At 41.0% G+C, this 59,461-nt stretch overlaps 2 protein-coding genes across 2 annotated transcripts; both read left to right on the top strand.

The window, feature by feature from the left end:
- The first annotated feature begins 9,807 nt into the window (after positions 1 to 9,807).
- Positions 9,808 to 11,484, top strand: LOC128373335 (E3 ubiquitin-protein ligase TRIM21-like). Its single transcript, XM_053333629.1, has one exon. The coding sequence runs from the start codon at positions 9,808 to 9,810 to the stop codon at positions 11,467 to 11,469; it is 1,662 nt and encodes a 553-aa protein (XP_053189604.1). The 3' UTR covers positions 11,470 to 11,484.
- Positions 11,485 to 20,063: 8,579 nt separating this feature from the next.
- On the top strand, positions 20,064 to 57,517 carry LOC128378705 (NLR family CARD domain-containing protein 3-like). Its single transcript, XM_053338287.1, has 10 exons — positions 20,064 to 20,152; positions 20,504 to 20,614; positions 26,626 to 26,704; positions 26,896 to 27,106; positions 27,356 to 29,159; positions 30,053 to 30,226; positions 47,106 to 47,279; positions 51,262 to 51,435; positions 52,294 to 52,340; positions 56,958 to 57,517. Exons 1-10 carry the CDS (start codon positions 20,064 to 20,066, stop codon positions 57,515 to 57,517), a joined length of 3,423 nt encoding a protein of 1,140 aa, XP_053194262.1.
- The last annotated feature ends 1,944 nt before the right edge of the window (positions 57,518 to 59,461 follow it).

Genomic DNA, 59,461 nt, shown 5'->3' with positions numbered 1-59,461 from the left:
AATCCTAAAAGTGACCAAACCTGACAAACAGGGACTTTAAAGACAGCAGGTAACATCTAAAAACACTTTGACCAGATGATTATTTTAAAGAAAAAGTACTGAACGATAAACTTCAGGTTGTGTTTTATTGTATTAGTTGCTTCTTATTGATTTCTTATTATATGATATATGTGATGTTTCACTGCGACAAACAATCAGTTATTACTCCAACATGTTTTCCTCCCAAATAAAACTCAGGAGTCTTTTAAAAACATAATCCAACACGATCCAACAAAAAACTGACATCTCATAAATACGTACATATATATTTATCCTGCCTCTAAATACACATGGCGACAGAGAAGCTCACTGATTGGCTGGCAGTGGATTTGTTTATCTGAGGCTCATAATTTATTTCGTTGTTGTGGCGCCACCTACAGGTAAAACGTCTTTAAGGTTAGACGTTTGTAAATCATAGTTTACCGAAGTTTTGGTACAAAATATTAGAAAACAAACTGAATTATCTTTTATATTAGCCAAATATTTTGGTGCTACATTTGGTGAAAACTCAATGAAACTGAACAAGGTTTGATCAGAAGGAGAAAATATAAAAGTATAATGTTGCTTCTACGACTCACTGTGTAAGAGTTATGAATTGAAATTTGAAAGACAGCAAAATGTCTTTAAGTTGAATAGTTTGTAAATCATAGTTTGGCTACAAGATTCAACAAACTATCAAAAAACTAAATGATTGATCTTCTGGATAATCCAAATATTTAGTTCCACATTTGGTGGAACTTGATTAAATTTGTTGCTTTACTCTGATTCAACATGTTTTTCCCCCCGGCTACGAATCAGCAGATATTTGTTAAAATGTCTTGAAGATAAAATAAACAAGAGCGTCTCGACAGTTTGATATTAAAAGTTTAATAAAATGGAAAAATGTAGTTAAAAGTTCTCAAACAGCCACAGAAACGAAACCAAAAGTGTCTTTAACATGAAAAAAATGGACTTCAATCAACTTCATCAGCCAATCAGATCCATGCAGATGTTTAGTTTCAACATATTTGTAGCGACTACTTTTCCAAAAGGCAGCTGAGAGACTGAGTCGGCTCTTATCTGTGACACCTAAAAAACACAAATCATACTGAAGTCCAGATGACGTTTTTAGTGCAGTTTATTTGAATGAAAAAATCAAAAAGGACTGACAAGCAGCTGTTCCACAAACATGTAAAAACCCTGATGTGACCCAACTGTAAGAATAAAGTGATGATGACAATGGTGATGATGATGAAAGACGATGGTGACGGTCAACAGAAAATATCGGAGCTCTGCTAACTCCCTTTGTCCAAATCTCCCGCCGCCACCCAAGTAAACAGGTAAAATAAGGGGAAACCACACCCATGTGTCAATCATTGCCATACGTGCAGCTGAAGCAAATATAAACATGAACAAAACATAATTTGGCTCCTACAATATTAATGATAAAAAAAACAACCTTAAAAGTCTTTAATTCTCAGCTGGAAACAGGATGTCTGTTTTTAAAGGATCTTAAATGTCGGTTTTGAGTAAAGAAGTTTTTTTATTAGCCGACTGAAACTAAACGTAAAACCATTAAAAGCTGTTTTCATTTCACAAAAAGAAGAATAATCATTTATAATAAAGAATGATTTGACTAAAGTTACATTTCTTTAAAAAAAGGGGCGAATAATTAAATATTTCAGTGGTAAAATAAAACTTTACCAATCTGGGAGTTTATTCTATATGTTAGCATCTTATATTATACATGTGTTTGATTTTGTTTAATGTTTAATGTGTTAAGAGTTTGTTTTTTTTGAGTAAGGGCTAAATAACTTTGAGACTTTTGTTTGTGCTAAAACTCACTGTGTATTTTTTTATATGAACTTGTAAATAATCTGATATACAGACAATATTCTGATTTTTTTTTTTTTTTTGTATAATGGTGCTGATGTTTGAGCCTACGATCTACCGATGATGATGATGAAGATGATGATGATGAGTACTGTGAAGGTGTGTGCAGGATGTAGGGTTTTTTTTAACTAAAAGATGAGAAAAGTTGAATGTTTGAGAGATTAAAGCTCCAGTTTGTATTTAATGTAAACATGATTTTTACATTTAACACGTATGCAGAGATGATTAACTTCAGTCATTCATAAAATAAACCAGAGAAACTGTCATGACTTGTTTTATTATAATGATTTATGTTGTGGAGAATAACTTTCTTTAACCCTTAAACAGACAGGAGTGGAAAATGAGATGTAAAAATCCTAATGTGATGTCACTAGTTATGTCATTTGCACCTAAAGTAAAACATTTCCTTCATATTTTTAATATATTTTGGATTTTATGAGTTGTGTCTCCACCAGGATGCTTTGCCCTTATTAAGGTATAAAATTGGGATAATGGTAAAAACACTTAAAAGTGTTATTTAACATAGAAAAGTGATACATTCTGCTCATTAATACTAGTTTCTAAAGTGATTTTTATAATTTTATAACTACCACAAGCTTCAATTCTACCAAACTAAGGCACATATACATTTAAACAACCTCCTTAACCATCCTAACAGGATATTAAATAGTCTGTATCTCCTGGTGCACGCTGCCTGTTTAAGGGTTAATCCACATGAAGGTTTCTCTAACAGCTAAGTTTTGGGTTTTCCATTCTTGTAAAAATGTGTCTCTGTAATGTTTTACATTAGCTGTGTAACTTTCTGAGGATCATTGAGAAGTTAGAGACTGAAATCATCTGTGTGTTAAAGTCTTAATATCGTCTTTATATACCAGATACATCCTGGAGCTCAGTGGGTTGTTTAGTGAGCAGAGTAAAGAAGCAGGTAAGAGCGTAACGTTGGATTTTTAGGGGAGAAACTCAGCTCAGGTCTTTTTGGTAACTGAAAACCCATCAGGGAGGAAACTGATGAGTCCAGCAGGGAAGCAAAACACCGAACACTGCAAACCTACAAAACCTTCATTTACAGTCACTCATTCAAACCACAGCTGGACTCGTTCCTGAAATATAAACTGGTATATTTGCAGGAAAATGTTCATATTAGTCAAATGTTTCAAGTGTTTGTAACTGCTGACTCTTCATAAGCATCATGTCAGGTCTGTGAACATGACGTACTGTGTGTCTGTACTGACCATCAGCCAAAGAGGGAACATTAACTACCTGTACAGCCTCAATAAAACCTTTTTTTTTTAAAATAATTCAAACCAGCGTGTTGTGTTTCATGTTTGATGCCACAAAATGATTCGATTATGTATTTTTCTCTTTTCAAGTCCTCCATATTATGAGAGATCAGGGACTGTCTCTTTTAATAATAATAATGAAACACTTGCTGTACCATCTGAAGGCTTCACACGTGGCTCTGAAGGGTCTGTAGCTTGTTCCATCCTGCAGGACAGCAGCTCTCGTCTGGTTACTCACAGCAGGTACGATGGTTTCACTAAAAATGAGTCAAAATGTCTTTCAAAACCTTCTCAAACTCCTCCTTGTACCTGCAGAGAGTAAAAAAGTAATGCTAATTGAATTGCATAATGTTTGCTTTTATGGGAAACTCCGTATAGTTTCACTAATTCCCTGCTTTGGAGAGTTTTCTGCTGGAATGCTGCCGTCTATTGTACTCCGATCCAGAGAAGAACAATAGAGCACAATTCAAGTTGAAATTCCAAGTCGGAAACTTGGGTATAATCCATCTAGACTGAGTCCACCAACAGAAACTCACCTGATGTTAGACATATGGAGAACAGTTAGCAGAGAATGAAATGTGTTGGAACAACTTCAACAGTCAACATTTCCATAAAGTTAATTAGTTCCTGATAGAAGTCTTTGTGAGCATGCGGTACTATCCTGTTCCTCCTGTCTCTTTTAACCCTCCTGTTGTCTTTGAGTCAAGGGAGGAAGGAAGGACGGAAGGAGGAAAGGAGGAAGGAAGGACAGAAGGAGGAAAGGAGGAAGGAAGGACAGAAGAAGGAAAGGAGGAAGGAAGGACAGAAGGAAGGAAGGAAGGAAAGAGGAAAGAAGGAAGGAATGAAGGACAGAGGACAGAAGGAAGGTAGGAAGGTAGGGGGGAGGAAAGAAAGAGAGAAGGAGGGAGGGAGGAAGGAAGGACAGATGGAAGGAAGGAAGGAAGGAAGGAAGGAAGGAACAGTAAGAACAAACAGGGTCAATTTGACCCGGGAGGACGACACAAGGGTTAAAGTGAAATAATCTGAAAGGTGCTCAGCAGATGTTTGTTAGGTTCAGAGATTTGCTTTTTAAACAGTTTGCTGCAGGCGTCTGTGTTTTCCTGAGCAGTTAGATCGGGATGTGTTTAGATTAGAAGTCAGAAATACTGACTCAGAACTGTCGACTTCTGACATGAATAAATAGCAGCAGAAGAATCGGATGTCTATCTTCATCAACCCAAAGCAGAAATCCAAATTAATGAGGTCTCAGCACCCTGGCAGGAGTGAGAGTGGATCAGTTTCGGTGGACCGTACACATATTTTATAATCCTTTTCATATGTTCAGCTTTTTTGGAAACAAATTGGTATTCTAGTTTCAGAGATTCTTGACCTGAAATCTGGTTTCTCTTTCACTTCCTGGGACCTTGTAAATGTTCCCAAAGGTCTCAGTAAAAGTGACACATACCTTTAGAAGATTTTTATGGCTTTAAATGAAAAACTCTCCAGAGGAACGTCCCACCACTGACTGTCCTTCTGAGCAACATAATGAAGTCTTTCTGCTCAATGGACAGACTGTGACCTTTACCCTTTGACTTCAAAGAAGGATCATGTTTACTATAATTACCTAGACCACAGGTATCCAAACTATTCCAAAAAGCTCCATGTGGCTGCAGGTTTCCCTCCAAACCAATCAGGATCATGCCAGACTCGACTTGACTCATTTAATTAACTGATCTCAGTCTTCAGGCAGCTGATTGGTGGAATGGTTTGAACAAAAACCTGCAGACACACGACCCTTTATGGAAAAGTTTGGACATGCTTGATTTACACTTTTATCAGCATTATGAATTTATATATTTTATTACCTATGCTTCTGTTCTGTGTCCATAAAATTCTCTGTAATTCAGTAAATGTTCTGGTGAACACGTTATTTCTACAATACGTAATAATAAGTAATTAAGTGTAAAATTGGCTTTAAAAAACTCAGAATTTCTGAGATTAAAGTCACAAATTTGTGAGAAAAAAGTCGCAAATTTATGAAAAAAATCTCAGATTTATGAGAAAAAAGTCGCAAATTTATAAGAAACAAATCTCAAATTTATAAGAAAAGTCGCAAATTAATGAGAAAAAAGTCAAATTTATGAGAAAAAAGTCGCAAATTTATGAGAAAAAAGTCAAATTTATGAGAAAAAAGTCACAATTTAATAAGTTCTTCCACGACAGGCACAATGAACGACCAGCGACCTCGCTCCAATGTTGCAAAGTGAGGCTACGTCATGAGTGTCAAACATGTGGCCCTTGAATGAAAATGAGTTTGACACCTCTGGGCTACGTGATTGTTTGGCAAAATAAAACACCTTCTGACTTTTTTCTCACAAATTTGCGACTTTAATCTCAGAAATTCTGAGTTTTTTTTCTCGGGATATTACCCCCTCCCTCCCCTTCCTCCTCCTCCAGGTCAGTTTTTTTTGTTTTTACTTATATGTCCCTAATACGCCGTCTTTCGTCACTTTTCTTCTACTATTTAAGCAGCGGACTAAACACAAAACAGCAGCTGGATTTTCACTCACCAGAGGAAGAAGTCGTTTCTCTTCTGTCGGAAACCTCAGAGTCCCAAAGGATGATATATATTTGAACTCATCCAAAACAGGCTAAAGAGAGTAAATCACACCCATGTCAGCATCTTTCACACTGAATCCTTGTCTCTTTAACCCTACTGTTGGGCTCCCGGGTCAAATTGACCCCATCTCTTTTGACTGTTCCTCACTTCCTTCCTTCTCTCCTTACTTCCTTCGTCTTTTCCTCCTTCCTTCTTTCCTCTCATTACTTCCTTCCTCTTTTCCTCCTTCCTTCCTTCCACCCTTCCGTCCTTCCTCCTTTACTCCCTTCCTTTGTTCCTTCCTCATTTCCTTCTTTCCCCACTTCCTTCCTTCCTCTTTCCTTCCTCCCTTCCTTCTTTCCTCCCTTCCTTCGTTCCTTCCCCAATTCCTTCCTTCCTCCTTTCCTCCCTTCCTTCGTTCCTTCCCCAATTCCTTCCTTCCTCTTTCCTCCCTTCCTTCATTCCTTCCTCATTTCCTTCCTTCCTCCCTCTTTTCCTCCCTTCCTTCCTTCCTCCTTTCCTCCCTTCTTTCGTTCCTTCCTCCCTCATTTCCTTCTTTCCCCAATTCCTTCCTTCCTCCTTTCCTCCCTTCCTTCGTTCCTTCCCCAGTTCCTTCCTTCCTCTTTCCTCCCTTCCTTCATTCCTTCCTCATTTCCTTCCTTCCTTCCTTCCTCCCTCTTTTCCTCCCTTCCTTCCTTCCTTCGTTCCTCCCTTCCTTCATTCCTTCCTCCCTCCCTTCCTTCCTTCCTTGACCTGAGCACAACAGGAGGGTTAAGAACTGGTTTTATATTTTAATTACTATTTTACAGCTCTGAATGATTTAACACGTGGTCAGCTGCCTCGGTCCCTGAACACCACAGCAGTAAATGTACCAACAGTTAAAACAGAAGCTGGACACACAGTTTTTACTTTCCTGCATAAACTCAAAAACATTAGATACAAACAATAAAAACATAAAGCTTTAAACAGACTCCTGAATCCACATGAAATCTTAACATTATATTATAAACTGTTTAATACACAAATCCTTCCTCCCTACCTGAAAGACAGAGATGTTGTTTAGTCAGTATTTATTTTGCAAATAAATGTGTTTCAGCTTTAAAGGTTGTGGGCAAAATTAGTATTTCCTGTAATATCTATAATATATTTAAAACTTACAAACCCCAGAGTCTGTGCTGAAAGTCCCGCCACTGCCGCCATCTAGTGGTCATATAGCGATATGACAGCTACCTAAAAAAAACCCCATTCATATTAATTATGTGAACAGTTAGATGTGTGAAAGATCAAATCTGTTGCTGTCATTATAGATAGATTAATCTGCCCATTATTTATTTAATCATTTAATCATTTGGTCCATTAAATGTCAGAAAAGGTTGAAAAATGTCAATCAGTGTTTCTCAAAACTCAACATGACTCAAATTTCTTGTTCTGTCCAAAACTAAAATTCAGTTTACTGTCACAGAGAACTAAAGAAATCAGAAAATGTTCACATTTAAGAAGCTGAAGTAGAAAATGTCTCAAAATAATTAATCAGTTATCAAAAATAGTTAGTGATTAATTTTCATTTGACTAATCAATGAATCAATGGATTAATTATTTTGAGACATTTTTGTAGAAAAACACTCAAATTATCTTCTTCAACTTCTTAAACGTGAATATTTTCTGGTTCTTTTGTGACAGTAAACTGAATATCTTTCAGCTTTGGACAAAAAAAGACATTTCAGGACATCATCTTTACATTTTTTGACATTTCATGTACCATATAAATCAACAATGAAGATTTTTATCTACTTTGATGGTACTAGCACCTAAGTGAAGATTTCCACAAATAATTTTAAACATATTTTGGATTTTATGAGTTGTATCTCCACCAGGATAAGTTGCCCCTAGTAAGATCTAAAAATGTACATATATGTATGTGAAGCCCCACTGACATGCAGATGTTTAGCATGTTCATATATTAGCATGTTAGCATTTTAACATTTACCAATAAGCACTAACCAAAGTACAGCTGAGAATGATGGGAGTGTCTTTAGTGTTGCAGGGGTTTGGTCATGAACCAAATTATCTGTTGATGGAGTCAGAGGAAAAGTTTGTATCACTAAAGTTAAAATCTATCCTGAGGGAAAGAATGTGTGGACTTGATTTCATGGTAATCAATCCAATAGTTGTTGAGATATTTCAGAGATGGACAGAGCAACCAACACAACCAGATTTTTTAAAAGCTGTTTTTCAACCATATTTTATTTCTGCTTCGATTCAAACTTCATGTTTCTCAAGTGAAGAGAGAAAGAAATGAGCTACTGATCATGAGCCAAAGTCCTTAAAAGTACTGATTTTTCTATCAGATTTTCACCACTTCATCGATTTTGTTAAAATTAAAACTAAAAAAGCACACACACCTGCACACGTCATCAACTTTATTGATTCATTAGACAGCTGTACTTGGATTTAGCTCACATGGCTTTAGATTACATGAGAACTTTCCAGTGGTGACAGAAAGCTAGTAAATGGAGATTCAAGCAGAAATTCAGGTTTAAGTTCAAATGTAGCATTAACATTTCTGCAAATTTCCCAAAAATCAGCAAAAGAAACTGTAGTGAATGTTTGTTTCCATCGACTCCTGTTGTGTGAATGTGAGTTATGAGCCTCTCCATCACTGTGAAATGAGCCTCGATACACTGCTAATGATCCAATATATTAAAGATATAAACTGTCAGTGCAAAACAATACGATTCACCCTCATCGTGATGTGGTACGATACGATTCGACATGATGCAAAAGAAAGATTCTCGGCAATTCAACATGGTACAGAGAGTTTGAGTTTATTTCTTAAGCAAACAGCAAATCATAAATTAATTAAAAAATGACGTAATACTGCAGCAAGTCTCTTATTTATGCTGTTTCTTGTTTGGCCTCTAAAAAGACGTGAAAAACCTCAAACTTTCATCACACTAACTCCTCCTGCCTGTTAGGTGCAGAACAACATTTACTCCATGATATTTCATAATAATGATGTAAAACAGAGGAAAAAATAAAAGTCCCACATGCAGAGCCGGAGCAAGAGGAGGAGCAACACTGGAAAAACCAGACAGACAGCTTCAACGTCACTCTGCAGAAATGAAACTTAACATTAATCAGAGGACAGCAGAGCTGCAGTCGAGTCTCTCCACTTCTGTCCAAATATAAATGAAACTGAGTTCATCAAGTCTTTCTCAACAACACAGCAGAGTCTCTGCCAAACACTGGTGAGTACAACTGATCATATTTAATGTTTCAACAACCAGCTTTAACACAGGAGACAGGAAGTTCATCTCTTTTCATTTCATACTGACACTTGTGAGATTGTTTACAGTATAACTGCAGCTGCTTTTACAGACTCAGTAAAAAACACTTTAAGTGTTTTTAAGTCTCTGTCAGTTCTCAGGACTTTTGTAAAGTGGAACTGAACCTCTGTGGTTTGGAGTTTAGCTTCACTGCTATTTCCTGATCTTTGACTATTTACTGATCACTTCCTACAGACACATTTCACTTCCTGTAGCTGTTTCACATTAAAAGCTTTCCACTGGTGAACCAGCAGGACACTTTTATTTTGAAGCAGCAACAGGAAATAAAATGTGTTTTGTCACCAAGTTAGCAAAAGCTTTGTTAGCAGTGAGATTCTTCAATAATAATTCTTCTCTACAACAAGATATGAACATATTCTGTGATATTTTATCAGTGGATCAGATTGTATTGAGTAATAGTAAAAGCACAAACAGCCAAAATGAGCTGTTAGATAAAGAGCTGCAGATGAGTCTCTGACTGTAGTTTGTACAAACCAGCACACGTCCAATATTAAAGGAGAACAAATACTTTAACCTGGCTGTGAAATACTGGAGATTGCTAACAGCTTGATTTGATGAAAGTATCTCCAGTCCAACTGAAACATGCCATGTTTAATTCGAATTTATTTTACCAATATTTGAACAGTCACAATTCTTTCTTTTTAATCAAATAGAATGAAAATGTCCTTCTCTTCTTTCTACATGTGTAGATATGTCTGCTGCCAGCTGTCTGCTATCTGAAGATCAGTTTCTGTGCTCCATCTGTCTGGATGTGTTCACTGATCCAGTCAGCACACCATGTGGACACAACTTCTGCAAAAACTGCATCAATGAACACTGGAACAGTAATGTCCAGTACCTGTGTCCAATGTGTAAAGAGACTTTCTACACAAGACCTAAACTTCACATCAATACTTTCATCTCTAAGATGGTTTCTCAGTTCAGACAGGAAGCTCAACAGAAAGCCAGCAGCAGCAGCTCAGAGCAACAAGCTGCCAAACCAGGAGACGTTCCCTGTGACGTCTGTACTGGAACCAAACTGAAGGCCCTGAAGTCCTGTCTGGTGTGTCTGACCTCCTACTGTGAGACTCACCTGGAGCCTCATCTGACAAAGTCAGGCCTGAAAAGACATCAGCTGATGGACCCTGTGGAGAACCTGGAAGACAGGATGTGTATGAAGCACGATAAACCTCTGGAGCTGTTCTGTAAGACCGACCAGACATATGTCTGCATGCTCTGCTCTGTTTTAGACCACAAGACACATGAGTTTGTTCCTCTGAAAGAAGAATATGAAGGAAAGAAGGCAGAGCTGGGGAAGACAGAGGCTGAAATTCAGGAGATGATCCAGAAGAGACGACTGAAGATTGAAGAGATCAAACACTCAGTTGACCTCAGTAAGGAAGCTGCAGACAGAGAGAAAGCAGAAGGTGTTCAGGTCTTCACCGCTCTGAAGGAGTCTGTTGAGAGAAGCCTGAATGAGCTCATTGAGACGATTAAAGAGAAGCAAAGAACAACAGAGAAACAGGCTGAATACTTCCTCAAAGAGCTGGAACAGGAAATCTCTGAGCTGAAGAAGAGAAGCTCTGAGGTGGAGAAGCTCTCACACTCTGAAGACCACCTCCACCTCCTCCAAAATTTCCCATCCCTGAAAGCTGCTCCACCCACCAAAGACTGGACAGAGGTCAGCGTCCATCCATCATATGAGGGGACTGTGGTGAGAGCTGTGGCTCAGCTAGAGAAGACGCTCAGTAAACAGATGAAGAAGCTGATTGAGGTTGAGCTGAAGAGGGTCCAGCAGTATGCAGTGGATGTGACTCTTGATCCTGATACAGCACATCCTAAACTCATCCTGTCTGCTGATCGGAAACAAGTAAATCATGTTGATGTGGAGAAGAATCTTCCAGACAACCCAGAGAGATTTTCTCCTTGTCCAGGTGTTTTAGGAAAGCAGAGTTTGTCTTCAGGCAGATTTTACTTTGAGGTTCAGGTTAAAGAGAAGACTGACTGGATTTTAGGAGTGGCCAAAGAGTCGATCAACAGGAAGGGACAAATCACACTGAGGCCTCAGTATGGTTACTGGACTATATGGTTGATAAACGAAGACGAGTACAGTGCTCGTAATAACCCTCCAGTCCGTCTCTCTCTGAAGTCTCGTCCTCAGAAGGTGGGGGTGTTTGTGGATTATGAGGAGGGTCTGGTCTCCTTTTATGACGTAGATGCTGCAGCTCTTATCTACTCCTTTACTGACTGCTCCTTCACTGAGAAACTCTACCCATTCTTCAGTCCTTATCATAATGATGGTGGTATAAACTCCGCCCCTCTGATCATCTGTCCTGTTCAAATCAAACTGAGTCAATACCAGGATGCTGATTGATTAGAGACTAAAACCTTAAATAAACTGACACAAAATCTGGTTAATGAAAGTTCTATCACTGTTTCACTGAAATATTTAAATAAGGAATGAATGTATCCATGCTGCACTGACTGTGTGTAATGTTTAAACCTATTTTAAATGTTTTCACTAACTTCACGGCATACAAGATGTTGATGTACAGTGTTGCCAGATTGGGCGGAAAACCGCCCAATTGGGCTACTTTTGATTACACCAGGTGAGAAAAAATTGCATTGGGTGGGTGAATGAAATTTGGGCTGCTTTTGCCCACATTTGGTGGGTTTTTAAGATTGTGAAAACAGTACGACACAATTCGGGGCGGGTTGGTAAAGTAACGCTGAGTGGCTGGTATTGGAGGAGGAAATCATCATTTGTCCAACCACCTTGATAGTTGTCAGTCATGATGAGTCGCGATGACGTGACATGAGTTGTTTAAAAGGTAGTATCATGCTTAGCAAACCTAAACAAAAAATGGCACGTAAAAGAGGAAGGAAAGGAGGAAGAAAAGAAAGAAGCAGGATGAGGGTAAAAGCTAAACCTTTTTTTACTCAAAAACAGGCAACACAGGCAAAAGCTAGCGTCCCGCCATAGGCTAGCGGTAGCTTCCCAGCTAGCCCCATAAATGATGCAGCATCGACCCTACCGCCACGTCCCGCTTCTCCGAGCGGCCAGAAGGAGACTTCCCTGCCACCGCAGGCTCAGAGGAATTATTCTGCCCACAGATAGGAGCCACATCCGTTCATTAATGCTGTGTTTTTGTAAGGCATATAATGAGCTGTGTTTTTCTTGATGGTTATGCTTATGGACATACTGTGCAAGATATCTTTGTGTAGCTTTGTTAGTTTCAGCTATATTTGAATGTTTCATAGTTTGGAGACATCATCAGACTGTGGTAGTTTGAGCCCAGGTCAGGGCAGACTGTTAGATAACCGTTGATTTGGAGCTTCGGCTGCTGTTTGTGGTATTGAAAGGCTGGGTTGCAGGATGAGTGTGTGGCCAGTCACCTGTAATGTTAGCCTACATGGTGACAATAGCAGTTCTCTTGAGTGGCTGTGTTTGTGTGTGTGTGTGTGTGTGTGTGTGTGTGTGTGCGTGTGTGCGCTTGTGTTTAGGGCGGGGGTGGGGGCACAAAAAAATATTTGCACCGGGCTACTGTGCTCTTTGTTGGTTGCAATTTGCAATAACCATATTTATCTACCAGTTATCGGTGGTTAGGCTATTTGATGCAGATAAGCTCTGGGTACTTGTGAGAAGTTTAGAGGGAAGAATCAGTATTTGGTGGAGCTGTTAACAACTCATAGACATCTGAACTGTGAGCCTGACTACACACTGCTGACTGGTTTCATCTTTAACAATGTGTTGTATTTTAAAAGCTTGTTATATTATCCATTGTGTCAAATCTGCATCTGAAAAGTAACTAAAGCTGTTAAATAAATGTAGTGGAGTAGAAAGTACAACGTTTCCCTCTGAGATGTAGAAAGTAGCATCACATGGAAATACTACAGTAAAGTACTAGTACCTCAAAATGTACTGCTGTAAAGTACTAGTACCTCTAACTGTACTACAGTAAAGTACAAGTACCTCAAACTGTACTTGAGTAAAAGTACTTAGTTACTTTCCACCGCTGACACACACAGGTTGAACTCACCTCACAGCTGTTGAGGACGACCAGTTGTCCCAGTTTGGCGATGAGCAGCTGATTGGCTGTTTTGACGTTTCCATCACTGCTGACCAGCCGGTTGCTGCGACACGAAAGCTGAACTAAACTTTTTAATTTGGATAATTCGTCAACCACCGACCACTGAGAGAGAGAGAGACAGAGAGAGAGAGAGAGAGAGAGAGAGAGAGAGAGAGTTTATTCAAAGTTAAAGTAAAAAAAACAAAGATAAAATAGATTAAAAAAACGAAAAAAAGTGAAATAAAAGAGATATAATTCAGATTAAACAGTAGATGTTGTGATTTTACCAGGAGGAACGTCATCGAATCGGATGACAGACAGTCCGGTGTTTGACACGTTGAGCTGCTCCAGTCTGAAAACAAACAAACAGTATAAATAAACATTTCTTCTTCCTCACACAAGCTTCACTCTCAACAAACTAACTGAAACAAACATTTCAGTGACGCTGGCAGCAGATAATGAATAATTTCTTTATTTACAGAATCAGTCTGAAAGGTTTTTGCTGAGCAGAATAAACTACCTAGAGCTAGAAGAGATGTGACTGATTTTTGTTTATGAACCGAGCTCCGTCTTTTCTATCAGTACTGCGATATTTAAATAGTGATTATTTATTATTCTGTAACATTGGATCAATGATATACAGTACTGGTAGTTTATAAACACACTATAATGTAGTTGTCACCATATTTCCTCTCTCTGCTAGTAGGAGACACATACTGTACAATAAACTGTTTCAAATGTTCATCTATCTCTATATAACTACATTATTAGTGCCACGGGTGCTCAGCTCCGAGGCGTCTTCCCTACCTGAAAGACAGAGAAGTTGTTTAGTCAGTATTTATTTTGCAAATAAATGTGTTTCAGCTTTAAAGGTTGCAGGCAAAATGTGTATTTTTTGTAATATTTATAATATATTTAAGACTTACAAACCCCAAAGTCTGTGCTGAAAGTCCCGCCACTGCCGCCATCTAGTGTTCATATAGCGATATGACATCTACCTAAAAAACATTTATATTAATTATGTGAACAGTTAGATGTGTGAAAGATAAAATCTGTTACTATCATTAAAGATAGATTAATATGCCCATTATTTATTTAATCATTTAATCATTTGGTCCATTAAATGTCAGAAAATGGTGAAAAATGTCAATCAGTGTTTCTCAAAACTCAACATGACTCAAATTTCTTGTTCTGTCCAAAACTAAAATTCTGTTTACTGTCACAAAGAACTAAAGAAATCAGAATCACATTTAAAAAGCTGAAGTAGAAAATGCCCCAAAATAATTAATCAGTTATCAAAAATAGTTAGTGTTTAATTTTCATTTGACTAATCAATGAATCAACGGATTAATTATTTAAGACATTTTTTAAGAAAAACATATTCATATTATCTTGTTCAACTTCTTAAATGTGAATATTTTCTGGTTCTTCTGTGACAGTAAACTGAATATCTTTCAGCTTTGGACAAAAAAAGACATTTCAGGACGTCATCTTTACATTTTTTTGTTAACCCTTAAACAGGTAGGAGTGGAAAATTACATGAACATTATTCTTTTTATCTACTTTGATGGTACTAGCACCTAAGTGAAGATTTCCACAAATAATTTTAAAAATATTTTGGATATTTTGGATTTTATGAGTTGTATCTCCACCAGAATAAGTTACCCCTATTACGATATAAAAATGTATATATATGGATGTGTATGTGTAGCCCTACTGACATGCAGATGTTTAGCATGTTCATATATTAGCATGTTAGCATTTTAACATTTACCAATAAGCACTAAGCAAAGTACAGCTGAGAATGATGGGAGTGTCTTTAGTGTTGCAGGGGTTTGGTCATGAACCAAATTATCTGTTGATGGAGTCAGAGGAAAAGTTTGTATCACTAAAGTTATTTCATTTTTTAAAAAATGTATTTTGTCTGGCATAGACACCTTTATTTGAAAGTAGAGAGACAGGAAATTATGGGAGAGAGAGGGGGGTGACATGCAGAAAGGTCCACTGGCCGGGACTTGAACTGGGGTCCGCTGCGTACATGGCATGCGCTCTTAACCACTCGACCACTGAATGTATCATTAAAGTTATAATCTCTCCTGAGGGAATGAATGATTTCATGGTAATCAATGCAATAGTTGTTGAGATATTTTGGAGCTAATGGAAAAGTCAGCAGATCACCATACTCAGAAGGATTCATCCAGATTTTCCATAAAATTTTCACCACATTATTATGCAAAGATAAACTAAGATTACTCAATTTACAGGCTTAGCTTGATGTACAGTATGCTACATGCCATTGAGGGTGCAGATGTGGAGATGGTCACCAGCTACAAATACCTCAGGGTACACCTCACCAACACCTTCACCTGGCAGAATAACACCATGAGCATCATCAAAAAGGCTCATCAACGCATGTACTTTCTGAGGAAACTGAAGAGAGCAGGGCTGAACTTCAATATCCTCAGCTCATTCTACAGGTGTGTGGTGGAGAGCACTCTGACCTACTGTCTCACTGTGTGGTACTGCAGCTGCACAGTAGCAGAGAAGGAGGCAGGTAGCGGGTGGTGAAGTCTGCACAATGGACAATAAGATCCAGCTTACCACCCATCTCAGACATTTACACCAGCAAATGCACGGACAAAGCAGTCTGCATCATGAGAGACTCCACCCACCCTACGCACGGGCTGTTTGACCCCCTGCCCTCTGGCAAAAGACTGCGCAGCATCTGGGCAAGGACCACCAGACTGAAGAACAGTTTCTACCCAGATGCAGTCAGACTGATGAACCACTCCACACAGCCATGTCATTAACCACCTGCACCTTTGCACTTTCTAACTGTTGCACTTTATCCTATATGCTGATATCTTATTGTATTGAAGTTACCTTATTTTATTTTATATGGTGATTTAATTAGTATTTATTATGTTTTTATTTATTATTACACCGAGACCTGAGTTACGCATTTCATTCTTTTCATGTCTCATGAGCAGAATGACAATAAAGTATTCTATTCTATTCTAATCTATAATACTTATGCACTTTTACATTTAACTACATTACTCATAATACTGCAGTAGGATTTTTCATGCAGGACTTTTCCTTGTAATGTAGTATTTGTACATGAGTGTATTAGTAGTTTTACTGCAGTAAAGTATCAGAGTACTTCTTCCAGTACTTACTGTTAGCAGTAATAATCTGAAGCCAATAGCAGCAGCTGCAGTTCTTCTTTAAACAGTCTGCTGAATGATTTTAGTTCAGTCACTTTGAGTTTGTTTCTGATCAGGATTAAATACAAACCTGATCTCATTTCCAGGATTTTTAAACTGTTGTTGTTTTTGGATTCAACAGCATCACAGACACTCAAGTGTTTCTACTTTTGCAGCAGCGCCGGTTTTTCTCTCTCTGCTCATTTCCTGGTTGCAACAGTTTCACTTTTGTACTTTGTACCCTGTGACTCAGGTGCTTTCTCCGTGTGAAGCTTCGGTAAGTGACAGTTTTCACTTATTTTACAGTAAAAAGCAGAAAGTCAAGCTGCTGTTAGTGTTGAGAGGAGCTCAGCTGACTCTGATTAGTTCAGGACTGAGTGGGAATGAACTTTTGATCCAGACTCAGACGGATTTGTAGTGGTTCCTTTTTTTATCTCAGTCCGCCATTTTATGAGTTTGGTGTTTCTATAATATTCTCTAAAAGGCTGCAGGTAGTGGACGGTACCTTACTGAAATAGTCATGTTAGGTGTAGTATGAAGAGAAGGTAGAGCTGCTGCTGAAACAACCAACATTTGGCAGCGAGCTACAGAGTGAATGAAGAGAGGGAGCGCTGACAGTAAGAAAGACGGTGAATCAGATCAATAATTATTTTCTGATTGTTTCACAACGGTTACAGAGCTCAGGATTCATCTATAAGTTGAGCTTTATTATAAATTATTCCACTATAAACCCGAGTCTGTGTAACTGCTGATCTGTGCAGTGATTAGCTATGTGGCATACACTCTACCACTCATAAAGAAGTCAGAATGAATCGAGAGGATCATAGAGACACACTGCTGCCTGTAGTATTATAATCCTGTTTATATACCTATAGGACTTTTATAATATTTATATGATCAGTCATACTGCTGTTGAGATTACAGCCCCAGATCGAGCACTTCTGTACATATTTCCGGGGAGACATATAGTTTTAATGTAGATGTTAGCATAGACATACGTAGACGGCGCATTGACTGTGGAGAGGCGTGCCTAAAGAGCCGCCATCTTGGTACAGTGCTAGCAGAGACAGGAGTGTGTGTATATCTACGGAGGTAAGAGCTACTCCACAGTTTCAAAGTAGAACTATTCACTGAAATCTCGACCGATTTCCAAACGGTTTGATTTGTTAAAAACGTGTCTATCTATCTATCTGTCTGTCTATCTATCTATCTATCTATCTATCTATCTATCTATCGGTCTGACATTTGTAACAAACAACTCGTGTATATGTTGACAATTGAGCAATTTCATTTATTTATTTATTTTTATTACAATTGAGCAATGTATGATCACTTTTTAATAGTGCAAACACTCATTCCTCTATAGACATAATGCTCTGCAGGAGCGAGTGGCCCTGTACCAAGATGGCCGCCGTGTAGGCACGTCGCTCCAATCGGCAGCAGCAGTCAATGCGGTGTTGGTGTAAATATGTCTATGGATGTTAGGTGTAACCTGGGAGTAGAGCAGGTCATGTGACCGGAAATGAACCTGCACTGATCGCACTGCACTCAGCTGCTACAGTTACATCATTATTGTCAAATCTACAGCGTGTTTTAATAAATAATCATTATTAAAATGTTTAATGTCCTTACACAGTAAAAGTAAAGGCCAACACAAAATATTCTTATGTATTGTGACTAATATCAGTTCATTCTGAATCAGATACATCCTCATCAGAACTGGAATCCAAGTCTTCATCCTCCTCCTCTACCTCTTCTTTGTTATCACTAACCTGTTGTATCTCAGTGATGATCTCCTCAAAATCAGTGATTCTCTGTCTCTGTCTCACGCTGGTGGATCCATTTTTCCAGGGTTAAGAGAAATGTAGAGCTCTGGAGCTGCATACATTTATACTCTCTTCCCCTGTATAAACAAAGTACCAGTTCCCACACCTCTGATTGGTCAGGATTTAGTTCCCGAGGTATTGTTATTAAACACGGTACTTAGCTGGACCTCTATGTAAACAAGGTCTTACTTCAAAGGCACAGGTGTGTGTGTGTGTGTGTGTGTGTGTGTGTGTGTGTGTGACTAAAAAACCCTGGAAATCAATCTTGTTACTCATCAATGACATATCCAAGACTGTTATAATCCCTCCAAAGCAAATTCAATTTGCATTCAGTATATTAGAAATAATCACCTTTTCATGTGCTTTTTTCACCATTTGTTTACAGGGACTGTATTTTCTGGCATTGAAGGGGTTAAAAGTCTGAAATGAATTAAATGAATGGTTTGGATCAATAGAGGAGAAGTGGATTAGAAGATGAATGCAGAAGAAAATGGAAGAAAATCCCCAACCCTTTTTTATGGCATCAAACACGTTGGACACTTTTGTCCAAAGTGGTAAATGTGCCAGAAAGTAGATTTTCTCATAGTTGGAAGGAGTCACACAGGATTGGGTTTGGAATTTAAAAGTATGTGAACAATGATTAACCTGTACCAAATTTCAAGGCTCTTGCTAAAACCACTATGAAATAGTCACAAAATGAAAATCAGAATTGAACAAAAGTGTCCATATCAGACACAAAGGATAAAGTATAAATAGAGAGGGAGAGGGAGGAGGTCAAACAAGCAACACCACCAGCTTTGTGAATTTGTGAATAGCTTGAGAAAGAACAGCAGGGCAGCTTGAACTTCATTTATTGTTCAGAGAGAAAAAGACAGAAATGAGAAATGATGTTGGATTAGATTCCTGTCCAGTGAAATAGTGTGGTGTTACACAGGTACAGATGTCATTACTCTGATGTCATTAGATTAGTAGAGAATGAACAGAGTCAGAGAGCAGCAGCAGGGTAACAAGGTGGAGGAGAGAGGGAGTCATGTGACTCATTTCACTTCTGAGGAAACTCTGAATAAAGTCAGTCTGCTGCTTCAGCTTTACTGTCATCACACAATCCAGGACTGTACCGTGAAATGCAGCTGAGACACAAACACATGTCATTAGAATGAGAGAAGTGAAATAAAGCAGTTAGAGTCAGTTTGTGAGGTCCAGCTGCTGCAGTGTGATCCAACAGTCCTGCAGTAAATCCTCCTTCATCAAGCTTTAATGTTCACTTTGTGTTCATTCAGCTTCTTGCTCATTGTGGAGGCTGCACTTTGTGCTGCTGTTGAATGATATTGTTCTACTGAGAGCTGTTTCTCATATTCAGTCCATTTCTATCAATGAGGGTGGACTAAATAATAGAAACAGCTGATGTTCAGAGCATCAGAGAACAGTAGAGAGAACAGTAGAGAGTTAATGATGCAGGAACCTGAAGCTGTTCACCTGTTCCACCTCAGCTCCTTTCATGTAGACACACTCATGTGTCTTCACCTCCCGTCTCCTAAAATCTATCAGCTGATTGGTTTAGCTGTGTTTAGTTGAGCAGCAGCCTGTCAGATGTTTGTCTCCTGGCTGTTTGTAATGGATGATAGTGGTGTGGTCCCTCCTCCAGCTGTCAGTAGAAGCACATTTGATGTTTGTAGACTTTGACAGTGAAGTGATGATGAAGTGACAGCAGCCTCACATCAGATGGACTGATGAAGATAATCAGCAGCATCTTCTCTCTCTGTATTTCCTCCACAGCTGAAGCTCCAAAGTCTCTGTGACTGGATGTGAACTGAGCAGCTGAACATCTTCCATGTTGTTGTGTTTGTGTGAAGGTGTTTCTCTGCTATGGATCAGTGTGAGGACAGAGAGGAGGGAGTCCCTCCCTCTAAAAGCTCTCTGTGTGGGGAACATGACAGCCAGACCAAAGCTCAGAGGTGAGATGAGGATCTCTAACTGTCCATCACTGTTCTCCACTCACATCACTCCACCATCATTATTCACACTCACTGTCACATCTGACACTCCACTACTGAATAATAAGTCACAATAACTCAGAATGAACTACTAACTTTGTGAGTTAACAAAGAGCTCAACCACTGATTAGTCAACTAATCAACTAAGATGAGACAGCATCTTTCATCAGATGATGTTTTGATGAACAGGAGAACGTTTCTCATCCACTGTCTTCTTAATGATTTTCATTCTGCTTCTAAAACTTCAGCTGCTGACAGTCTGCTCAAAATTCATCTTTTTAAACTCTTTGATTTGTTGTTTGTTTGTATCAGGATGCAGCAGCAGAGAGCAGACTCTCCTACACCCAGCGGTGTGTCCATGAAGAGTGACCAGTCTATGGGTCAGCCTATTAAGTTTAAAGATGGACGACCTGCTGATGGAAGGTAAGAATTTAAAACTGACGTTTAGTATCTGAGACTACTGAGATGAAGAATCAATATATAGTTTCATCAGTGACATCACAGTTTACACATGTGCAACAGTCACATGTCAAAGAGTTCAGTGTTATAAGACACCAACATGGTCACTATATCAATATGTGTGTAACTTCATAGTCAAAGGCTGTCTGTCATGTTTGACTTCACCCCTGCTGCTGTTGATAAGCTCCGCCCATGACTCTGCCTCCAAGCTGTGATTGGACAGCTGATTATTTTTCAGTTGACAGGAACATCTTCATCTCAGAAAGACTCATCTTCCTCTCTCACAGAGCTTCTGACTCAGTGTTGGCAGGTGTTTGCTGCCCTCTGCAGGACAACACTGACATCTAACACACCTTTGTGGATTTATTTAGTTCTCTTTTAATTTATGATGACTTGTTGCTTTATGTTAGTCACCCAACCCCTATCCACTGTCTTCTTACTGATTTTCATTCTGCTTCTAAAACTTCAGCTGCTGACAGTCTGCTCAAAATTCATCTTTTTAAACTCTTTGATGTGTTCATTGTTTGTTTGTATCAGGATGCAGCAGCAGAGAGCAGACTCTCCTACACCCAGCGGTGTGTCCATGAAGAGTGACCAGTCTATGGGTCAGCCTATTAAGTTTAAAGATGGACGACCTGCTGATGGAAGGTAAGAATTTAAAAACTGACGTTTAGTATGTGACTATCCTGAGAAGAGAAATCTCATCTTCCTCTCTCACAGAGCTTCTTACTCAGTGTTGGCAGGTGTTTGCTGCCCTCTGCAGGACAATACTGACATCTAACACACCTTTGTGGATTTATTTACTTCATTTATTCAATTCAACAGAAAACACATTGATATAATTACAGTATTAATCCACCTGATGCCGACTCCTTTGTAACTCACCCACATGTACCCACTCATTCAGGCACAGCTTATACCACTTTAATTTTATACGTTTTTATTTCTCTTTCTTCTTCTCCCCCTCCCCTTTTCTAAACAAACACAAAATAAGAAGAGAAAAATGAAGAAAAAGGGATTTTATCCTATTTTCTCTCAATCAGTCATGGCCAAAAATATCGTCACCCCTGGACCTCTGTCAGATAATGCACCACGTCTCCCAGGAATGGAAATGATTGTAATTATAAATGCTTTGGTATTCACATGTCTTTTGTTTGCATTGGAACAAAAAACATTTCAATTGTTTATTCAATGGGTAGTTGATTGATAGTGGATGATTTTTCTATACAAACACATTCAAAGAAAAAAAACGTGTTACAACTCTGTATATCAAACAAAGAATAATAACAAATTAGGGTATCATTTAACTTACATTAATATTGCATCCACACTCTGGAATCTTACCATTTCATTTTACATACATTAACATCTGGTACAATAAATAAAAAACAATCTGTAAATGTTCAATACATGGAGAGAAAAGAGGTTGTAGACCTGAAGGTAGGAGTTATATAATGTGGTCTTGCCATGATTGACAGATTATGCTGCTTGTATGGATAATAGAGACTTGTGATTAAACAGTCTCTGTGTGAGCTCTGTGATGGACTGGCTACCTGTCCAGGTGTACCCCGCCTCTTGCCCAATGACAGCTGGAATTGGAAGGTGAGGGACGGGGAGCCAGTGGAGGTTCTGGAGGATGGGGCTGATGTGGTTTTGGTTGTGCTGGAGTTTTTTTTTTGAGAGCTTTGGAGGAGGAACTGAAGAGATGCTGTTACAGTAGTTAAGGAGGGAGGTGATGGAGGCTTCAATGAGGGTTTCAGTGGCTGAAAGAGAGAGAGATGGACGGAGACAGGAAATGTTGCAGAAGTAGAAGAATGCAGTTTTGGTTATTTGACTGATGTGGGGTTCAAATGTGAGGTTTGTGTCGAATATCACGCTGAGGTTGCAGATGTGAGTGGAGGGAAACAGGGTGGAGTTTTCAATAGTGATGGAGAGGTGGGGGGACTTGGTGAGGGATTTTGGGCCAATAATAATAAGCTCAGATTTGTCACAGTTAAGTTTGAGAAAGATTTTTTGGGTCTTGTGAGGGAATGTATGTGTCGGGTGGGCCATAAAAATAACAACTGTAAACATCTAAGCCTCAGGCGCTTTGTTAAATTAGATGAGACATCAAAAGCAAAACTGAACATCTGTTGACCTAGTAGGGGGTCAGCACATGATATCAGTCGTGTTTGAAGGGTTTCTGTCCTTTATTACTTTACAACTTCACATTTGTTGTACTTGATCACTTTGTCACCATGTCTAATTCAAACTTTCACTGGGTTGCTGGGGAGAACGACTGTGTGTCCTTCTCCATGCTGGCATGTACTGAGTAAAAGAGAAAGATTCATCACTCCGTCGTCTGTGCTCTTCTTCAGAGAACCTTCTATTACACATCTAGACTTTAATTTGGGTCAGACGTTACAGTGGAAATGGAGGTTGTGTTGACGGGTGATGTCACTGAGGGGGAGGAGGTAGAGGATGAAGAGGAGGGGACCAAGCACAAACCTTGAAGGACACTGTATAGAGTTAAAGCTGATTAATGCTGTGTTCATCCATCTGAAGGTGATGTTTATAGTTCCATCTTTAGTTATTGAGGTTAACACAGATTGTTACTGAGCCATAGTCCTGTGGAACATCCTCACTTCCTTCTTGCCTCATGACCAAGTTGCTGCCATCCTCCTTTTCATCACTGCAGCAATATGAACTCATCTGTCACTCTGTTCTGAAAGATTTCAATTTAATTCTGATATTTAAACTGATGATTAATCCTTCATTTCTTTGGTTTTAACTACATGCTTTTGTCTCTGTTTTATTAGTATCAGGATGCAGCAGCAGAGAGCACACTCTGCTGAACCCAGCTGTGTGTCCATGAACAATGACTGGTCTATGGATCGCCTTAATGACTTTAAGGATGGACAATCTGCTGATGGAAGGTAAGAATTTGACATCCAGTAATCAGAGCAGCATTTACTGGAGTTAATTTTGTCATCATGACAGAACATCTTCTTTTTTTTTTTTTTTACTTTGGTTTTTATTAGTTTTTCCCTTTTTTAACAACAACAAAAGGACATCACAAAAAAGAAAAAGGAACAAACAAATAAAAAAAAGAACAATAACATTAGGGGAGTCTCATTCTTTGCATTTTCACGTCCTCATTTCCTGAGTCATCATGTCCATTTTTCGTGTGTGTGTCTGTCATTGGTGCCCTTAGGCTATTTATAGTTTATTTATAATATTACTGTTAAACTCTCTGAATATCCAGAACATGAGCAAAAATAAAGAACCCTTCTATGTTCTTTTAGCTAAAATATAACATTTTGAAGATTTTATTGCACCTTACTGTGAGGGAGCGGGTTTAGCATCTTTTCCCACACATATGTTATTCTACAGAATAAAATGTAACAGAACACAGGCTAACGTTAGCCTATATCTGGGTTTTAGCGAATTCCCCATTTCCCTTTATTTCTTAATAAGTCATGTTTTGTAATTAACATTTTTATTATAATAATATATATTAATAATAATAAGTTTAACACACATATAATACAGACAGGGGGAGATCAATTCACTTAATCAGTGAGCCATCAAGGTCAGAAATTTACTCCCTAATTTTTTAGTAAATGAGTTGAGTATAAAAACAAAAACAAAACCAAACAAAGACATAGACCACCACACTGACATTTCTCAATAGATAAGCACAATAAATCATTGACAGCATTGCATTATCAAGGCAACCATTCATTTACAGACAGGCAGTCAGTAAAAGGGCTCCATGTTAACCTATATTGATCCAGTTTGTCCAGTAAGGAGTATGTCACCCTCTCGTAGGCAGCTAGCTGTGCCATTGTTGTACTCCATTCTTCATAAGGAGGTGGGTATGTTTTCCTCCAGTGTCTCAGTAGTATCAGTTTAGCTGTTGTGAGAGCCAGAATAATCTATCTTTTCTCAAAACACGAAAAGTCATTGTCCTGAAGCTCAGTGGTCGATCCTAAGACAGATTTGGAACTTTTTGTGCAGGACTTCAAATATTATCTGATGGATGTTATTCTACCCGTCCTTAAAGTGATGGTTCGGCGAAATTTCAACCTGGCGTCATGTGCACTATGAGGTCTATCTAAACACCACCTCAGCCGTTTATTTTCATTGGGTTGGAAAACAGTGGAGTTAGAGCCATCAGCTGAATGTCTTAGTACAGGCGCTAACGGGACCACCAGTGTATCTGGTAAATGACCCCACTAATAATGCCTGGATAGTTATCAAACTTCTACAGTAGTACAGATAGGCTCTTTACTCATAAATCCATGCATTGGAAAGTTTGTAAGTATACCAAGAGTTTATTAAAATAACACTTACCTTGGATAGATGGAGTCGTATACTAAATACTGTAAATTGACTAGCCGTCTAATATTATCGGAGCTATAGCAGTTTGGGATGAAGCCTGATTGGTCCATGTGAATTATACTTCCAATGACTTTTGACAAGTGATTTGCTAATACCTTTGCTAAGCTCTTTTGATCACAGTTCAGTAAAGAAACATGTTGATAGCCACTAGGGTCTAAATCATCCTTCCCCTTTTTGTGCATAGACTGTGGTAAGGTGCCAGCTTTAAATGCATCAGAGTAAACCTCGAGCAACATACTGTAGGGCTTATAATATCTTCAAATGTTCTATATAAATCAGCAGGCAGTCCATCTAGCCCGGGAGATTTATTTGGTGGAATGCTTTTGAGTGCTTAAGAGATCTCCTCTATTTTTATTGGCGCTTCTTAAGTCATGTTTGATAAATTCCCCATTTCACCTCTTAGTCTCAATAAAACATCCACTATATCTTTTTGATTTCCTGTAGTTTCTCCTTCACTCTGCGTGTTGCTTCTCGTCCTCTCCGCTCTCTCTCCCCACCTCCTCGCTGCTATTCCACCGCGCCTTGCTCTCCTTGCCGCCGGACCATCTCCTGCTCTGGTGCCGGTGCACGGTCTCCTCCTCTGGCTGTCGGCACATCTCTCTGCTCCACCGGAGTTTCCACTGCGAGTCCCCTCTCTCTTAAGTCCTGTGTCGCTCCCTTGGCATCATCATATGTTTTCACGCAATCACTCCAATGTATTCTTATCTTGTTGAGTGGGGTCTGAATCCGGATCCCTGCTTGTTTCAATGTCCTCTTAACACCCACATATGTCTTTCGCTTTTGTAGTGTCTCTTCTTTAGAATCATTTCTTTAGTTTCAAATTGCAGAAAGTTGACAACTATCGATCTGGGGGTTGCATCTAGGCCAGGCTTTCTGGTTAGTGCGTGGTGACAGTGTTGAACTTGAAGCTCCATTTCTCCCAGTCCTAGTTCTGTAGTTAGCAAATGCTTCAAGCACTTGCCTACCGAGTCGAAGCCTTTTTCTGTTTCCTCTGGAACTCCATGGATGCGATCATTATTTTTCTGCGATCTACCCTCTAAGTCTGTCAGTTTCTCCTGTAACTTGCAAGCTCGCTCCGTCACTTCCCACAGTAGAGCTCCGGAGTCGGCTTGCCACTCTTCTACTGCCGCTATGCGGGACAGCGCATCTGTTAGGCTATTTGCCTGTGCCTGCAGCTCCTTATGATTTGCGGTTTCCTTTTATTCCCTTCCCTTTACTCCCTTGAGTAAGTTGTTGCAGAACTCATTTTTAAGGTCTTTCATTTCGTCTCTAATATTTCAGCTCCTCTGTGTACTTTGACATTTCGGCTACCTCGTGGTCGTCCTCCTCTGTGTTGACGTTGCTAACTTGGTCAGGGTCTTCAGTGGTCCCCCACAACTGCTTGTCTCAGTTTTCTGAGTGTAGTTTTTACCTTCATATCCTGCCTCTGGGCTCTCGTGTTGTGTTTATTTTATTATTTTTTCTGACCGACTAGAGAGAGCCACTTAACTACACAGTCACCCTCTCTGGATCCTCCCTGAGAGAACATCTTTAATAAGCAGTGTGCAGATTTGAGTCATTAAATGTTCTTAAACGTGATGTTTTCTCCACAGAGTTCAGCAGCAGAGCTCAGAGGTTCCCAGTGATCAGTCTGCACAGCAGCATCAAACACAGCTGGGCTCCATATTTATGGTGTGTACATGTACAAACACACCTTTTACTATTAACTCCGTCAACCACAGATGAAATAGTAAAGTAGCATTCAGGTCCTAACAGTGTCCATGCTGCTCTGTTTAGACCAGCAGGCCTTCAGACTGACACATGAATCACATGTTGTGTTCTACCAGTTTAAATGAAATGTTCACTTTATCTTTCTGTTCCAGCTGCTGGAGGAGAACATCAGCAGGTTTGTAACAAACGAGCTGGAGAAGATGCAGAAGATTGTGAGTTCAAATGACCCAGAATGCTTAGAGAGTCAGAGTGAGGATGAGGAGGAAGAACAGAGGAGGAGCAGCAGAGAGGCATTTCTGAAGATCACAGTGCACTTCCTGAGAGGAATGAAGCAGGAGGAGCTGGCTGAGTGTCTGCAGAGCAGTAAGAGGATTTTAAAGATTTAACATAATGGCGAGGAAATGGAGGCAACATGGGAGAGGTTTATATTTCAGACTCTGCTGTAAATATGCTGCACATATCTGCATCAGATCAGAGGCTGTTTGTCCTCCACTGATGAGCTGAATAAAACTGATGGAGGAGGAAAAACTACACAGACACACTGACATGTTCAGATTTCTAGACTTTCTGTAGGATCCACTCACTGATTTCATTTGTTGTTTGTTCATTTAGGAATTCGTGCTGCAAAGTGTCGACGTAAACTCAAGTCTAACCTGAAGGAGAAGTTCCAGTGTCTGTTTGAGGGGATCGCTAAAGCAGGAAACCCAACCCTTCTGAATCAGATCTACACACCGCTCTACATCACAGAGGGAGTGACTGCAGAGGTCAATGATGAACATGAGGTCAGACAGATTGAAACAGCATCCAGGAAACCAGACAGACCAGAAACAACAATCAGACAAGAAGACATCTTTAAAGCCTCACCTGAAAGAAATGAGCCAATCAGAACAGTGATGACAAAGGGAGTGGCTGGCATTGGGAAAACAGTCTTAACACAGAAGTTCACTCTGGACTGGGCTGAAGACAAAGCCAACCAGGACATACACTTCACATTTCCATTCACTTTCAGACAGCTGAATGTGGTGAAAGAGAAAAAGTACAGCTTGGTGGAACTTGTTCATCACTTCTTTACTGAAACCAAAGAAGCAGGAATCTGCAGGTTTGAAGAGTTCCAGGTTGTGTTCATCTTTGACGGTCTGGATGAGTGTCGACTTCCTCTGGACTTCCACAACACTGAGATCCTGACTGATGTTACAGAGTCCACCTCAGTGGGTGTGCTGCTGACAAACCTCATCAGGGGGAATCTGCTTCCCTCTGCTCGCCTCTGGATAACCACACGACCTGCAGCAGCCAATCAGATCCCTCCTGAGTGTGTTGGCATGGTGACAGAGGTCAGAGGGTTCACTAACCCACAGAAGGAGGAGTACTTCAGGAAGAAATTCATAGAGGAGAAGCAGGCCACCAAAATTATCTCCCATGTTGAGACATCACGAAGCCTCCACATCATGTGCCACATCCCAGTCTTCTGCTGGATCACTGCTACAGTTCTGGAGGATGTGTTGAAAAGCAGAGAGGGAGGAGAGCTGCCCAAGACCCTGACTGAGATGTACATCCACTTCCTGGTGGTTCAGGCCAAACTGAAGAACGTCAAGTATGATGAAAGAGCTGAGACAGATCCACACTGGAGTCCAGAGAGCAGAAAGATGATTGAGTCTCTGGGAAAACTGGCTTTTGAGCAGCTGCAGAAAGGCAATCTGATCTTCTATGAATCAGACCTGATAGAGTGTGGCATCAATATCAGAGCAGCCTCAGTGTACTCAGGAGTGTTCACACAGGTCTTTAAAGAGGAGAGAGGACTGTACCAGGACATGGTGTTCTGCTTCGTCCATCTGAGCGTTCAGGAGTTTCTGGCTGCTCTTCATGTCCATCTGACATTCATCAAGTCTGGAGTCAATCTGCTGGCAGAAGAACAGACGACATCCCAGAATTGTGAAACAATAGAAGAAGAATCTGCAGAGACACATTTCTACCAGAGTGCTGTGGACGAGGCCTTAAAGAGTCCAAATGGACACCTGGACTTGTTCCTCCGCTTCCTCCTGGGTCTTTCACTGCAGACCAATCAAACTCTCCTACGAGGTCTGCTGACACAGACAGGAAGTAGCTCACAGACCAAGCAGGAAACAGTCGAGTACATCAAGAAGAAGATCAGTGAGAATCTGTCTGCAGAGAGAAGCATCAATCTGTTCCACTGTCTGAATGAACTGAATGATCGTTCTCTAGTGGAGGAGATCCAAAAGAACCTGAGTTCAGGAAGTCTCTCCACAGATAAACTGTCTCCTGCTCAGTGGTCAGCTCTGGTCTTCATCTTACTGTCATCAGGAAAAGATCTGGACGTGTTTGACCTGAACAAATACTCTGCTTCAGAGGAGGCTCTTCTGAGGCTGCTGCCAGTGGTCAAAGCTTCCAACAAAGCTTTGTAGGTGCACACAGAACTATGATTGATAGATAGATAGACTTTTATTGTCACTGTACAGACAACTGAACAACGAAATTAAAAAGCTGTAGCTGAAGGTGCTTTTAGACATAAAAAAACATATAAAGTGCTCCACATAATAAAAACAAAATAAAACATGAGGAGGAATACACAAAGTAATACAGACAAAGCTACATGACAGCTTTGTTTTACACAAGCATCCACAATATATTAAACATCCCTATGTTAAGTGACAAGAGATAGTTAAAGATGTGTATTGAGTGTCCTAATAGCCCATGGGAAGAAGCTGTTTCTAAGTCTGTTTGTTTTGGTCTTGATGATTGTACCTTCTGCCGGAGGGCAGCATGCTGAATATGTGGTGGTTAGGGTGGGAATGGTCTTTGATGATTGCCTTTGCTCTGGAGAGGCATCGGGAGCTGGCAATCTCATCCAAGGAGGGTAGTGGACAGCCAAATCTGCAGTCACTTCCTGTCAGCCACTGTACAGCCAGTGTACCACACTGAGATGGCATAGCACAGAACACACTCTACTGTGGAAGTGGTAGAAGGTCACTAGCAGGTTTCTCTCAAGCTCGTTCCACTTTAGGACTTTGAGGAAATGGAGACCTTGCTGGGCCTTCTTGACTAGTGCAGTGGAGTTAACTGACCATGTGAGGTCCTCGGATGTGTGAGTACCCAGGAACTTAAAGGTGGTGGCCCTCTCCACATGTAGGCAAACTGGTGGGTCAAAACTAGGGGGGAGGCAGTTATTAATGTGATGTAAGATTATTCTTTCAAAGCATTTTGCAGCCATAGTGCTATGGAGATTAATGTAGTTAAATATTTGCTTAAGTAATATAAACAATTGTTTCTTTTTTTCTGCTGATTCTTCTCCAGGTTGAGTGGCTGTAACCTCTCAGAGAGAAGCTGTGGAGTTCTGTCTACAGTTCTCAGCTCCCAGTCCTCTAGTCTGAGAGATCTGGACCTCAGTAACAACAACCTGAAGGATTCAGGAGTGAAACAGCTTTCTGCTGGGCTGGAGAGTCCACACTGTGGACTGGAAACTCTCAGGTCATTTTCTATGATTATGTCTATAAAGTAATATTTTGTTTCTCCCCAGTTTCTAGTTTACATGAAGAGTTCTTATACTAACAATATTTTCTGCAACTGTATTAAATCTTCTGTCTTTAGAAATGTTGTCAAACAATATTTAACTTTAAAGACATTTCTGCTGCCAAAGTAAAAACAGAATGTCATCAGATTAAACTCTTAATCTGATGACATTCAGCAATTTCAGCCTCCAGCAGGGACATGTGTTCTAATTCATCCTTACTGACCACCAAAGGCGGTGCTTCAGCACTGAATGTCTCCATCCCGCGCATGTGCCGGTCGAGTGTTTATACCAACAAAGTCAACTGTGACCCCTGATGACACTAAACTATATCTTCTGGTGACATCAGAGGATATGTTCCTTTTCATCTTCTCGCTTCACAGGTAGACGTACGTCAGTGAGCTCTAGCTACTTTACTGCTGCTCCGTTGCCGGGAGCCTTGCAACAAACTTGTCAGAGCTGCGAGTTGCAAGCCCTCCAAGGGCGCGACAAGCTGAGACGGGAGGTTTGTTGCGGTTTGCCGTGGACACCCCTTTTGGATCATCATCGGTTGGTCTCTACAACTGGCCAAGTACCAGGCGTAGTGATAAGTTACCTTTTGAGTATTTTTTCTTTTGTTAATAAATGGTTAGTGAAGGCATTGTACTCGCTCCCTCTCCCTACAATTGTGTTATACTTTACGGGCACTAGTGGTTAGCGTTGTGTCCGCTTGACCTATTGTCTGTGTAATCGGTACACCGTTGGTTGTACCTGTTTTTCATTGTAGTTTCATGTGTTGGTGAAGCCAGTGTACTCGCTCCCTCTACTGACATTTGTAGTGCTGTTATATCTGTGAGTAATTGGTACAACTTGTACCAGCTTTGTATTTTGCTGGTTGTCACCATGTTTGGCGACCACTCTTGCACGGCCTGTATGGCTTCTCTGCAGCCTGAAGATGGTCATGATATGTGTCCTTTGTGCCTTGGCCTCGAACACCTGAGGGAGTGCCTTTCGGAGGATCCATGCATGAACTGCAGCTTCATGCCCCGGGCAGTGCGGGCTGTCAGACCGGCTGAGGTTGAACACCTGCTGGGCCATGTCCCAGAGCGGAACAGTTGACCCCAGCCCAGCAATTGCCTCCAGCTCAGCCTAGCCGATCCAAACGTCAGGCTGCTGAGACTGCGGGTGCCTCCTCCAGGAAGAGAGCCAAGGAGTCTAAACTGGCCTCCAAGGTGGACCAGTTGACTGAGGAGCTTAATCAAGTGTAATTTAATCATCCCTCTTCCTAGCCCTCCAGTCTGGCACTGGTGCAGGGGATATGGGTGCTCCTGCTCCTCCTGTGGCCATGTTCGATCCGGAGGATGATACATGTTCGATCCGGAGGATGATACGCTCTCCGTGGCGGCATCAGCCACTGAGTTCGCTGACTATGGGGCAGACGTGGTTCCCCAGGATGTTGCCATGATGACTCCCATAGATGACTCCCACGCCTCTGAGGTGAGCTCCTGCTCCTCGGCCCTCGGTTGTGGTGCTGGGTCCGAGGAGCGGGAGCTCACCTCAGAGGCGTGGGAGTCATCTATGGGAGTCATCATTCGCATGGCCCTGGCTTGTCTGCAGTTGGATGTTCCGTAAGCTTAGCTGGCTCCTGACAGTGCTTTTTTCAGGTGTGGTCAAGCCCCTGCCACCTTTACTGTGCCTCCATCAGATGAATACCTGAGGGAGTTGCACGCATTCTGGATGGATACTAGAGCCCTCTCTCATGCAACATCTGATTTTGGTGACGTGTCTCTGCAGGCTTTTGCTTTGATGTTCAGAGAACTGGGGAGCTTGATGTCTACTCTTGTCCAGGCCCGCCACCAGGTGTGGCTGGCACAGTCGCCTCTCACTGAGACGTGCTGGAGAACCCTCCCCAGTGTCCCAGTGGAACCCGGTGTGATATTTGGGTTGGCTGCTCTGGAGGCGCTTGAGCACACAGTCCAGACTAGACAGACTCGACAGCAGCTACTCTCAGCCACAGACTTTCCCCAGTGGCTACCTTAGGTCTCAACAGCCTGCTAAATGAGGGGCTTAGGGCTTTCAAGCCCCTGAACAACTGCCCTCTAGACAACCTCAGACCTTTGATTCTGCCCGTCGTCCCTCCAAGGCCTCTAGAGGCCAGGGGACCAGGCACTGAGGTCTTGGGGCCGGTCGTCGGCTGTTTTTCCCAGCAGCAGCTCAGCTACTGGGCTGCTTCTACCATGGACCCTTGGGATAGCTTGGGGGCTGTGGCCTGCTCGGGACTGCTCGGGACTGCTCAGAGCATATCAATGTGCTGGAGTTACGGGCCATGCACATAGCTCTGAGGTTTTTTCTTCTGTACCTGAGAGGGAGGCATGTGCTAGTACAGTCCGACAATTTCTCAACCATCTCTCACATAAACCACCAGGGGGGAACCAGGTCTGCACGGTTGTTGCAGGTGTCCCAGGACCTTCTGTTGTGGGTGGCTCCCGGCCTAGCCAGCATGAGGGCGATGTATTTGCCAGGGGAATGGAACCAGGCTGCAGACTTCCTATCCCGTTGCAAGCCTCCACCGGGGGAGTGGCGGCTTCATCAAGTGATGGTGCTCAACATCTGGGACGTCTTCAGCAGGGCAGAGGTGGATCTCCTTGCCACAGAGGAGTCGATCCATTCCCCTCTCTGGTTCTCCTTGACAGAGGAGACCAGCCCTCTAGGCCAGGATGCTATCGCCCACGAGCGGCCAGAGAGTCTTCTCTATGCCTTTCCACCGATCCCTCTGATTCTTCAAATACTGCAGTGGGTCCTCCAGCAGGGCCACAGGCTGCTGTTGGTAGCCCCCTTCTGGGCGGGGAGGACATGGTTTCCTCTGCTGCACAGGCTCGCCGCAGCTCACCGTGGGGCCTCCCTGACAAGACGGATCTTCTATCTCAGTTAGCGGGCCAGATTTGGCATCCCGACCCTCATCACTTGCAGCTTTGGGTTTGGCCGCTGCAGGGCCCAACCTGCTGCTGACAGAGTGTTCAGACACTGTCCAAAATACCGTACTGAATGCTAGGTCGCCTTCTACCCGGATTCAGTATGAGAACAGGTGGCAGCTGTTTTCTATATGGTGCTCAGACAGCGGTCAGGACCCCGTGCACTGTATGGTTCTTACAGTTACTCTTGAATGGCAGCTACTCTGAGGTATACGTGGCGGCCATTTCCTCTCGACATGCTCGAGTTGATAACACGGTAGGGTTCCACAGACTTGTGTCTGTTTTTCTACCAAGAGCCTTGAGGTTACGACCCCCACAGGCACGGAGAGCTCCAGCATGGGATCTGCCCCTGGTGCTGGATGCTTTGTGTCCGCCTCCCTTTGAGCCCCTGGCACAGGCAGAGTTGAGTGGGTGTCTGCTAAGACTGCTTTTCTCCTTGCCATCACTTCAGCGAAGCATGTTGGGCAGCGACATGCTCTGTGAGTGACTCACGTCTGAGGTGCAAATCAGATGGCTCAGGGGTCACTCTGTGGCCGAATACGGCTTTTCTTCCTAAGGTTCTGTTATTGTCGAACCTTAAACGACCTATCCACCGGGCACAGTTTACCCCCCATCCACTGGGTGTGGCCCTGTTGACCTCTACTGCTTCCTCTCAATGAGGTATGTATTGGCATTCCTTGTGACTTTGCTGTCATCCAGTGCTGAAGCACCACTACGCCGTTACGTATGTAACTATGGTTCTATGAATCCTGAATGACCACCAGAGCGTTCTGTCGCTCAGAGTTTTTGTGGTTTTCACGAGAAGATTCTGCAGGAACAGATCTTCTGATGTCACCGGAAGATATAGGTTAACTGGTGTCATCAGGGGTCACAGGTGACTTTGTTGGTATTAACACTCGACCTGCGGGAGATGGAGACATTCAGTGCTGAAGCACTGCCTCTGGCGGTCATCCAGGATTCATAGAACCGTAGTTACATACGTAACTTTCACTTTCTCTCTTACTGCTAACCTAAAATGTATCTGCATGACACCAACATACAGCAGGGGGCGCTGAGTGTGAACATAAAGACCTGAAGAACAAATCTTGTTCATTGAGTTGAGCATCTTTTTAAGCTCATTAGATAAACTGTTGTGTGTGTGTGTTCAGTCTGTCAGGCTGTATGATCACAGAGGAAAGCTGTGCTTCTCTGGCCTCAGCTCTGAACTCCAACCCCTCCCATCTGAGAGAGCTGGACCTGAGCTACAATCATCCAGGAGACTCAGGAGAGAAGCTTCTGTCTGCTGGACTGAAGGATCCACGCTGGAGACTGGACACTCTCAGGTATGGACAGACAGGTAGACACTCTGAGTAACTGAGGGACTCTGGTTCATGTTTAATGGTGGATATGAGTGAAGGTGTATGAAGCTGATTGTGTCTTTGCCTCTTCCTCCAGGATGGACCATGGTGGACTGCAGAGACTAAAACCTGATGTGAGGAAGTGTGAGTGTGTTTTCAGTTTGATTCATGAGAACATGGAGAAAATGAAATGTGTAAAATAAGTGAAAAAATTTCAAAATTATGGAAAATGTGTTTTGGCAGAAATGGACGTGGCCTAACCTGACATTTATCTTGAACCAATTTCCAAAATTTCCTTCTGTTCATCACAGCTCAGGATTTAAAAAAGAAATGTTTCATAAATGTCCACATGCTGGCACTACCTGCTCCAAAAGATAAAGTTCATTAATTCATACTGACTTCAGCTGTTTGGAGCATTTGAACAAAAATGTGTTTGTAACAGACGACAGTTTGAGATGAAAATAACAGACTTGATGTGCAAAGACCTTCATTTAAGACCTAACTTGATGAAAAAACATGAATATTACTGAATATCACTGTCATGTTGACTGAACTGTTGAATTTAGATTCAGACAAAGGTCCACTTACTCTGTATGTCCAAAGCTTTCAGTCACATGTCATGGCCTTCCTCAGTGATGGAGTGTTTCAGTTGTTGGGAATTAGTAGGAGCAGGTTTAATCATTATAACAACATGAATATGAATGAATAATTAGGTGTTGTCACCCTGAGGTCAAGGACCAATAACCAAACAGTCATTAGAGATATGAACAGTGACCAATCACAGGAAACATGAGCATTATCAATTAAATAAACTTAACTAATGTACAGTACAAATAACAGTACAGGTTTTATTGTAGAACATATAAAATGAATTAATAAAGTAATAAATAAATTGTACTATGAAAAACAATACATTATACAAGAAACAGAGAAATTAAAACAATTTTAAAGATGAATGAATAATATTTCACAGCAACTTAAAAAATGTGACAATGACATCACAATGTTTGTGAAAAGATGAGACGTCTTTAAAGCGTTTTTGTCTCTGCAGACAGAATCAGAGAATGTCTGTAGTTCAACATAAAACTAGTTTTGAAGAAAATGAAGAAATCAGAATTTGTGAAAATGATGTTTGCATAAAAGACGCAGCAATTTGATCAAGTTATAAACCTCACTGTTGTTAGACTCTCCATTCAGAAATAAGAGCAGACTCTCTATAATAGGAACCAAAACTTTATGAGTCTCCCACATTAATAAGAATATCTGAGTCCAAAAGTTACTGAAGGAGTACAAACATAAAATAAATGAGAAAAAGATTCAACTTCTTTTTTGCAGAAGGAACATAAAGAGAAAACATCAGGTCTAAAATTGTAACATTTGAATATGAGTTTCTTTCATTGCATCAGAAAATAAATCAAATGTAAATATGATTGACTTGAGTTGATGTTGTGATGTATCAGATCAGTGTGATCAGCTGCAGCAGCTCATCAATAAATAAAGAGGCCGCTGAAGGCTGCTCTCATGTTTCCTCAGAGCAGAAATACTGTAGCAAGATTTGGGACGGATATTAAATGACGGACCAGAACAACTTCCTGTTCAGGCCAGGATGGAGGAGGAAATATGAAATAAGAGAGTTGAGATGCAGCCTTTGTTATCAGGCTGTGTGACTATGTGCACACCTGCTTTGTCTGCTGGAATGAGGCCAACACAGTCGTCATGGAGATGTTTGAGGTTGAATGGTTTAATTTCAGTGATTGTCAGTAAAGTAGTTAATAAATCAACAGATGATAAACTGAAGCTGTGTTGTGTCTGGTTCTCTCCATCAGATGCCTGTGAACTGGAACTGGATCCAAACACAATGAACAGAAACCTCAAACTGTCTGACAACAACAGGAAGGTGACATATGTGGAGAAGGTTCAGTCATATCCTGATCATCCAGACAGATTTGACTCCTGGCCTCAGCTGCTGTGTAGAAATGATCTGACTGGTCGCTGTTACTGGGAGGTCGAGTGGAAAGGAAATGTTCATATATCAGTGAGTTACAGAAGAATCAGCAGGAGAAGACGCAGTAATGACTGTTTGTTTGGAGGGAATGATCAGTCCTGGAGTCTGGACTGCTCTGATGATGATGGTTACTCTGTCTGTCACAATAAGACACAAATATCCATCTCCTCCTCCTCCTCCTCCTCCTCTTCCTCCTCCTCCTCCTCCTCCTCCTCCTCCTCTGTCTCTAACAGAGTAGCAGTGTATGTGGACTGTCCTGCTGGCACTCTGTCCTTCTACAGAGTCTCCTCTGACACACTGATCCACCTCCACACCTTCAACACCACATTCACTGAACCTCTATATGCTGGGCTTGGGTTTTGGTACTGGTCATATGGTTCCTCAGTGTCTCTGGTTCCTCTGTAGGAGGGAGAGTCTCTCTGGTTCCTCTGTAGGAGGGAGAGTCTCTGTGTCCTCTGTAGGAGGGAGAGTCTCTCTGTGTCCTCTGTAGGAGGGAGAGTCTCTCTGGTTCCTCTGTAGGAGGGAGAGTCTCTGTGTCCTCTGTAGGAGGGAGAGTCTCTCTGTGTCCTCTGTAGGAGGGAGAGTCTCTCTGGTTCCTCGGTAGGAGGGAGAGTCTCTCTGTCCTCTGTAGGAGGGAGAGTCTCTCTGGTTCCTCTGTAGGAGGGAGAGTCTCTCTGTCCTCTGTAGGAGGGAGAGTCTCTCTGGTTCCTCTGTAGGAGGGAGAGTCTCTCTGTGTCCTCTGTAGGAGGGAGAGTCTCTCCTGTGGACAGAAACTCTGCTGACTGAAGATCAGCTGCTGAAATCAAACATCACACACACTCTGCACTGTGAAGCAGATCTGTCTCAGACTCAAACACTCAGTTATTTTTCCTTCTACATGATTCATTGATTAGTCTCAGTTGACTCTGCTGTTGTTACTGTCAGTATCCAATGAGCAGCATGCAGCTCTATTCACGTTTTAATCTAATAACATCTGTCCAGCTGTGGAAGCCCACAGTGTTTTTGTGCTTCTCACATGGATTTTATTTGCATAATCAATAAAAACTTTTAAAATACAACACATTTATGAGGAAGTGAAGCCTCAGTGAAATGAAAATGAATCCTGTGCCTGTGTTACCTTTTTATTTATCTCTAATGGAGCCAGTAATAAAGTCAGTATTGTGACATCAATACATATTTTCTCTTTCTGTAAAATAGTTTAACATGGTTGATTATAATGTGTCAGAGGCATCAACAAAAGTTCAACCAATCAAATGTGACTTTGAGTGTGTAGAACAATGTGGCTGAGCTATGATTCATTTAAAACATTTTTATCTTAAATCAATATTATCTGTATTATTATCTATATAATTATTTATATTATTATCTATCACATCAGTGTTAATAATATACTCTGATACACTGATTTAGACCCAATTACTGTAAAACTACTACTGTTACTGTAATACTCCAAGCTCATAATACTGCAGTACTTTTACTGTAATACTTTAACTACATAAAACTTGTAATACTTATTTTACTGCAGTAGGATTTTTCATGCAGGACTTTTACTTGCACTGGAGCATTTGTACATTACTGTATTAGTACTTTTACTGCAGTAAAGTATCAGAGTACTTATTCCAGTAGGGGGAGACCGGGGATGGTTGACAGTGTCACTTTCACCAATAAGGGATGACATAAAAGTCTTGTGATCAATTTCATGTATAACCATTCCCTATCTGACCTTCCATGTGTGCAGGTTTTACATCAAAAATACAAATTTTCAGGTAAAGTAATTTTTTTGTATGAAGTCTATATTTTGACTAATACTGATACTGGTTAACTTTGAATTGTGGAACTTGAATAAGATTAAAGAGCAGGTCCTTAGGTAAAATGTGAGGCATTTTATCTACAGCTATTTAAACAATGGCTGTCACCTTTTAAGAAAGTGTTACTTACAACCATCCCAATTTTTTTTTCTATCCTACTCCATTTTTTGTGGGAGAGGAAAACAAATAGGAGTAAGTCTGCACATGTACTTAAGGCTGCACCAGATAAGGTGAGGCAGGGAAAGTCAGTAATGACAATCAGCAAAGACTTCTTTATCTACCATGTCACAGTGCAGATACTTCAAGAAAGCTGCCAGCGTGTACAATAATTAACTCAGCATAATGAAGTGTGATATTGTGGGCAAAGTCTACAGAGGAGGTGTTGCCTGGATACTTGATTGAGGCAGCAGACTTGTACTATGGACTCACACAAGATACACCTGCTGAGCATCTGACAGGTGCAGATTAGTGTGTATAGGAATTGGTTACAACTGTTTGTATCAGTTCCATTGCAACACTGATTAGATAACAGACACAGATACACACTCCAGTTCACGTTTGTGCATGCTTATTAATGTATTAACATGGATTATGAGTATTTGTACATGAGTGTATTAGTAGTTTTACTGCAGTAAAGTATCAGAGTACTTCTTCCAGTACTTACTGTTAGCAGTAATAATCTGAAGCCAATAGCAGCAGCTGCAGTTCTTCTTTAACCAGTCTGCTGAATGATTTTAGTTCAGTCACTTTGAGTTTGTTTCTGATCAGGATTAAATACAAACCTGATCTCATTTCCAGGATTTTGGATGTGTTTTTGGATTAAACAGCATCACAGACACAAGTGTTTCTACTTTTGCAGCAGCGCCGGTTTTTCTCTCTCTTCTCATTTCCTGGTTGCAACAGTTTCACTTTTGTACTTTGTACCCTGTGACTCAGGTGTTTTCTCCGTGTGAAGCTTCGGTAAGTGACAGTTTTCACTTATTTTACAGTAAAAAGCAGAAAGTCAAGCTGCTGTTAGTGTTGAGATGAGCTCAGCTGACTCTGATTAGTTCAGGACTGAGTGGGAATGAACTTTTGATCCAGACTCAGACGGATTTGTAGTGGTTCCTTTTTTTATCTCAGTCCGCCATTTTATGAGTTTGGTCTTTCTATAATATTCTCTAAAAGGCTGCAGGTAGTGGACGGTACCTTACTGAAATAGTCATGTTAGGTGTAGTATGAAGAGAAGGTAGAGCTGCTGCTGAAATAACCAACATTGGCAGCAGGAATACAGCGACTTTACAGCTGCTGCTGCGGTCGAGCGAGCTAGAGAGTGAATGAAGAGAGGGAGCGCTGACAGTAAGAAAGACGGTGAATCAGATCAATAATTATTTTCTGATTGTTTCACAACGGTTACAGAGCTCAGGATTCATCTATAAGTTGAGCTTTATTATAAACTATTCCACTATAAACCTGAGTCTGTAAATGTGCAGCTGAACACAGAACATCAATTACCGTCATGAAAATAAAGAAAAAAGGAAAGTCTCTGATGAAACAGCGGCTGGATGTGAAGTCTGAGTCTGACTTTACTGTGACTCATTCTACCAGTGACACGCTGTCAACTCTGAACATGATACACACACAGTGAAATAGTTCTTCATGACCGGGTGACTCAACATATATAACAGACAACCATAGGCTTGTCTTTAACTCCAAGAGTGTTACTTTATTACACAAACGTGTAGCCTGCATTACGCACTCCGGTAAACAGATGTTGTATCGAGATGAGTTTCCCCGTCGAGATGTGTTTCCCCTAGTCCCGCCCCCGTCCGAAATGGCCCGAACGGCGAAGGAAGCGCGTGTTCACAAAAAGCTCGTCCACGAGCAGTTGTGCTCGTACCACAGAGGTACTGTGGAGAGAGCTAAGGTTAAGGACTGTCTACTTATATTTTTAGACTGGGACAATATCACATGTATTTGTGTTTTCATGTCTTTATTGACACGACCAACTCCTGTTATTTCTATCAATAAAAATATAATTTTTAATATTATGGACTTTTGGAAGAAAGTGTGCTCATTCATTCATAGGCTAAATATAAATCGCTAATGTATCATATTTGTCTTAAATGCAGCTCCATTATAGCAGGTAAAGCACATACTGACAGCTTGGAACATTACTGTCAGATACTGTTCCCCCTATGTTTTTCATCAAGGGAGGCTCACACATCTTTCAAATTCACACTGCTGACTTCTTTCATCACCACTGATAAGTCCTGTGATTTTCAGGCTGATATCACCATATTTGACCATTTTAAGCAGGGGGAACGCATCCTGACAGCTTGAAATACAGCTATCAGAATGTGTTCCCCCTATGTTTTTCATGAAAGGAGGCCCAGACAAGAAGTGAAGGCTTTATTAACATTAAACAAAACATAAATAGCAAATACTTACTTTTTAGAGCATACAATTATTCTTCAAATTCAATCAATACAAAATTAAATGGCAAAATGTGCAATATTTAACAAATATCAACAAAAAAACCAAATAATTAAAAAAAAATAAAACATTCAAAATCAAGGGAAAATAAAATGTCAATGTCAATAGAAAATGTGTTATTGATACATGAACTTCCTTTCCTTTAGCATGCTGTGCATACAAATTTGTCCTCTGTATTTGGCCTTCCAACACATGTGTGGTGGAACCACCGTCCACAAGCATCACAGGATATCTGTAGTGCAAAAACATTAGAACATTTGTTTTATAATATAAATATCAATGTTAATTCCTTCACCAATATTAGCTTGGGGGATAATATTATTTTTAAGATGCAACTTGGGGGAACTTTCAGACATTTAAGAAAACGTTAATTGAGGACTGCAATTATTATGCAAGTTAGATAGGTCACAAACACTACCTGCATTCTACCTGCATGACCATGTCATGGATATGGCATGACCATTAACGTTCGGGCCATTTCGGACGGGGGCGGGACTAGGGGAAACACATCTCGACGGGGAAACTCATCTCGATACAACACCGGGAACTAGACACATCAAACATTGTATTACTCCGCCTACACATCACTAACATCATCATGAGTTAGTTAGTGTCTGTTGGACAAGTCCCCATGTGTTAGTGCTGTATTCCTTGATTTTAAAAAGGCATTTGACACCGTCAACCACCAAGTACTCTTAAACAAACTCACATTTTTTAATTTCTCTGATAACACCATGCTATGGTTTAAATCATACCTATCAAGCAGAACTCAATGTGTAACTTCTGACGGGGTCAAATCGCCTTTTCGCACTTCTGCCGTTGGTGTCCCGCAGGGTTCCATCCTTGCGCCTCTGTTGTTCTCACTATACATAAATGACCTTCCAGATGTGTGCCCAGACCTGAATGTCCAGATGTATGCAGACGATGCAGTCATTTTTACTCACGGTTCCAACTCTGACATTACTTCCAGCAAACTAACAAACGCTTTAACTAAGGTACAAGACTGGCTTAATAACAACTGCCTTATGCTCAATACAAAAAAAAACGGTTTGTATGACTTTCACCAAACGACCAGTAAACCAGAACAGATCAAACATATTCATTGGAGGAGAGGAACTTGAATTGGTAACGCAGTTCAAGTACCTTGGTGTTACACTAGACTCAAACCTCACTTTTAAAAAACACATCAAAAAAGTGGCCAACACAATAAGATTCAGCCTACAAAATTTTAAACAAATCAGACCCCTCATCTCGTCTGATGCAGCTAAATCTTACCTTCACTGTATGATTCTGTCCCACATTGAATATTGTTTTGTGGTATGGTCGTTTGCTGGTGTCACTACCCTGAAACCGATTGAACAACTATATAAAAAATCTATTAAGGTATTTGCCAGAAAATCCTATTCTTCTCATCACTGTCCAATTCTTGCGAGATACAAATTATTAAGTTTTGAAAATTTTAAAAGTTTTAAAAACAGCTGCCTTATCTATAAAACCCTCAATGGGCTGGCTCCTCCCCCATTAGAGGAATTTTTTAGACGGAGAGACAACACACTAAGCACCAGATCTGCCTCTAGAGGGGACTGTGAGGTACAGTTTAGACGTAGCCATATAGGCCAAAACTCATTAACTGTCCAGGGCAGTGCATGTTGGAATAGTCTCCCAACTCTGATCAGAGATAGTTCCACTTTTATTGCTTTTAAAAAACATCTTAAAGAATGGTTACTGTCCCACCAAATATGCACCCATGAATAACATTCTGACTAGCACTTTAATACAGTATTACTGTAGCCTTTATTTGTTACCATATCATATCCTGTACTGTATCCTAGGATAGAATTGCTGCTAACACTGTGCCTTCTTTTATTTATATATATATATATTTTTTTTATATATATATATTTTTTTTTTGTCTATTTTATTTTCTTTTATTTTCTTTTATTTTTTATATATATTTTAAGTTGTTTGTTTTTATGGTATGTCTGTCTGTCCTTTTAATGTGAGGACTACGGGTGGAAATTAGCCTTGGGCTAAACCCGGTATATTTACAGGACGTCATTGCACTAACTGTACATTAATATACATTGTCCTCGGCAAATAAACGATAAATAAAATAAAATAAAAATGACAGTATAAGTGCGCGGCACTATATAGTACTTTTCTCAACATGAAAAGATATTCTACCTGTTTTGCCACCATGGCTTAAAGGGGTGCATACCGCCTCCTACTGCACGATAGAATGTACAATTAACCACAATGATGCGCTGTATGAGACTACCCATATGTAATAACTACACATCACTCCAAGTACAACATTCCTCAGGGGCTGGACCCGGCCCTGGGGCCGCCAATTGAATAGCCGGGGTTTCTTATATACAGTCTATGGGTTTACACTGTAGTAAATTACACGATAACCCACAATGCATTTGATTCCTACCCGAGCTGAAATCATCAGGCTGAAGCTGATTTCATTTTAGCTCTAACTCTGTAAATATACCACTTTATCCACATTTCTAACCTTTTTAGGAAGAAAGTAAAGTAGCCCTTTAGATCCACAATGTGACGCTAATTTGTCCAAATAACACCTGTTTAAAGTTTTGTTCCTGTTCATTTTCGCAAAATAAAACACTGTTACCTTTTATTCTCTACTCTTATTGATCTACAAAGCATTTCATGTAAAACAACAAAGAACAACAAACTGAACTCATGGTGAAGGAGTGGAACCAGTTCCTCTCTCTCGACTTATGAGTTATTGTCAGATGATTTTCCCCCCCTATGATAACACATTAATTACATTTTAGGATTAAATTACCATGAAAAAAAATACTGGTTACATCCATTGATTCAACCTAGTGTCCAGTTGGTGTAACGAGTATTTTTTCATTAAAATCTGATTATATATGGGAATGTATATATATATATATATATATATATATATATATATATATATATATATATATATATATACATATGTGTGTGTAATCCTCTTTTGCAACGCAACACTATATTATTGTTTTTTCAAATGGAGGAATACTACAAATTTTTTTCTTTTTATTTGATGTTTTTAAATGAAGTCATTATTAGTATAAGTCCACTTAAATACACTGTAGGTGGATAAAATATTTAATATCATTCTTTTGTGGTTACACCATTTGACATTTTCAGGAGCATTCAGTCTTACTTTTGGTAAAGAAAATGGTGCAAATGTCATTTCAAATGATATAAAACCAACAAAAATACTAAATGTACATTTTAACAAACCTGATGCTGCTTTTAAATCTATTTTTAAAATGCTTTGTATTGCTCATGCTGCCAACCCTTACTTGTTACTGACCCATAAACTGATGATTAATTCTTAATTTCTTTGGTTTTAACTTCATGCTTTTGTCTCAGTTTTATTAGTATCAGGATGCAGAGGCAGAGAGCAGACTCTCCTGAACCCAGCTGTGTGTCCATGAAGAGTGACTGGTCTATAGATCCTCCTATAGATGGACAACCTGCTTATCACAGGTAAGAATTTGACATCCAGTAATCAGAGCAGCATTTACAGGAGTTCATTTTGTCATCATGACAGAACATCTTTAATAAGCTGAGTGCAGATTTGATTCATTAAATGTTCTTAAACGTGATGTTTTCTCCACAGAGTTCAGCAGCAGAGCTCAGAGGTTCCCAGTGATCAGCAGCATCAAACACAGCTGGACTCCATATTTATGGTGTGTACATGTACAAACACACATTTTACTATTAACTCCGTCAACCACAGATGAAATACTAAAGTAGCATTCAGGTCCTAACAGTGTCCATGCTGCTCTGTTTAGACCAGCAGGCCTTCAGACTGACACATGAATCACATGTTGTGTTCTACCAGTTTAAATGAAATGTTCACTTTATCTTTCTGTTCCAGCTGCTGGAGGAGAACATCGTCACTTTTGTGAAGAACGAGCTGAAGAGACTCCAGAGGGGTCTGAGTCCAGATGACCCAGATTGGTTAGAGAGTCAGAGTGAGGATGAGGAGGTGTTGGACGGTGAAGAGGAAGAGCAGCGGAGGAGCAGCAGAGAGGCATTTCAGAAGATCACACTGCACTTCCTGAGGAGAATGAAGCAGGAGGAGCTGGCTGAGTGTCTGCAGAGCAGTAAGAGGATTTTAACAGATTTAACATGATGGAGAGGAAATGGAGGCAACAGGGGAGAGGTTTATATTTCAAACTCTGCTTTAAATATGCTGCACACATCTGCATCAGATCAGAGGCTGTTTGTCCTCCACTGATGAGCTGAATAAAACTGATGGAGGAGGAAAAACTACACAGACACACTTACATGTTCAGATTTCTAGACTTTCTGAGGGTTCCACTCACTGATTTCATTTGTTGTTTGTTCATTCAGGAGCTCGTGCTCGAAAGTGTCGACGTAAACTCAAGTCTAACCTGGAGAAGAAGTTCCAGTGTCTGTTTGAGGGGATCGCTAAAGCAGGAAACCCAACCCTTCTGAATCAGATCTACACACCGCTCTACATCACAGGGGGATGGACTGCAGAGGTCAATGATGAACATGAGGTCAGACAGATTGAAACAGCATCCAGGAAACCAGTCAGAGCAGTAATCAGACAAGAAGACATCTTTAAAGCCTCACCTGGAAGAGATGAACCAATCAGAACAGTGATGACAAAGGGAAAGGAAGGCATTGGGAAAACAGTCTTAACACAGAAGTTCACTCTGGACTGGGCTGAAGACAAAGCCAACCAGGACATACACTTCACATTTCCATTCACTTTCAGAGAGCTGAATGTGCTGAAAGAGAAAAAGTACAGCTTGGTGGAACTTGTTCATCACTTCTTTCCTGAAACCAAAGAAGCAGGAATCTGCAGGTTTGAAGAGTTCCAGGTTGTGTTCATCTTTGACGGTCTGAATGAGTGTCGACTTCCTCTGGACTTCCATAACACTGAGATCCTGACTGATGTTACAGAGTCCACCTCAGTGGATGTGCTGCTGACAAACCTCATCAGGGGGAAACTGCTTCCCTCTGCTCGCCTCTGGATAACCACACGACCTGCAGCAGCCAATCAGATCCCTTCTGAGTGTGTCGGCATGGTGACAGAGGTCAGAGGGTTCACTGACCAACAGAAGGAGGAGTACTTCAGGAAGAGATTCAGAGATGAGGAGCAGGCCAGCACCATCATCTCCCACATCAAGACATCACGAAGCCTCCACATCATGTGCCACATCCCAGTCTTCTGCTGGATCACTGCTACAGTTCTGGAGGATGTTTTGAAAAGCAGAAAGAGAGGAGAACTGCCCAAGACCCTGACTGAGATGTACATCCACTTCCTGGTGATTCAGATCAAACTGAAGAACATCAAGTATGATGGAGGAGCTGAGACAGATCCACACTGGAGTCCAGAGAGCAGGCAGATGATTGAGTCTCTGGGAAAACTGGCTTTCGAGCAACTGCAGAAAGGCAACCTGATCTTCTATAAATCAGACCTGACAGAGTGTGGCATCGATATCAGAGCAGCCTCAGTGTACTCAGGAGTGTTCACACAGATCTTTAAAGAGGAGAGAGGGCTGTACCAGGACAAGGTGTTCTGCTTCGTCCATCTGAGCCTTCAGGAGTTTCTGGCTGCTCTTCATGTCCATCTGACATTCATCAACTCTGGAGTCAATCTGCTGGAAGAACAACAAACAACATCCTGGTGGTCTAAAGTCCTTAAAGACAAATCAACACGTTTCTACCAGAGTGCTGTGGACGAAGCCTTAAAGAGTCCAAATGGACACCTGGACTTGTTCCTCCGCTTCCTCCTGGGTCTTTCACTGCAGACCAATCAGACTCTCCTACGAGGTCTGCTGAGACAGACAGGAAGTAGCTCAGAGACCAATCAGAAAACAGTTGAGTACATCAAGAAGAAGTTCAGTGAGAATCTGTCTCTAGAGAGAAGCATCAATCTGTTCCACTGTCTGAATGAACTCAATGATCGTTCTCTAGTGGAGGAGATCCAACAGTCCCTGAGATCAGGAAGTCTCTCCACAGATAAACTGTCTCCTGCTCAGTGGTCAGCTCTGGTCATCATCTTACTGTCATCAGATCTGGACGTGTTTGACCTGAAGAAATACTCTGCTTCAGAGGAGGCTCTTCTGAGGCTGCTGCCAGTGGTCAAAGCTTCACATAAAGCTCTGTAAGTGAACACAGAACTATCCAGATTAATGTAGTTAAATATTTGCATATTAATATTTACAATTGTTTCTTTTTTTCTGCTGATTCTTCTTCAGGTTGAATGACTGTAACCTCTCAGAGAGAAGCTGTACAGCTCTGTCCTTAGTTCTCAGCTCCCAGTTCTCTAGTCTGAGAGATCTGGACCTGAGTAACAACAACCTGCAGGATTTAGGAGTGAAGCAGCTTTCTGCTGGACTGGAGAGTCCACACTGTGGACTGGAATCTCTCAGGTCATTTTCTATGATTATGTCTATAAAGTAATATTCAGATTCATAAAACACTGGACAAGATGGTGTTACTATCCATTGTGCCATTAGATGTTTTACACATGAGTCACATGAGCTTCCTTGATGGTGAGAGTGGCGTGTGGGGGGGGGGGGGGTGTACCTTGTCAATTTAGGACACATCGTCAGTAGTGTTCCTTCGAATCACGGGGTGTTTCGGCCCTTTAACACTAAACACCCTCATCAAAGGTGGCCAGCTACGGGGTGATCAAGCCCGAGCTTGTGTCCCATGCCCAATTACAAGTCCAAGGGACTATGCATGGCAGGGGCGTCCACTCCCCTGAGTCAGGCTTGGAACTGACCGCATACCTTGGTCCCTCATCTCCTGGTTGGGAGAAAGGGTGTTGGATGAGTGAGCCTAGTGAGTGTGCCCTGATGTTTTTTGAGCCCAGCAGGGGTCCTTCCGCTTCATCCAAATCCACTGGCTGCTTCTTTCAGCTGCTTCAGACATGGATTTAATTATCTGTCGCAGTGCCTGTCCTTGGATACCAACATCTTTTAAAAACCTGATGGTAGAAGCGGCCACAAAACCTCGGCATCCTACTTCCACTGGGTACACTTGCGCGTTCCAGCCACGATGTTGTGCATCAGCCGCCAGCTCTGTGTAGCGCAGCTTCTTGCGTTCGTAGGCTTCCTCTGTTGCCCCCTCCCACGGGACTGTGAGCTCAATGATGTTGACGGCTTTGAGAGAGGGAGACCAGAGTACCAAGTCTGGTCTGAGTGTTGTAGCTGCTATCTCTGGTGGGAAGATCAGTTGCTGTCCAATATCAACAAGCATCTTCCAATCCTGAGCCATGCCCAACTTTCCAAGTTTTGGCTTGGTAGGGGGGTGTTTGGGTTTTGGCTGTCCCTCTCGAATGAATGTTTGAGCTTTGATGGAGTTGGATGCCCTAGGTGAGGAGTTGATGTTGGATCTCTTTGTCTCCAGAGCTGCTGCCAAACTTTTGAGGACCTGGTTGTGCCTCCAAGTGTAGCGCCCCTGTGTGAGGCTGGTTTTACACCCGGTCAAGATGTGCCTAAGGGTAGCTGGAGATGGACAGAGGGAACAGGTTGGATCTTCCCCATACCAGTCCTGGAGGTTTTTTTGAGATGGTAGCACATCGTATGTTGCTCTGATGATAAAGCTTATGGTGCTTGCCTCCATTTCCCAAAGTTGCCTCCAGCTGAGTTCTCTCCTCTCCAGCCCTTCCCATCTGGTCCATTGTCCCTGTTTGGCAAGAGACACAGCCTTTGCATTTCTTCCAGCCTCCTCCTGGTGGCGCACCTCTTCTACCACCATTCTCCTCCTCTCTGAAGTTGAGGCCTTGCTCCAAGATGGTTTTCTTGGTGCAAGCCCAAAGCCTCCTCTTCCCATCTGGACATGCCCCACAATGTCAGTATGCCTTAGAGCTGACATGGCATGCTGTGCTGCATCTGATGGTGTCCATTTCCGTCCAGTTGACAGTGGCGGTGCAGCCTTGCTGATGGTCTGGTCTCTGGAGTCCCTCAGCGTCAATAGGAGCCTTACTTTAGAGCACTTGTACTCTTCAACAAGGCTTGTAATTGGTAGCTGAAGGACTCCTTTGCCGTAGAGACCAATGTTAGTCAAACAGCGGGGAACTCCAAGCCATTTCTTGACATAGGCAGTCACAGTTTGCTCCATCTTTTCCACAGTTGTGATTGGGATGTCGTAGATGGTCAACGGCCACATTATCCGGGGGAGAAGTCCAAATTGCAAACACCAGAGCTTCAGCTTCCCTGGCAGGAGTGTCCCGTTGATGCTTTGCAAGTTGTTGCTAAGGTCCTGTCTTATCTGCTTCACCTGGTCCTTGTCCTTGAGGCTTGCATTGTACCATCTGCCCAGGCTCTTGATGGGGTGTTCAGACACTGTTGGTATGGGGTCTTCATCAATGCAAAACCTCACGTTTTTCAGCTTTCCCTTGACAATGGAGATACTCCGAGATTTGCTCGGCTTGAATTTCATCCGGGCCCACTTGATGTTTTCCTGCAGCTTGCCAAGTAGCCGCCTGGTGCAAGCTGCAGTGGTGGTCAGTGTGGTCATGTCATCCATGAAAGCTCGGATGGGTGGTAGACGAATGCCATTTTTAGTTCGTTCTCCTCCAACCACCCACCTCGAGGCCCTGATGATGATCTCCATGGCCATTGTGAAGGCCAGAGGTGAGACTGTACAGCCGGCCATGATGCCGATCTCCACACGTAGCCAGGAAGTTGTGAAGTCTGTAATATTTTGTTTCCCCCAAATTTTTAGTTTACATGAAGAGTTCTTGTACTAATATTTTCTGTACCTTCTGAGCCAATGTGTTGTAATATCAAGTATACAGTAAGTAAAATTCCTTTCACACCAACATGTGAGTCAGAATAGAAGTTTAAGTAATTTATTGAAGAGTCAATGTGCATACCGTAACGTAAAACATCTGTAAATTTCTATTAAATCTTCTCACTGTCTTTAGAAATGTTGTCAAACAATATTTAACTTTAAAGACATTTTTGCTGCCAAAGTAAAAACAGAATGGCATCAGATTGAACTCCGAGCTATGGGGCACTGTTTGTAAAGTTGCTCACACTGAAAATAACATCAATATTTTGCCAGAGTTAGTTTCAAACAGTGTTTAAAAAAATGGTAACATCACCTCTCACCACATTTACAGCAATATTTGTGACCTTAGAAATATATTAAATAGTTAAATATAAATATTAAATATAAATATAAATATGAATATAAGTGGTAAATCTAAATCTAAATGCTAAATGTTAAATCTAAATCTAAATGTTAAATGCTAAAATGCAAATTCACACTGCGGAAGTACCAAAATAAAAGCTTGTCAGACAGTATTTATAGAATAAAAAAACTAATATCTATTATTTACTAACGGCAACAACGTCAGTTGCCCTTACTGCTGTTGATGACCACAGCTGGTCAAGGAGCTGTACAGACTGTCACCACCGGCCACATTGATATGTTTTGTATTATTCAACAGCAATAAATGCCGTGAACTCAGGGAGGAAGCTTGTCGAGTGGTCTATTCTGTCTATGCATGCCCTTTGCAGTAGCCTCAGATCACAATAACACAGTTTCCTCCACTTTAATATATGTATCTTAGACATGAGAACCTCTTAAGCCCGCTGCATAGAATTACAGCTATTGTGAACTGAGATGTTGCAGACGGTGGAGTGTATCGATGGATGCGGGGGCAGGATTGTGCTGCCCAAAGTGCTGCCTGTAGTACAGGTCATAAATCCTGCGTCGAATAACATTTCTCCAAACATGTTTTTTGTTATTTTACCTAGTTATTATCATGCTAATGTACTGTATGTTCAAGTGTTCATTTCCCCCAGTAAGTTGATGTGAATTCATTTTTTTATTCTAAACACACAGTCTGACCATTTCGAGCTTTTATTTTGGTACTTCCGGTTACTGTGAATTTGCATTTTAGCTAAATATTTTGTTTCATTCCAAACATTTAGATTTAACATTTAACATTTACATTTACATTTAACATTTATATTTATATTTAGCATTTAGTTTTAGATTTAACATTTAACATTTAGGTGTAACATTTAATATTTAGATTGAACTATTTAATATTTTTCTAAGGTCATAAATATTGCTGTAAATGTGGTGAAAGGTGATGTTAAAAGAATTCACACCATTTTTTAAAACACTGTTTGAAATTAAATGTGGCAAAATATTGATGTTATTTTCAGTGTGAGCAACTTTACAAACGGCGCCCCATACTGAGCTTCAGCAATTTCAGCCTTGAGCAGCAGCATGTTGTTTATCTCCTACTACTAACCTAAAATTTACCTGCATGACACCAACATACAGCAGGGGGCGCTGAGTGTGAACATAAAGACCTGAAGAACAAATCCTGTTTACTGAGTTGAGAATCTTTTTAAGCTCATTAGATGAACTGTTGTGTGTCTCCAGTCTTTCAGGCTGTCTGATCACAGAGGAAGGCTGTGCTTCTCTGGCCTCAGCTCTGAGCTCCAACCCCTCCCATCTGAGAGAGCTGGACCTGAGCTACAATCATCCAGGAGACTCAGGAGAGAAGTTTCTGTCTGCTGGACTGAAGGATCCACACTGGAGACTGGACACTCTCAGGTATGAACAGACAATTTGTGACAACCCGGATAAACCCCCGTACACACAGGAAACTTCCCTCTCGCTTCCCTATTTCCGTGAGTCGGAAGGAGAAAGAGGGTGAGAGAGAGACTGTGGACCAGTTGAGACAGTAACAGGTCGTTGTCAGAGCAGCAAAGCTCTGTGCACGTATCAGAAAGAAAAATAATGTAGTTAGCCTGTTATAATTCTCAACAACAACAAAATGGAATAGCGATCAGCTGATCCTGAGGCATTGTTCCTACGTCCTTCAGATGAAAATAATTAATAAAGCACACACACACTGAATGGACTTGTAAGTAGGCAGACGGTTTTTTGTTTGTTTTTTTAAAAACTTTATTTAACTGATTTTTTTTGACATATTAACTGATTTTTTTTTTTGGAAGAACTTAAAAGAACTGAATTGACAAGTGAACAGAGCTGATTTATTTTTGAACAGGAATTGCTTTATTTCTGAAGTCTGGTCTGAAGTGCCTATTTTATTTTCAAACTAAGAAGAAAGCAGATTTGTTGTGGCTTTTTCCTGCTGATTTCAATACAACCTTTTGCCTCCATATGTCAATGTGGTGTGAAAATGGTGTTATCTGTGAAAAAGTTTTGTCCTTGTGTGGGGTTTGAAGTACAGACACACTGACTTAATAGACAAGACAATCTTACATGCCAGGACCTGGCTGGCACCCCAATCAACTGAAAAAGAGAAAAACAAACTCAAACCATCACACTCTCAGGTACGGACAGATGGACAGACACTCTGACTAACTGAGGGACTCTGGCTCATGTTTAATGGTGGATATGAGTGATGGTGTATGAAACTGATTGTGTCTTTGTCTCTTCCTCCAGGATGGACCATGGTGGACCGCAGAGACTGAAACCTGGTGTGAGGAAGTGTGAGTGTGTTTTCAGTTTGATTCATGAGAAAAACTGGATGAAATATGTAAAAGAAGTGAAAAATGTTCAAAATGATGGAAAATGTGTTTTGGCAGAAATGGTTGTGGCCTAAACTGACATTTAACTTGAACCAATTAATCTGTAGTGGCGATTTGTTGCTAACTTAAAAAAGGGGAAAAAAGAAAAATATAAATAAAATGAAAATAAATAAACCCAAATTCAAACAGCCACTGAGACACCTCGGCAATTAATCTTACATAGAGGAGAAAAGTGCATTGTCCAGACAAGCTTAGCATTTCTATGGTTTATATCAGGGACGTGCACATGATTATAGAGGGGCAGGGGCTCAAACTCAGAAAAGGGCAGTATTGGCCTTTTCCACTACACAGCTCCAGCATGACTCGACTCGCCCCGGCTCGCCTCGACTCGTTTTTTTTTTGTTTCCACTAGGGATAGTACCTGGTACCTGCTACTTTTTTAGTACCTGCTCTGCTGAGGTTCCAAGCGAGCCGAGCCGATACTAAAATGTGACGTCATCAGACTGCCGGCCTCTGATTGGTCAGAGAGTCGCTGGAAGAGTCATGAGCCGTCCCACACAAGAATCAAACCCGGCATTTTTAAATCCCAACAACAGCGTTACAGCCGTACGGCTCAATTTTCTTGCTTTGTGTGTGACAGAAAGACACATACAGCAGCAAGTACACCATCGCCTCCATGTCCTCCGTTGTTTATGTGTTTGTGTCGCGTATAAAACCAAGTCACGGCAGTTTCGTGGAGCCGTGCTATGACGACCCCGCCCACGCTGAGTACATACTTCTTTGTAATGGGCGAGTCGAGTTGTGCTGGAACTGTGTAATAAAAAAAGAGCCATATGTGCGCGCAGAGCGCGCCAAATTTGTTTTCCGGTCCATTACGCGATATGGAAATTAATGTATAATTAAAAAATAAAGTGCTAATAGAAAGCTAACTACTTAGCTGTGTGTCCTGTGTAGGTGAAAATGATGCAATTGACATTTCTTTTGTGTCAACAAATTATTGTCAACATGAGTTCATTCACATTATCAAAGTCACAATAAACTTTATATCTAAACCTCGGATCTGTACTTCAGACCTGTAGTGAGGAAAATATGATCCGCCGTAAACACGGTGCATTTTATTTTGAAAATTAACCAGGTGTTTTATTTTGTATTTTGTACACGACTTCCTGTCCCGCACGATCTGCTCTGTGCTGAAATGACGTAAGGTAAATAGAAGCTGACACATTGATTAAAATAGAGCGTTTTTTCTGAAATATTACCCATAGTTAAGCACGTAGAATAAGTGGACGGTGACTAGTTAGATCATAACTCACAGGTTCAAGTTGCTCCACTGACAGTCTCCTCAGAACTGCTTCTCTCCCTGTATTACAAAAAAATGGGTACAGTTTTGATACTGCCGTTTTTTTTTTTTTTACATCCCTAACAGGAATGTATTAATGTTATTTAAACACACACACACACACACACACACAGGGCACTTTTTAATACGAGGCAAAAAGGGCAGGGGCTCAAGCACCCCTAGGGCCCTATGTGTGCACTTGCCTGGTTTATATTACCATTTTTGCATGCGCGCAAAAGAACAATAGAGTCTCTCTTGACCTGGTAAAAAAACGTGTCTCCTTCCTGGTGCCTGCTGCTCCTCTACATGTAGCCTACCTATTGTCAGACCGGAGGCCTGTACTACGAAGCTGGATTAACCTACCCAGGATATCTCTCTGTTACCTGGGTTGATTTATCCAGATATTCGCAGTCTAGGATAAGCGGTACTACGAAGCTGGTTATCAACTCGGTAAATCAACCCAGGGTTTTCCAATCTGGATCTCTGCGCGCTCACATAAAGGGGAGGTGTTTGCAGCGTCTGACCAATCACAAACATGGAGAAACCCTGCAGAGCAGACTAAACCATGGAGGAGCAGACAATTATTCTTCAACAATATGAAGAATTCAAACATCATCCAGGCCAAAAGCAACACTGTTGCTGCAGCAAAAGCCAGGAAGCAATGCTGGCAGAAAATAGCCGACTCTGTTAATGTGTAAATTCACGAGATCATACAATATTAATTTATCGGACAATTTTAACGGACAGCACTCTGATCACACAATGCCACTTTATTACTGCACAGACGTTTGGGGCAGACAAAGTGACATTGTGTGATCAGAGTGCTGTCCGTTTTTTACTGCACGCTGCAAGTCTCACTCTCAAGACGCGTTCACAGACACTCGGGAAAAACAGCACTTTAACTGAACAGAACAGAAACTGGCTTAAACTCTCAAATTTTATAACACAAAACAGTAACATGCCCAGTTTGTTACAATATTTTGGATTTTATGAGTTGTATCTCCACCAGGATGCGTTTCCCTTATTAAGGTATAAAATGATCATAATGGTAAAAACACTTACATGTGTTATTTAACATAGAAAAGTGATACAATCTGGTCATTAATATCACACATACTAGTTTCTAAACTGATTTTTATAAATTCTATCAAAGTATAGACCTACCACAAGCTTCAACACGATGTTAAAGACTCTGTATCTCCTGGTGCACGCTGCCTGTTTAAGGGTTAAACATGCAATTAAAAATGTGATTAATCGCGATTAACTATGGGAATTCTGCGATTAATCGTGATTTAAAAAATTAATCGTTTGACAGCCCTAATATATATTATACACACAAATATATAGCTACAGTTACAGTGAATTCAAAATGTGCCTACTATTCCCAACTGTATTTATTTATTTTCTATCATCATTAAAGCTGCAATTGGTAAGTCTGTAAAGACAGCATTACATGAAACTAGTAATCTGTAAAAAAAAAAAAAAAAACAGGCTCATTTAGCCCGCCAACTGCTCCTACTGCAAATTGTCAGAATCCACCGCGGCCGGAAAAAAAGACCCAATCAGAGCGAGGATTGTGTCTGATGGAGTGTCTGACAGCTGTCAATCACTGCTCACGCACACAGGCCCCTCCACCTTCCTCCTCACAGCCCCCTCCCTCTTCCTTCCTCCTCACAGGCCCATCCCCCTTCCTCCTCACAGGCCCATCCCCCTTCCTCCTCAGCTCGGTCAAGCTCATATCTCCGAGAGCGGCTTCAGGAGTGTAGGGAAAGTAATGGCAGCAACAACCACTGCATGCAAATGGTCGCGTGCCGTCGCACGCACATCAGCCTGCTCTGGGGGAGGGACTTTGGAGGCAGGGTAGGAGTGCAGCGGAGAGGGAGGGGGAGGGATCTGAAAGTTGTACTTCAAATTTCCTCTCTCTCCTCAAAATTTCCAACTGCAGCTTTAAAAAAATTATTTATTTACTATAAAGTAAACTTAAAGTCTATTATTTGCAGGACCAAAAGAAAGTGTGTGACTAAAACATTTAATTAAAAATGAGCACTGTTTCCTTCCATGGTGTAAATAATTGTGAGAATCGTATAATCGTGATTTTTCATTTCACAATAATTGTGACACTAAAATCTGACATTGTGACATCCCTACTTGACAATAGTATACACTGCTGATTCTCTTTTATCCTCTGGATCATCAGTGGGATCACAGCCTGATCCATATCAGATACGGGCCACTCCTGCTCTGACAAAGAGAGGAACTTTAGTCATTTGCTTCAGAGGTGCAACTCTGGGTTTTCCCACAAGAAACAAAACAAAACATGCACATTATCACCATCTTCCAGTCTCAGTGTCTCAGGACACTGTGCCATAACCTGACTGGCATCAGAAAAATGATGCATTTGTGCTGTTACAGATGTTTCAAAGTTCTGGGGTTTAATACAGCCATTTGCCTTGAATTCACTCATTCTTTGTAGATCTCTCAGCCAATCTGACCATTGTTTGGAGAAGGAGCTGGCAATTTGTTTATACCACTTCAGATTTCTTGGCTAACATGGTAAAAGGGGCCAAAAACCCTAATTGATCATACAGTGTGCTGACCATAGATAAAATACCTCTCCTGGTCTGTGGTCTCTGCTGTACTGAAGCTGGGAATCTGAACTGGTCAGATTCAACACACCACTGCAGTCCAAGTGTCCTTTCCATAGGAAGCTGGTCTGTGTCCAAATCCAACTCTTTCATCTCTGTTGCTCTGATGTTGCCTGGGATTGATATCAACACAGAACGGCTGTTTGTCACCGATTTTCGGAGTCTGAATCCAGCTTTGTCACTGAGTATAGTCAAGTACTTTACATCTCTAATCATCCATCTCTCTCTGAGACTGTGGACTTCAGACAGTCATCAACATAAAAGTTATGATTGACTGTACTGATCACTTCAGCAGGAAAATCAGATGCATTACCTTCTGCAGATCTCCTCAAGGCATAATTGGCACAACTTGGGGATGACACAGCTCCAAATAAGCACTCTCATTCGATATTCCACTGGTTCTTGGTCAGTGTTGCCACGAAGCCACCAGAGAAAGTGAAAAAAATTCACATATTTATCAGGCACCCTCACCTGATGAAACATGGCATGTATATCAGCCATGACTACAACAGGTTCTTTACTGAACTGAATGAGTAAAAATCGAATCAACAGATGATAAACTGCAGCTGTATTGTGTCTCATTCTCTCCATCAGATGCCTGTGAACTGGAACTGGATCCAAACACAATGAACAGAAACCTCAAACTATCTGACAACAACAGGAAGGTGACGGATGTGATGGAGGATCAGTCATATCCTGATCATCCAGACAGATTTGACTCCTGGCCTCAGCTGCTGTGTAGAAATGTTCTGACTGGTCGCTGTTACTGGGAGGTCGAGTGCAGAGGAAGAGTTTATATATCAGTGAGTTACAGAAGAATCAGCAGGAGAGGAAACAGTGATGACTGTATGTTTGGATGGAACGATCAGTCCTGGAGACTGGACTGCTCTGATGGTCGTTACGCTGTCTGGCACAATAAGACAAGAACACCCTCCTCCTTCTTCTTCTCCTCCTCCTCCTCCTCCTCCTCTGTCTCTAACAGAGTAGCAGTGTATGTGGACTGTCCTGCTGGCACTCTGTCCTTCTACAGAGTCTCCTCTGACACACTGATCCACCTCCACACCTTCAACACCACATTCACTGAACCTCTGTATGCTGGGCTTGGGTTCACCTGGTCCAGATCTGGTTCCTCAGTCTCTCTGGTTCCTCTGTAGGAGGGAGAGTCTCTCTGGTTCCTCTGTAGGAGGGAGAGTCTCTGTGTCCTCTGTAGGAGGGAGAGTCTCTCTGTGTCCTCTGTAGGAGGGAGAGTCTCTCTGTGTCCTCTGTAGGAGGGAGAGTCTCTCCTGTGGACAGAAACTCTGCTGACTGAAGATCGGCTGCTGAAATCAAACATCACACACACTCTGCACTGTGAAGCAGATCTGTCTCAGACTCAAACACTCAGTTATTTTTCCTTCTACATGATTCATTGATTAGTGTCAGTTGACTCTGCTGTTGTTACTGTCAGGATCCAATGAGCAGCATGCAGCTCTATTCATGTTTCAATCTAATAACATCTGTCCAGCTGTGGAAGCCTACAATGTTTTTGTGCCTTTCACATGTATTTTATCTCAACAACCAATCAATAAACCAATCAATAAAAGCAATTTTTACAAAAAATGGCAATCCATCATCTCTGTAAATACTCTTACCTCTTTGGACCACATTTGAGATTTCTTTTTTTAATTATTTACTTATTTTTAACGCACATATTTTTCCTTTGAGGTTGGCATCTTGTACATCAATTTTATGACATTTTTCTCCCTGTTATATTTGTTATAGCTCTTACTTATGATTTAGTTTTACTTTATTTTGTCTATGTATTCATTTATTCATGTTTGGTAAATGTTCTTTCTTTTCTCCTTTTGAGGGTTGTAATGGGTGGATGGGATTAGTTGGTGTTCTGTTCCTCTGTTCTAACACCACCAGTGGGGGGAAATATAAAACTACTGGAACATATCTGTACATTATACTTGTCATCTGTACTTTACTGGTTTCCAATAAAGAAATACTTTTTTTTATGAGGAAGTGAAGCCTCAGTGAAATAAAAATTAATCCTGTGTCTGTATTACATGTTTATTTATATGTCCTGTAAACAGCGTGCTCCAGTTGTCTGCAGCTAATTATTGATGAGCTGTTACTGCTGTAGTATGGTGTGTGTGTATATATATGATATAATAATTGTGTGTGCTGCTTCAGTGTGTTGATCAGAAGTATTTCAGACACTCGTTGCTGTGATGTTTCAGTATTTACAGACCAAACTGAGCTGCAGCAGTGACACCGAGTATGAGCTCAGATCTGCTTAAAAACAGCCACAAACTCTGTTGTTTTTACGTTATAATAGAAAAACAAAGCTCCAGCTTCTTTGTAATAATAAAGACTCTCTGAAGAAATCACCTCTGTCATTCTGCTGCAGTTTAGTCAGGATCAGTCAGGCTGAGAGGAGCAAAGCTGCTTTATAGTTAATTAATACATCAGTCAGAGGAAGGATTCTGATTGACAGTTTTTATCGTATCAAATTACTCTGAAAGTTTTTTATTAACTTTTATTTAACCAGGAAGTCAAATTGAGATTAAAACCTATTTTGCAAGTGAGACCTGGCCAAGAGAAGCAGCATCTCACATACAACAGGACAACAATAACAGAATAACAAAATATAAAGTGCGAAACATAAATCATAATAAAGACAGCAATAAATAGGGACATCTCGATTGTTCAATTAAAACAACTGCAACTAGAAGTGAGAATGTCTCGTATTCTACGTTTAAAATCATTTAAAGGGTCGAAGGTTTCTAGTTTCAGTTTGGATTGAAGATCATTCCAGAACCAGGGGCCGTAATAATTTCATTTTCCAATTTCACTTCTGACAGAAAGTATTTTGACATGAAGCTGAATGTAATAGTAAAAGGGTGAATTTCTGACTCAGGTATGAAGTGAAGTTGCCTGAGATCACTTTGTAGAGCAAGATATACCAATGTCAGATTGGTCATTAATGTGGCCCAGTCTGAACAGAGCCAAATCCCATCTGGACACTGGCTAAAAACAGTGTGGCCAGTCTGAACACAAACATGTTCAAACTTTGTTGTTGTTGTTGGTTTACATTTTATTTAAATGAACAG

Source organism: Scomber japonicus, chromosome 2, assembly GCF_027409825.1.
Source record: "Scomber japonicus isolate fScoJap1 chromosome 2, fScoJap1.pri, whole genome shotgun sequence".
NCBI lineage: Eukaryota > Metazoa > Chordata > Actinopteri > Scombriformes > Scombridae > Scomber > Scomber japonicus.
Note: the sequence above shows the minus strand (reverse complement) of the source record. Positions and strands in the feature narration are given on the sequence as shown.

Coding starts and splice junctions, on each gene's coding strand:
- LOC128378705 (XM_053338287.1), top strand. CDS start 20,064: ATGGATCAGTGTGAGGACAGAGAGGAGGGAGTCCCTCCCTCTAAAAGC. Junction 26,705..26,895: donor AGCTGGGCTCCATATTTATG/GTGTGTACATGT, acceptor TTTCTGTTCCAG/CTGCTGGAGGAGAACATCAG. Junction 52,341..56,957: donor GAAACCTGGTGTGAGGAAGT/GTGAGTGTGTTT, acceptor TCTCTCCATCAG/ATGCCTGTGAACTGGAACTG.
- LOC128373335 (XM_053333629.1), top strand. CDS start 9,808: ATGTCTGCTGCCAGCTGTCTGCTATCTGAAGATCAGTTTCTGTGCTCC.